At 47.3% G+C, this 62466-nt stretch overlaps 3 protein-coding genes across 14 annotated transcripts; 2 read left to right on the plus strand and 1 right to left on the minus strand.

Moving 5' to 3' along the window:
* Positions 1-7910: 7910 nt before the first annotated feature.
* IRF6 (interferon regulatory factor 6) lies at positions 7911-32585 on the plus strand. Of its 7 annotated transcripts, none has more exons than XM_023754798.1 (10): positions 7911-7931; positions 19786-19866; positions 20627-20803; positions 21860-21931; positions 23097-23301; positions 24376-24504; positions 28608-28781; positions 30022-30414; positions 31080-31198; positions 31863-32585. In XM_023754798.1, the coding sequence occupies exons 1-10, from the start codon at positions 7914-7916 to the stop codon at positions 32085-32087; spliced, it is 1593 nt and encodes a 530-aa protein (XP_023610566.1). In that variant the 5' UTR covers positions 7911-7913; the 3' UTR covers positions 32088-32585. The 7 variants fall into 7 exon arrangements, with proteins under 7 accessions (XP_023610566.1, XP_023610568.1, XP_023610569.1 ...); XM_023754800.1 differs by lacking the exon at positions 7911-7931 and adding an exon at positions 15079-15280; XM_023754801.1 differs by lacking the exon at positions 7911-7931 and adding an exon at positions 15079-15275.
* A 726-nt stretch (positions 32586-33311) lies between these two features.
* Positions 33312-37819, plus strand: CUNH1orf74 (chromosome unknown C1orf74 homolog). Of its 3 annotated transcripts, none has more exons than XM_006089923.3 (2): positions 33312-35687; positions 36369-37819. In XM_006089923.3, the coding sequence occupies exon 2, from the start codon at positions 36443-36445 to the stop codon at positions 37250-37252; it is 810 nt and encodes a 269-aa protein (XP_006089985.1). In that variant the 5' UTR covers positions 33312-35687; positions 36369-36442; the 3' UTR covers positions 37253-37819. The 3 variants fall into 3 exon arrangements, with proteins under 3 accessions (XP_006089985.1, XP_014312361.1, XP_023610577.1); XM_014456875.2 differs by lacking the exon at positions 33312-35687 and adding an exon at positions 35706-36021; XM_023754809.1 differs by lacking the exon at positions 33312-35687 and adding an exon at positions 36029-36231.
* Positions 37820-37823: 4 nt separating this feature from the next.
* On the minus strand, positions 37824-59767 carry TRAF3IP3 (TRAF3 interacting protein 3). 4 transcript variants are annotated; one of them, XM_023754805.1, is made up of 14 exons: positions 59546-59767; positions 54726-55129; positions 52486-52633; positions 52262-52325; positions 51764-51788; positions 51476-51505; positions 51290-51385; positions 45478-45549; positions 43216-43351; positions 42588-42650; positions 40900-40959; positions 39716-39852; positions 38910-39023; positions 37824-38081 (listed from the first exon to the last, which is right to left on the minus strand). In XM_023754805.1, exons 2-14 carry the CDS (start codon positions 55068-55070, stop codon positions 37989-37991), a joined length of 1383 nt encoding a protein of 460 aa, XP_023610573.1. In that variant the 5' UTR covers positions 55071-55129; positions 59546-59767; the 3' UTR covers positions 37824-37988. The 4 variants fall into 4 exon arrangements, with proteins under 4 accessions (XP_023610573.1, XP_023610575.1, XP_023610574.1 ...); XM_023754807.1 differs by lacking the exon at positions 59546-59767 and adding an exon at positions 59303-59404; XM_023754806.1 differs by lacking the exon at positions 59546-59767 and adding an exon at positions 56446-56564.
* Between the last annotated feature and the right edge of the window lie 2699 nt (positions 59768-62466).

The following is a 62466-nucleotide window of genomic DNA, read 5'->3' on the forward strand; positions in this document are numbered from 1 at the left end:
GATCCATGCTGGCCTCCTCAAGGAGTTCGCAGTCTTGTCCAGATGTGAGTAAGCACACAGATTATCACAATACGCTGGGATACATACTGAACCGATACACTCTGGATACCAAGGACGCAGGGAGGACAGTGTGTGTGGGGGGGGGGGGGGAGGAATCTGCTGCCATTGGACATTTGTCAACCAGCCACATTCGTTGAACGTTAGTACTGGACTCGAAGTTGCTCTGGATTCTATATCTCAGGCTGTACCTCAGCTGACTTTATAAACAGCGTGTGTGTGTTCACGACAGGATATGAGGGATACAGAACAGGAAATTAGAAAGCTGTGTAATCATCGGGTTCCACAGCGTGGACGGAGCAATAAGCTTTCTAGGTGGAGACTATTTTAGAAAACGAGATTGTGTCTGAGAAAAGGAAAGCTTTGTAATGCACTTAAACGCACTCTGCAGACAGAAATGCAAAATGTCATGTACGGTTCCTACCCTTTCTGTTCATCTGCGCCCGTAGAAGTTACCCATTGTCAAGCCTGGTGTCTGGTGACCTTTAATACATGTTTCCTCAGGTCTATCAGATGCTGATTTACATTAGGTCTAGCCTAAAACTGAAATGTTTCATCAGATTATATTAATCTTAGAGGAGTGTATAACTGTGCTAGAGGGGAAAGGTGTATATTCCTCCCTCTAGTGGAGTACTGGTGTAACTACACTCTATTTTTTGTATTTTCTGTCAAAGGCACAGCATGCATCTGTTCATTCATTTATCAAACATTTATTAAACAGACACCGTATTCCAGACCTGAGGCATCCGGGATTTTAAAAGCTCAGACCTGCCCTAGCTCTCATCAGCCTGCTGACTGAAGGGTCTTGGGTTCGATTCCAGTTAAGGACAGGTACCTGTACCTTGGTTGCAGGCTCCATGCCCCCTGGCCAGGGCGGTGTGGGAGGCAACCAATCAATGTTTCTCTCTCTCTCTCTCTCTCAGTCTCTCCCCCTCCCTTCCACTCTCTCTGAAAATCAATGGGAAAAGTCCTCAGGTGAGGATTAACAGCAAATAAAAAATAAAATCAATTAAATAAAAAGCTCAGACCTCAGATCTTCAGACCTTGAAGATCTCATAATCTAGGTAAGGAAACAATGCAATTAACATCACTACATTGTCATGGGCTAAGTGCTGTATTACAAGGAGGTACAATGGCTTATGGGAACCCGGAGGATAAAGAAACACTCTGGCCCAACGGGTGTGGCTCAGTGGCTGAGCGTTGACCTGTGAACCAGGAGGTCACGGTTCAGTTCCCAGCCAGGGCACATGCCTGGCTTGTGGGCTCAATCCCCATTGGGGGATGTGCAAGAGGCAGCCAATCAATAATTATTCCTCATCATTGATGTTTCTCTCTCTCCCTCTCCCTTTCTCTCTGAAATCAATAAAAAAAATATATTTTAATAATGCTCTGCTGGAGGGAAGAGGGAGTGAGGGGTGGAGGTAATGGGGAAGTACACAGAGGGTGTGCCCAGTCAGGGTTTCCTGGGTAAACATGCAAAGGAAGGAATGTTCCTGAGAGGGAATAGCATGAGCAAAAGTGTCAGGATGTGTTTGGAGACCTGCACGTGGTCTGTGTTGAATGGATGAGAGGGAGAGGTCGCAGGGGCAGGCAGGTGAGGGTCAGTCCAGTAAAGGCCTTTCACTCCTCGCTGGGGAGTTCGGCCCAATCCCATATAAGGTGAGGGGCCATTAAAGGATTTCAAGCAAGGGGGTTGTGTGATCAGATTTGGACCTTAGAGAAATCACAGTGCTGTCTGGTACGGGTGACAAGGCTGTTCAAGCTTCCTTGCCAGTGGCCCCCTCTGAGCAGCGAGCTTGTTATTGATGCTGCCCACCAGCACTTCAGAGACTTTTTCATCTTCTTACCAAATGCTTCCTCCCGCTTCTCAACAGCTCTTGGCATTGGCATCTCAAGTTTCTCCTGCTGTAATCCCCCTCAGCTGAGACTGTCGTGAATTCAGTTTTTGAAATCCATGCCAGCCACGCTAGTCCCTGTGTGGGGCATGGTCACAGCAAGAGGGGATCCCAGGGCCTGCTCCCCACAGCTGTTCACTTCTGTCCCCCCTTTGTCCTTGTGGCCTCAGAGCCCCTGCATCATCTGCCCAACAGATGTCAAGATCATCATTTGATTTGCATGTGAAGCCTGAGATTTTCACTAGACGGCCAATGGGGAAGTCCAGAAGGTAGTCAGACGTGAGTGCACAGGTGGGGTTCAGAGGAGAGAGAGGCAGGGTGCCGGATGCCCAGGCACTAGGGGAGTGGTCAGCATGCGAATGACACCAGATGCGACGGAGAAGGAGCCGCCCTGGGGGAGCAGGAAAGCTGGTGTTGCCTCTCATTGACTGACGGACCCTTCTCAGGAAAGGCAGGTTCACAGAGCGGTTACAAATGAGTACTGGACTCTGATGGACCTGGATTCGCATCTCAGTCACATATTAAGTACTAAACGAGTCTGCACTTCATATACGCTGCTGGGTCCAGTGTAGGACCTGGAGGGCGTCTGCTGAGTAACCATGGATTGCACACTGGACCTATGGGGAGCGCCATGGAATTTACAGGAAAAGCGAACACAGGCCCTGGTCTCGGGCTGCTCACAGTCAGGAGGAGGGAGCCAGTTCCAGAAGCAGATGATCCTCCATGACATCACAAGGTGACACATTCCTTAATGCGAGTGTGAGTCATGCACTAAGAGAACAGCCAGGAGGAGTCGTTCATCCAACCTGCGATGCTGGCTCAGAAGTGATGCATTTTTTCTCATTTGTCTTTTCTATGTCATCCTGCCCCAGAAAATCTCCACTCTCCTGAGCACCACCAGTCCATCTGTGTGACAATATGTGATTTGTGTTTTTTTTTCTTTTGGAGAAAAGAAGTGAAGAGAAAAAAAAACATCCTCGGAGTAGAATGGTGGTCCTTACTTTTTCAAAAATGAAGTGAAGAATTACCATCCTGCATGAAATCGAGTCTCTACTCGCCTATTAGCCCAAATCCACAGCTGCTGCTGAAATGCTCTCCCACTTTTGACGGTTCCCAGATCACTCCCCACTGCAGCCCTCCCATCTCAGGCTTAGCCACCAAAGGAGCCTGTGGCCTCTGGAGGGCGGGGCCTCTGCGATCTTATTCTTTTTCCTTGGGCCATGACTTACCTTCCACTTGGGGGTGGGGGGCAGCTTTTCCTTTCGTTTAGATCGTGAAAACCCAAGAATATCAGCCCTGCATTTAACAACCATCCATTTCTCATGAACAAGATTTTCTAGTGTCCTCTGGTGCTTTTCATTTCTCCTTGTTTTCTTCCCTATGCGTTCATGGGGAGAACTAAGACTTTTATATTTTTTAAAACGAAATCTTTATTGTTGAAAGTATTACATGTCCTCTTCTTTCCCCCATTGACCCCTTCTATCCCCCATCCCCTCCCCCCCCCTCAGGCCTTCACCACCCTATTGTCTGTGTCCAAGGCTTATGCATATGTGCATACGAGTTCTTTGGTGGATCTCTTCCCACCCATCCACCCACCCCCATCCTCCCTTTGAGATTTCACAGTCTGTTCCATGCTGCTATGTCTCTGGATCAATTTTGGAGAAGTACAAATTTTAGAAATAAAATTCGCAACTGAAGAGGTCCCTCCTGAGTGCGTGATAAACTCTTGCACTGAAAGCTCCGCAGAGGCAGGTTGCAACGCTGTTTGGAACTCCATCGAGCGCAGAAATGCTAACCTTACTCTGCAAGCTCAGAGCTCCTGCAGCGCTGCCTAAAGACACGAGGAGGGATTGGGGGCCGGATGAATATTTGGATCAGCGTGTCCGCCAATCCTAACGTGACTGGAACCACAGTGCCCCTGATGGCTGGCAGGGATGATGGTGAATGTATTTGGGGCAGGGCAGTTCTAGTGGAGAGGGAGATGAGGCTAGCGTAGGCAAGGGTTGAGCATTGTCAGCTGGGTCCAAGGAGGAAACTTTTTTTTCTTTCCTTTTATTATATTTTTTATTTCAGAGAGGAAGGGAGAGGGAGAGAGAGAAATATCAATGATGAGAGAATCATTGATCGGCTGCCTCCTACACGCCCCACACCGGGGATTGAGTCCGCAACCCAGGCATGTGCCCTTGACCAGAATCAAACCTGGGACCCTTCAGTCCACAGGTTGACACTCTATTCTCTGAGCCAAACCAGCTAGGGCAGGAGAAAACTTTTTCAACCACACACGCATATATCCTGAAATCAGTGTTTTCTCTTCAGAAAACAAAACAGAACAAAACAAACAGGATTCGTGCCCTTACCAAAGGGATTCCAGAGAGCAGCCTCCCCCTTCCTCAAAGAAGCAGCAGTGTCTGCTAAGAGCCTTGGGAATCGAGAGAGGAGAGAGAGAGAAGGGGAGAGAGAGAGAGAGAGAGATGCTAATTTGGTACAACCCACTTAGTAATGTTGAGGATGCCATACCTTTAGGGAATAAATTGCTGTGGCTCTTTCTGTGGAAGAGTTGATCACCTTCTTGGGAAAAGCAAGAGAACACATTCCTAGAAATAATTAAAACAGATCTCACTCATTTGTGGAATATAATGAACAACATAAACTGATGAACAAAAATAGAACCAGAGACAAAGAAGCATCAAACAGACTGTCCAACCTATGACAGAAGGTGGGGGCAGGGGGAAGTAAGAGATCAACCAAAGGACGTGTATGCATGCGTATGAGCATAACCCATGGACACAGACAGTAGGGGGGTGAGGGCATGTGTTGGGGGGTGAGGGCATCCGGGGAGAGGTCAATGGGGGAAAAGGAGACTCATATAATACTTTAAACCAGTGGTTCTCAACCTTCTGGCCCTTTAAATACAGTTCCTCATGTTGTGACCCAACCATAAAATTATTTTCGTTGCTACTTCATAACTGTAATGTTGCTACTGTTATGAATCATAATGTAAATATCTGATATGCAGGATGGTCTTAGGCGACCCCTGTGAAAGGGTCGTTCGACCGCCAAAGGGGTCGCGACCCACAGGTTGAGAACCTCTGCTTTAAACACTAAGGAATTAAAAAAATTTTTGAAAGAAAGAATTAAAACAACAAACTGCATTCAGGGCCTCTGGGCTTGACCTTCCACTGCCCTGGTGACTGACTAGTGTATGACCAACCTTTGGAGGGAAATACACGCCCTCCCAGACGGTCCCTCGCACAAGAACAACCTGATTCTTGGAATCAAGGAAGAGTTTGCACTCAGTGGTCTGGGCATTTGGGTTGAGAGATGAGATGACAGCAGCTGGCACCCCTTTTGTCTGGTCCAGAGCTGGGGTGGAAACAGTAGCCCAGGCTTTACCATTCACCAGGTGTTATTGACCCCGAAAGGAGGCGCAGATATGTCCCAGGAGAGTGTGGCTACTGAGTCCGGAGAGAGGGGTGCCTTGTTGTGGTGAAGAATCACCTGAAAAGGTAAAAACAAGTTTAAGTCAGGGTGGGTGGGCACAGGGACTAGGGCTTCTAACCCAACCCCAGTATCGGATTAGAAGAGGTTGGCCATCTCCTGAAAGAGCAAGGGAGGTACTTTTTGCAAGAAGTGAATGCCTGGCAGGCATGGCTCAGTGGTTGAGCATCCACCGATAACCAGGAAGTTATGGTTTGATTCTGGGTCAGGGCACATTCCCGGGTTGTGGGCTCGCTCCCCAGTAGGGGCCGTGCAGGATTCTCTCTCATCACTGATGTTTCTATCTCTCTTTCTCCCTCTCCCTTCCTCTCGAAATCAATAGAAATATATTAATTAAAAAAAAAAAGAGGTGAAGTCCCCCAGGTTTCTACGGGGCTATGAGAAAAGTCACTTTTAATGATGTTAATTACAACAACAGAGACTTCACTGCTCAGAAGAGCTTTTCATCTTCAAAGGGGCTCCAGGACGGAGCATTCACCTGACATGAAAGTCTGCAGTTTCAGAGCTGCAGGGAGAGGGGCCCAGGCTGTGTGGGCTGCGGGGCCCAAGGAGCAGGTGGGGAGCAGGTCAAGGCAAGGCTGTGTGCCCAGAAACTGGCCCTTGCCTCACTGATATTGAAGACGTGGCAGTAGGGGGGAAGGGGGGGGGTTTCAGCCTCAGTCCAGTTCTCCCAAGCCCTGACCCCCTATAGCAGGGCTGCCAGATAAATACAGGACACCCAGTTACATTTGAATCTCAGATAAAGAATAAACACCTGCATGTACTCCACTTCTCTCTCTCTCTCTCTCTCTCTCTCTCTCTCTCACACACACACACACACACACACACACACACACACACTCACACACACTCACACAGCGCATGTGCTTCTACCTGATAGACTCCTACCTGAGAGGTCAGCAAGCCAGGGCGTGTTCCCCCAGGGCCACGGGGAACCAGCGCTCTCCAGACCTGCCCAGACCCGGCCTCTTTCCCACCCTCCCGTGGGAATCAGGGAAAGTCCTCCTGACAGCTGTGGAGGGGCGGGAACTCACAGTGTCCATCCTTCTCACCTCCTCCATTGGCCTTGGATTCCTGGATGGCACGGCTCCAGGAATGGAATGCCTAACGTTTCCCTTTCCTTCCTTCCCATCTTTTCTCCTTCATCCCCTGACATCCACCCCACCACCCTGGGGCCACCTGCCCCCACCGCTCTGAACCGCCGGAATAAAAATTCCTCTGTGACAAAACCCAGAAAGAAAGGGTAAGAAAGGGTCGCTGGGCCGAGAGGCGCTTCTTGCCTGGGCGGTGGAATCCGGGCGGCCAGGACGGGTCTGGGCCTGAACGAGAAATGCGGCTGGTTTCCTGGCTGGGCGGGAAGGGGAGACAAGCTGGCACTTGCCACTGCACAGAATAGTAACTGGGAGGTGGGGATCCAGCTCTGAACCAGAGCGAAACTCCCGGGGCCTCCAGCCATTGACTCACTCGCCCAGTTTCCCAGGCCCCTGAAGCTTCAGATCCAGCCCCTGGCTCAGTCAGGGTCAAGGACAGAGCTGTTACTTTCTTCACGCCCCCAGGACAGACAGATGGTCACACACATCCTGGGATAGGACTGTTAATCAGGCTGGGAGCAAGATGAACATTCCGAAGCACGAAGCTTGAGTTCCCCTCGTGACCTAAGAGAAAGGGCAGGAGCGAGACCAGGGTGGGGTTCTGTCAACTGAGTGGATCTTAGTAGAAATCTTGACTCATTTTAGAAGCCTCGTTGCTGGTGCTCTGTTTCCCCAAGTCCCCCTTCACTGGCTCGACTATTTTCCCACGTCCTTCCACTTCTAGCTCTGCAGCAGCCTTGCCCGATTCTGCGAATAATGTTTTGTAAATAATGAACAGAAAGAGCTCTGAAGCCACCAGGCTGCCCCAGGGGACTTAGTGGGCCAGGCGCCTGGCCAGGGAAGGCCTGCTGGGTCTTCTTTGGATTTGAAAGGCTACCGCTAGCAGCTCAACTAAGCAGATGTCGCTGTGCCAGGAGAGGGACAGGTGGTGTGTGGGCTGCCTCAGTCTCTGGTTCTTAGGTCTGAACAAAATAAGAGTCCCAGAGAGTGGGATCAGAAGTTTCCCAGGGGGGTTAACAACAGGTGGGGCCTCACCCAGGATGCTGGTAACAGGTGGGAACAGCTCGGAGGTGGAGGGTGGTGTAAGGCTCTGATGCAGCCCTGTTTCTACTCTGAGTCCATCTTTCTTGCCAGTCGTTGTGTCTATTTCAAAGTTCAGAGATTTGAACTTGAACCTGAACGTTGCCACTTCCCATGTGACCTGTATCCTCCACAAGCCTGTTTCCTCAAGTGCAAAACACACATACTAATAGTGAACCTATGTATATATGTATTCAGTGAACACGTGTTGCCGGGCCCCGTGTGCGGCAAGTACGGGAAACAGAGGAAATGTGACGACGTCCCCATCCTCCAGGACAGCAGCTCCTGTGGGATGTTTCATACGGCACATGTAAGTCGGAAATTTTTTAAAAATATTGTTGCAAGCATATAAAAAGTTGGGAGATTTTACTTAAATCTCTAGATTTCCCAGCGGCAAAACCGGGCCTGTGTTTCTGTCAACCATCAGCCAGATCTTAGAAGCTGCTTCCTTTAAAAGGAAGCATGCTGCCCAGCCAGCATGGCTCAGTGGTTGGGCGGGTGTTGACCTATGAACCAGGAGGTCACGGTTCGATTCCTGGCCAGGGCACATGCCTGGGTTGTGGGCTTGATCCCCAGTAAGGGGCGTGCAGGAGGCAGCCGATCAATTACTATCTCTCATCTTTGTTGTTTTCATCTCTCTCTCCCTCTCCCTTCCTCCCTGAAATCAATGGAAATATATATTTAATTAAAAGGAAAGAGAAGACAATAGGAGGCAGTATGTTTTATAAGGGCAGGGATATTATTTGACATATACCAAGTGTGCAAAAAATGTTTACTAAATGATGAATGAAGGACTGATGCTTGTGTCTCATGCAAGATGGACCCATTGCTGGGTCTGAGCCTGTCTTAGAAAGGACCTAAACCCTTTTAGCTCTTGACTCTGGGGTTCTGCCTGCCAGGGGTCACATGAGGTCAGCACTGAACTCCTACATCTGTATGTACATCTTCCCTTCCTTCCTTAATGGGGGTGACCCTCCATGGCATTTAGGCTTCCGCTTAGTGCAGACTAATGGTGGTTCAGGCTGGAGGAATTTGGGTGTGGTTTGGGCAGGGATGGCTTTTGAATGACTTTTGAATGCTAGACAACTCACGTTTTTGGTGATGTGAAGTCAGTGTGGGAGGGAGTCTGTCGTGTGAAAATGAGTGTGCCAGTCCCGAGCCACTCAGGAGAGTGGACATCCCTATGGACACCATCCTTACCTTTTCTGCAGATCCACAGGTCACTGGCTAGGAGGCTAGTCTGGCTTGGAGCTGGGTATGTGGACTATGTTAAGAGAAAGTTCTCACAGTAGAGGGGTGGAGGGCTGGGAGGTAGGGCTGCTACTTGGTCAAAGAACCTGTCGTTTATACGCTCCCTTGCCTGCCCGTTAGTTGGCCACATCTCCTCAAAGGAATTAAGCACTAGGCTCTAGGACCTGCACTTGGACCTTGCCCCTGATCCAATCAACAGAAATGAAGCGCTTCATAGCCTTCCTGCCCCGAGAGTAAATATACAGTAACTCACTTCTGAATTCTTCAAGTTTTTTTTAAGTGAATGCTGGGTGCCCAGAACTGTGTCAGATCCCTGCCTAAAGATGGGAGGGCACAGCACCGAAGAAAAAGAACTTTTGCTGAGACCTGTTACTATTGTATTTATTTCATGTAATTCTCTTGACAGTCCTGTGAAATAGGCAGTGTCCTCAAGCATGAGATGAGGAAACAGGTCCAGCTAGCTCATTCGTATAACTAGCAACTGAAAGAAGGGTAATTTGAGACAAGTTTTTTTTAAAAATATGTTTTTATTAACTTTTAGAGAGAGAGAGGAAGGGAGAGGGATAGAGAGATAGAAGCATTGATGAGAGAGGGACATCATTGATCAGCTGCCTCCTGCACACCCCCTTCTGGGGAACCAGCTTACAGCCCCAGCGTGTGCCCTGACTGGGAATAGAACCAATGACCTTTTGGTTTCTGGGTTGACACTCAACTGCTGAGCCACACCAGCCGGGCTTAAGACAAGTTTTGATTCATTCCAAAGCGCAGGTTGTTTTGGGGAAGACATCAGTGCTGCCTCTAGAATTTAATCGTAGATCTAGGACTGGTTACAATTAGAAGGTGGTTTCAGAATTTGTTCAGCTCCTTGGGCTCAGATAACTACAGGACAAACTGTGCTGTCATGGACACTCAGGTCTCTTGATTCCCAAGTGCTCTTCCTTAAAAAAAAAAAAAAAGTAATGAGAACATGTTTCTTAAATATTATGCATATCTGCTTTAAAAATCAAATAGTACTGAAAGCTTTATAACCAAAACGTCAGCCCTCTCCACTTCCTATATCTGTTGAAATATTTCATCTCTTAATGTTTTTGTTGAAATATCTCATCCCTTCTTAACTCCCTTCCCATGCCTTTTCTCCTGTCTTAACTTTGTGAGTCAAGGTTATCTTTTGAAAATTCCTTCATTATTCTTACACTGGAATGGACTAGGGAAGGAGAAGAGGCAAAACATTTGGTCAATCAGTCTTATTGAACAGAAGTGCAGTTTCTTACCACACTGCCCTCCCCTACCCCCACCCAAGATTCTATATACCCAGATAACTCATTTTTTTAAAAATATATTTTATTGATTTTTTACAGAGAGGAAAGGAGAGAGATAGAGAGCTAGAAACATCGATGAGAGAGAAACATCGATCAGCTGCCTCCTGCACATCTCCCACTGGGGATGTGCCCGTAAAACATTTGGTCAATCAGTCTAATTGAAGAGAAGTGCAGTTTCTTACCACACTGCCCTCCCCACTGAGCCAAACCGGTTTCGGCAACTCATTTTTTTCTGAAGGCAGCTCATTGTCCAGTGCTCACGGAGCTTACCCTGAGCCTAGCCCTGTGCCAGGAACTCCTGGCTTACAAGATCCTGGCTGGCCTGTGCCTTGCTGCCTTAAGGACTTGATGGAGGCCAGGAGAAAAGAATTTACATGAAGAAACAAAGAGCAGATAACACTAGAAGTGATCTCCCCAGTCGGCAAAGCACTTGACCAATGTCAGAGAGCTTTTATATCCACAATCGCACTTCACAGCAGCAAACAATCACTGGGTAGGTTGGTTGGTGCTGACCATGACGTCAAAATCAGGGCACGGATCTCTCCCAACAGGGCAGCATAGTTGACATCAGAATTGTGAAGTCTCACATGCATGACAGTTGTAGTTTCTTACTGGGCTCCTTTGTCTGTAGGGCCAATGGAAGCTTCCTATGCCAGGGGAGATGGAAGTGGAGCCTCAGATTGGCACGGAAGGGAGGAAAGAATAGAGAAAGGGCGCCCCGGGAGTAAGAGGGGGTGGGGCGGGTGGCTTCCTTCCAAGTGATTTACTGGGTCTAGTTTTTCCTCTTCCTCCTCCCACCTAGATCCAAGTTTGGAATAAAGAAAGCTGCTTCTTTGAGAACATTTGCCAGTGCGCAGCTTGGCTTAAGAATAGAGGCTGAGCCCTAGCCGGTTTGGTTAGAGCATCGGCCTGTGGACTGAAGGGTCCCAGGTTCGATTCCAGTCAAGGGCACATGCCCAGGTTGCAGGCTCAATCAGCAGTAGGGGGGCGTGCAGGAGGCAGCTGATCAATGATTCTCTCTCATCATTGATGTTTCCATCTCTCTCTCCCTCTCCCTTCCTCTCTGAAATCAATAAAAATATATTTTAAAAAAGTAGAGGCTGAACACCTAGTGGGGGTTTTTCCTAAAGTGCCGAACCGAAGTCTATTGCATTGCCTGAGTTGGAAAGTGAAATTTACTTATGAATTTATTTCTGGTGCAGCTTCAGCTGCAGAAATAGTGATAATTCAAGGATTTGGATTGCATTCTGGGATAGAATCTATGGAGGGTACCAAGGCAGAGGAAGGGGCAACAACCAGTGTGCGTTGAAGTCTAGGCAATGCGTTGGGCTCATCTGTACCTTGGTGCCTTGAAGCAGTTGGATGGAACCAGAGAGAAACCAAGATGGAGGAAGGATTTGGGGTAGACCAGTTGGGCCCCAGAATGCCTTGCAGAAGGCTGGCTGGGGTCTGAGTGCCTCGGGGTGCACAGAATTGGATTGTTTAGCTGGAAGTCCCCACTCCAGCTTCAGTAGCCCCAGCAGCCCGCAGCCCCGCCTCAGAGAGATTTGCTATCACTGACTCCAGCAGCCTTAAGCTCTCCTTTGTACTGAGTCACTGAGAGCCTCCCCAGTTGCCATGCCCTCCGCTCTACTAAGAAGAGTGGGATTTGGGCCACATGACTTTACTGTCACATGATTGACATATAGCCTTTGAGTGATGAAGGAGACCCCTCCTCACCAAGTCAGAACTGCCTGGGGGCAGGAGAGAGGAATTCCCCATTCCCTGTAGTTGTGAATCAGAGCCCCATGTGCTGAAACATACATCCCACTGCCTGAAACTCACACTCAGGAGTGAGTCAGCATTGCCCCATCTGATGGACAGACAATGGAAACATCCCAGGCTCAAGCCACACTGCGGACGTCTGAATCCCAAGAGAGTTCTTCAAGAACATAAAAGAACTGATTTCTCCAGAGCCTTGGAGAGGGTCATTCCCTCGACCAAGCCAGATCTTACCATTCAAAGAGTCAGGCAGTTCCTTCTGATCTCTACCTTAGTTCCTCCTGCTTTCTCCCTTTTCATTGGCTCTTCTGTAGAGTGACACAAGTCTTGGGACTTAGTTTTGTTCCATATAGTATCCAAAATGCCTACATACATGGTGATTTAAAAAAATTAACAACCAGTGCAGTTCTAATCAGAATAGACTCTGGCTGGGGTGCTGAGCCAGGTCCAAGTGGAAACAGCCCTGGGTTTGGGTTCTAGTCTTGGCTTTGTAGCTAATTTGCTATCTGACCTTGAGCAAATCACTTGACCTCTCTGGGCCTCAGTTTTCTCACCTATAAAATGGGGGGATTTGGACTAGAGGTTGCAAATGCCTACAGGGTCAGGCAATGAAAGTAAATGAGTGAAGCCAATAGGGTGGGGTTGTGCCAACTGTAATGTGTAGGCCCCTGTACATGGGCAGCCATTGCCCGGTGGAACTGCGGGCCCAAGGTGTTGAGAGCATTTGATTCTTCAAGAGCTGCCGAGAATCCAGATGCTTATGTGAAGTTTCCTGGTGTGTAAAATACTGTGTGGGTCAAACAAATATCTCTAAGCCAGTTTCACCCTCAGACTAGAGGATTGGAAGGGCTCTCCCAGCTTGAATTTTCTGATTCTAAAATATGAGTCTTCTAAAGGTCTTCAAGAAATCACCTTAGTTGTGGAGATTTCAGCTAGTGCAAAAGTAAATGCCTGCCTGTGGGCTTATACTTTTACTAGAGGCCAGAAAATGAAATTCCTGCAAGAGTAGGCCTTCCTTCCCCTGGCTGCTGGCACCGGCTTCCCTCTGACACCCGGGACCCGGGCTTCCCCCCTGGCTTCGTCTGGAAGGTCATATGGAAGGACGTCCAGTCTAATTAGCATATTACACTTTTATTATACTTTTATGCCATTGGGCTTTTTAATTTATTTTGTTTTGTTAATCCTCGCCCGAGGACATTTCCCCATTGATTTTTAGAGATAGTGGAAGGGACGGGAAGAGAAAGAGAGCTGATAGAGACACATTTATTGGTTGCCTCCTGGAAACACCCAACCAGGGCCGGGGATTGAGCTTGCAACTGAGGTCCGTGCTCTTGACCAGAATAGAACTGGGACCCTTCAGTCCAAAGGTTGACGCTCTACCCACTGAGCCAAACAGGCTAGGGTGCGATTGGGCGTTTATCTCCCCTTAAATGACACCCTGCTGGTGGTCCCCTCTGATCTTTACACACACCTGCAGTGGACGGTTTGCTTGGTCTCTGGAGCCTAGCCTTGAGCTATAAGGTCGATGCTGCTTGTCCAGTGAGCTCATCAGCCATAAAGATCTGGGTGTGCTGATGTGATAGCCCCTCCCCTGCATGAAGGCAGAGTTGGTCAGGCAGCGGCTGGCTGAGGCAGGCTTGGGGCTTGCTGTCTTCCTAGGCTTTTGTTGGCGATGTCCCTAAGCTTAATTGGGACTGGAAATCAAGTCCACATTATTAAGAATCTGGAGCTCTCCAACCTACCCGCATTAGTTTGCTAGATCTACTGAACCAACATACCAGAGACTGGGTGGCTTAAACAACAGAAACTTACTCTCTCCCAGTTCCTGAGGCTAGAAGCTCAAAATCAAAGTGTCTGTAAGGCTGGTTCCTTCTGAGGGCTTTGAGGGAAGGATCTGTTCCAGGCCTCTCCTTGGTTTGTAGATGCTATCTTCTCCCCGTGCCTGTCTCTATGTCCAAATTTCCCTTTTTTATAAGGACCAGTCATGTTTGAGCAGAATCCACCCTACGCACCCCATTTTAACTTGATTAGCTCTGTAAGGACCCTATCTCCAAGTAAGGTCACATCCTGAGGTACTGGAGGTTACGGGACTTCAACATTTGAATTTAGGGGGACACTATTCAACCATAATACTCCTTCTCCATGGCCTCTCACTCAGTGCTTTAAACTCCAACACTTAACTACTCTGCTTATGCCCATTCTTACTGATGACAGCTCAGTGCAGCTGGGGTCTCGTGCCCTGGTGCACAGCTCACTGTAAGCATGTATTCTGTCCGGACTGGCGATCTCTCCTCAAGTGCCTGTTATGGGATATACGGGCCTTGAATTTCAGGCAATAACCGGAGATGTCATCTTGTTCTGTGAGGCACTGCCTGCATGGTACTTTTTATCCTTATACACTGATAAAAAATGGCAAGTGCCAACGACTGTTGCAATCACTTTATATTAAGTAACTTACTGAATCCCCACAATACCCCTTTGAGCAGGGAGCTATGATCAGAAACCGGGGTCCAGAGAGCTTAGAAACTTTCCCAAGTCTGTAGTAACCGAAGGAGTTGGGGTTTGAATCCCAATACTTTGAAATGAGATAAACAATTGGGGTGCGAATCTCCAGATGCCATGCTTTTCATCTTTACGGGAGAGTGACCGAATAGATGAGGAAACTGAAACGCAGTAACTCTGCCAAGGTCACCCAGGTAAGAGGCGGAGTCAAGGCGGAATTCCTGCTCTGCAAGCCACAGGGCTTCCCCCAGAAGAGACCCAGGGTCCCTTCCCCATAGCCTGCTTCCACAGGCCCACGGCTAGCCGGGCCACCCAGAATCGCTAAACCTTTATCTGGGGTTAACAGTCTCCACACAGCAGGGTAATTATGGGGCATGAAGGGGGGGTGGCACCCTCTAGTCTTAGATCTGACCTCCCCGTCGCTTCCAGTTCCTGGACCACCAGCCCCGACACAAGGTGTGAGCCTGCATCTGCACCTTTTCTCAGGGGGGTGGTCAGAAGCGGGGCGGGGCCGCCCGGAGCACAGTGGTTCATATTTCTCGCAACCCGCCAATCCTGAGCTCAGGGGGCGTGGCCACACCTGGGGGGCGTGGCCAGGTGGCGGTGGTGGCGGTGGCGTCTGGGGTGAGGCGCTGACGTGAGCTGGGCGCACCTGGGCGGAGCAGGTAAGCGCCAGTGCGGGACCGTGAGCGGAGCCCGCACTCCCTACCTGCGCAGAGCCGGGTGTTACCTGCCCAACCTGTCGAGGCGCGCGGTGGCGACTGGAGATCTCAGCTGGGGACATGGTTCGGAGGGACGTCCGCTTCTGGTAGCCGATTGAGGAAAGGTGGGGGCGCCAGCTTCTGGAGGCCAATCTGGGGGTGGGGGTGGTTGGGAGGGACACGCCGCTGGGGGAGAAAGGCCCGCTCCTGAGTTTGTGGGGTTAGAAAAACTTGGGGACATCTGTCTTTTTTGGGGGGACACCCTGTGGTGTTGACTGTCGCCCTTCTCCAGGTAGCTTTTGGGGTGCCCCAGCCCCGCAGTGCTGGGCCCTGCCGACCCCACACTCCGTCGACTCCCTTTCCCTCCCCGCCCAACCCGCTCTCGGCTCCTACCACCCACCGTCGGATGGAGCTGAGGAGCCTCCACCCTTTGCAGGCTCTCGGGGCCGCCGGCCTCTGTATTTCCCAAGAGGGGAATTCCCAGGCCCTCGGGCCTTTCGGGGCTGGTGGGTGTTTGGGGGAGTTGGTGGAGGGGGAGGCCAAGAGCTTTAGCCAGTTTGTTTTCTTTCCCTGGATTTGTTTAGCACAGTCCGGCCCCCGCCCTGGGAGACACCAGTGGATTTCCAAGTAGACAAGCGAGGTGCTGGGAGGGTGGCGCCGGGCGTGGCTGCTGGGGGTGAGGCCTCTTCCCGTCGGGGCTGGAGGGCTGGTGGTGTGGAGAAATGTGGAAAGTCTCCCCGGCCTGGCTGGAAGGGAGGCCTGGGGTGCCACACTTTACAGGGAGCCTGCTTGGTGGTAAAGGGGTCATCCCTGCCCCAACCCTGCTCTTGATGGATGTCAAAAGTGGAAGCCTGGGAAGGGAGAGGGAGAAGGCGCTTGAGTCCGCTGGTGAAGGCGGGTGGGGAGCCAGGATAGTCCTCTAGGGTTAAACATATGCCTAACGAAGGCACGACAGCAGCACCCAGTACCCTGCACTTCCCGCTCCGCCGGCCCCCAAATTCAATCCAGCAGAGAAGAAGGGCACGGGAATTATGGGTATCGACCCAGGATTTACCCCTGAGCAGGGCTGAACTAAAGGGAGGACTGACTGGGAACCTGGAAGTTGGTATTTCAGTTCCCTCCGGAAGGAAGGGAAAAAACAGGACCACAACTGAGGCCTGTCTGCAAGAAATAGCAGTGTGTTTTATTCTGCGGAAAACCTTTGACAGCCAAATCTCAGCGTTGGGGTAGCTGTGCCCCCCCCCCCCCAAACTTGTCTGGGCAGGAGCTGCAGAGATGGCAGTGGGGTGTTTATAGAGGACCTGCCCCCTGGAATGGGGGTATGAGAGAGCATGGTTAGTGCCTGGGAGAGGTTGAAAATGTGCCTGCTCAATGCCCAGTATGAAGGGAGGGGGTAGGTTAGCATCTTTGCTCTTTGGCTGGTTAAATACATGTTGGAGACACAGGCCTTGAATTTCGCTGTGATGGCAGCTAGAGATACCAGGGCTGAGTTCAACTAGGCCGAGGTGGTTCTGTGGGCTTTGGGATTTGGGTGGTGAGGGTGTTTGGAAAGAGAACTCTGATTTAGGTGTGTTTGAAGGGGGGTGTCATGCAGTCTTCTCCCCGCCACTTCATTGGCCCTCCATGCTGTTGGCATCTTTGTTGGTGTTTTTGGTTTACGCTCTCAGTGTGTAGAACAGTGGTTCTCAACCTTCTGGCCCTTTAAATACAGTTCCTCAGGTTGTGACCCAACCATAAAATTATTTTCGTTGCTACTTCATAACTGTAATGTTGCTACTGTTATGAACCGTAATGTAAATATCTGATATGCAGGATGGTCTTAGGCGACCCCTGTGAAAGGGAACCGCTGGTGTAGAAGAAGGGAGAGATTTGGATGGCGGGGTGCAGTGGCAGGACTTGGGACAGCACACTGATTCAGGAGTGCTGGATCGAGGCCCCAGATAAAGCACTTCACTTTTCTGTGTCTCAGTTAACACAGCTACAAATGGGGATGAGAATTATACCACTTCCAGATCATGAGGATGGAATCAGACACATTAAGTAAAAATACATGTAAAAACTGTAAAGCCTGAGTAGATATAAAGGGTTGTTGTCACCATGGTCTCATCAGTTGAAGGCCATCATCTTCTATACCAGTGGTTCCCAACGTGAGGCACATGCCCCACGGGGGGGGGGGGGGGGGGGGGGGCAATTTGATTTTGATTTTTAAGGGGGGAAATTTGAGAATGAGTTATTAACAGTGAATTTTTTGCATTTCTTATGGTTCTAGGGGCCTCAAATACAGTATATAAATATATATTGTGACATATTTATGCATTTCCGTTCTCTATTATATGTTTTGAAACTTTATTTGCTACTTTTTCATATCACTTCATATTATTATTATTTTTTAACAATTTCTTCCTCAGTACTTCACCTGTCCTTTTGTTCATTTTTCTCTTTCATGGATGCCATGTTCTTTGGAAGCTTGTTTAGACCAAGTTAATGGCCCTTCAGGCTTCCTCCATGTGAATAGGACTTCACTTTTTGAATAGTAAGAATTATATGTCATGGGGGTGGGGGGCATCAGGATTTTAGAGATGCTTAGGAGGGGCATGGCCAAAAAAAGGTTGGGAACCACTGTTCTATACCTTACAGTGGCCAAGAAATGTCTTAGCTTCCTGTGGTTAAAAAAAAAAATACTACTTGTAGTTTTTAAAAAAAATAATAAATTGAAACATGTCATTGCAGGAAAAGATGAATCATATATAAAAGTATATAGGCAAGTATAAAATTCACTCATGATCCTATCACCAGGTAACCATTGCGAATGTCTTGTTGCATTGGTGTATTCTTTCATTCCCTTTTTAAAATTCTGTGTGCGTGTATACGGATCCACGTGCATGTTGTTACAGGATGGAGATACTCCTGAGCAATCAATATGATATGCTGCATTTTCTCCCTTAACTTCATATTGTAAACCTTTTCCCGAATCCAATAAAAATTATTCAGATGCCCCGTTGTTAATAGCTGCTTAATATTGCAGCCTGTGAACATGTAATTAGCCATTCTCCTCTGTTATTTGGTTGCTTCCATTTTTCCCCTCTCTACCTGTTTTTAGAGTCTTAGTTACTGGGTGGCAGATGGGGGAGATCTTGGCCGACTTTCAGAAGGTGGAGGAGAGCAGGCTGGGGCGGGTTGCTCTGGGTACGGCCATCTCGGGAGAACGCTGAGAACCAGGGCTCGAGATCTTAATCATCGGTCTCTATGGGTGGCTGCTTCTCCTTCCCCATCGCTATGTGCAGTTCCTTGTGTTGACCTGGTTGCCTTAATTTTTTCTTCATGGGCTGTGGATCAACTAGAATAAACACTTTTCTTCAAAGTCCAGGATCCATCAACAGGTTGATTTTATGTGTCAGACAGGCCCAGACACAGGACTTGGATGCATTGCAATATAAATTCTCAAAAGCCCCTCGCTAGGTTGACTGGTTGGCTGCCCATTTTTCTATTCTTTTCATCCTTCCCTTGCCCCTCCCCCTCCCAGTAGGCTAGGACTGAGGAGGAGAAGGTAGAACTCGCCCTTGGGAGAATGTGTTTCCTCCTCCTTATAAGGTAATGGTCTCGGGGCTTTGATGGCTTGTGTTGCTGCCCTGCAAAACAACCTAAACCAAGGCCAAGACCAGGGGGGTGGGGGTACTTGAATTCTGCATGCCAACCAACCTCACCTACCCACTGAGCTGTGCTCCCCAGGGGGAAGGTTTCAGTTGCAGGAGATGGTAATTGGGTCAGAAGGCTCAGGTAAGAGCAGGTCTTGCCTTGCTCTTAAAGTGCCAGGCTGAGTTGGCTTTGGGTTTTCCCCATTGGATGGAAGGCTAGCCCCTCAGCTAATGCCTCTGAATGGGAGCCTTTCGCTGACTCAACTGATTTGGTTTCTGAACTGTGATCCAGGTAGGGGTCTTTCTGGGTATGAAGGTGACTTATTTGTCTTCCTTTCCTCCTCAGGTCTTTATGGGGCTTGAGCACTTCTAATGTGGATTTCTTCAGGAAGGAGTCTGATGAAAACATTGCGCTTTAGCGCTTAGTAACTAGCATAGTGCTTGACACTCAGTAGCTGATGACCAACTCTTTGTTGAATGAATGTTATTTTTTAGGTGTTTCTTTCTTACCTTAAGTAAAAACAAAGTAAAATAAGAACACCAAAAAAAATAAATAATAAAAATCTAAGCACAACATTCCAGGCAAACAATTCTTCAGTGACCAGCTTTTCCTTTGGGCACACAATCTAGGCAAATCTTTGTTTCCTGTTGTGAGTGCTGGCTGCCTCCAATGCTATCTGCTATGTCTGGGCATTTTTATGAGATTTAATTGCAGACTTTACCCAGGCTGGCTCCTGCAACCAGTCAGCTCACTCCAGCCTCTGGGAAATGAGCAGACCCAGGTAAGGAGGCCATCCGAGCAGGACAGGTCCTGTCTGTAGTGCTCTAGGCTTAGGAACAGTGGTATTTGATTATTCTAGGGTTTCTGAGCTTGACCAGACTCACCTGCAGGGCAGGGTCCTCAGAGTCTCCAGCATTCCCAAGTCTTTTTCCACACACTAGATTGTTCTGTGGATAACCAAGTCAGCACCCCCTCCTTTTTTTTTTCCGTACAGAATCTTTGGGTGGCCCAGAGAAAGGACAGCCAACTCAAAGCCCAGCTCTTCAGATCCTGGTGGATATACTACCTGCTCTATGTAAGTGAGGACTTTGGAACTGGGACCTCCCACTTCTCTCGCCATGAAGGTGTCATTTCTTACTAAAATATTCCCATTCATCTTTAGTTGTCTGTCTAAAAAGAGAGCATGCTTCAGGTTCTTGCTCACATCCTTATTGTTTCCATAACAATTTTTCTTCCGTCTCCTGAGACGAGTTTGAAAAGAATAATTTTTGCCCGGCCGGTGTTGCTCAGTGGTTGACCTATGAACCAGGAGGTCATGGTTCGATTCCTGGCTAGGGCACATGCCCGGATTGGGGGCTCAATCTCCAATGGGGGGGCGTGCAGGAGGCAGCTGGTCAATAATTATCTCATCATTGATGTTTCTAGCTCTCTCCCTCTCTCTTAAATCAATAAAAACATATTAAAAAGAAAAGAGTACTTTTCTTTCTCTTCCAAAGCCCTTGGTACTTTAGGAAGGACTGTGTTCCAGCAGAGATGACATCATCTTTTCATTTTTCTGCTCCAGGATTTAAATAGAAGAAATGTGATCTGCTTACATGATAAGTCTGATTTGGCTAGAGCATGAAGTATAAATGGCTTTGGAATAAGAATCAAAAGAACCCTTTAACCTCTTTTCTTTTCTTCCCCACCTGGCACAGTTTATTCCCATATTTAGTTTCTTTGCTGTAATCTAATGAAACTGTAGCTCTGTCATAAGGGAACAGTGACTGGGAAAAGTTCCCAGCGACTGGCCTAATTCTCCTGTTCTCCCCATTTCTTCCCCCTCCCCCACCCAGATCATGGCCCTTCACCCCCGCAGAGTTCGGCTGAAGCCCTGGCTGGTGGCCCAGGTGGATAGTGGCCTGTACCCTGGGCTCATCTGGCTGCACAGGGACTCCAAACGCTTCCAGATTCCCTGGAAACATGCCACCCGGCATAGCCCCCAACAGGAGGAGGAAAATACCATTTTCAAGGTAAAGAGCCTTACCATTTGACTTGAAACGTTTTCCATTCTCTCAGACTTTGTTGGCTTTTATGGTTTGTGCTGGTTTCTCTTTTGACATGAGGAATACACTAAATCCAAAACGCTGATGCAACAGTGTTTATGATGGGGGTGCCCAAACTTCACAGGCATAGTAATTTCTCTTGTTGGGGCATGTCTATGATGGTTGAGGTCATTTATTCTTTCCCACTGGTCCAAGGTACTCAATTCACATTCCAAAGGATCCTGGGTAAAGTTGGCCAAACTCCTGTGAGTTGTTCCAAAAGCTCCCAAGAGTCAGCAATGGACTCTTCCTCTTCATTCGCTCAGGGTTCTTGCTATGAAGAAAGGTATCTGGGCCTGGGAATGGCTCTTCAGATCAGGGCAGGACTACTGAGTGTCAGCAGGCTCCTAGCATAGTCTGTAAGATGGGTGTAGTGGACCCTTAGCAAGTTTTTCTTTTGATATTGACATATTTTGCCCTATCCATGCCTCTGCTTAAAAATTAAAAGGTGACTTAATTATGTTTTCATTATACAAATATCTTTTCTATAAATAAAAAGCAGCATAGGGGATATAGTCAATAATATTGTAATAACTATGTATGGTGTTGGGTGGGTGTTACACTTATCCAGGGGATCACTTCGTAAATTATATAAATGTCTAATCACTATGTTGTACACCTGAAACTAATATAATATTACACATCAACTGTAATTGAAAACTAATTTAAAATTTTAAAAATCAAAAATTACATTAAAATAAAGAAATTTGTTGTGATACGAGAGTAATTTTACTTAACTGAAAACAAGTTTTAATCACCTGGCATGTTACAAATGTTAAGTGAAACCAGAGCTGACTTAGCCAGAAGCAGGTGGGAAGCTGCTGTGGGCAGGGGTGTGATGTGGTTGGTAACTTGCGAGCCTGCACCCCATCTCCAGACCAAAACTTCTCTGTGCTGGTCAGTCTTCCAGCTCGTGAGTAACTTTTGTTACTGCACCCCCAAGACCCCAAGAAGTGAATTCATCCTTTGTTTCCTGACTCTAAGCTGCAAGTCAGAAGTGAAATTCAGTCTCTACCGTGGGCCTGTCAAGATCTTGCTGAGACTGGACCAGGAAAGGTGGGCTCACATCTCAAAGGAGAGCCATCCTGGAGATGTCTCCCACCCGACTCCGTTATGTCAGGTGTAGAGAGAAGAGGCAGAGAGAAAATTGGCCCGAGAAAGTGAACGAGCACTTAATTTATTAAAATTAAGATACAATAGGGATAGAAAAACATCTGTAAGCCAGCACCAACATTCTAGTTGGCACGGAGGGGGGAAGGGCCTGCCCTGCCTCCAGCTGGTCTGAAATTGGGTTTGCTGTTGACGTAGCTGGTGGTGGCTGGCCACGGAGGAAGAGGCTGGTTCCTAGAAGCCTCACTCAGAAGAGCAATCTGTGTGCTTAGGGTTTGAGGAAAAGGGGGCTGTGGGAAGCTGTGTGGTCATTTTTATCTGTGTATCTGTTTGCAGATGCTAAGGGAGAGCCTTAGAAGTCAGGAGAAAAGTGAGGTTGCTTTCACAGATCCAAAGCTCTGACCGGCCTTTGACAGGATGGTGGGTTAGGGGTGGGGGCACTAGCATTAAGAGGATGCCTGATCCACACCCTATGTCCATTTTCTCATTTAATTCTCGGCAGCTATGTAAGGGAGTTTACTCTCATGTTGTAGATGCAGAAGCTGAGTCTCTGAGGGGCTAAGTAGCTTGCTGAAATCACACAGCCAATACATGGTGGGGTCATGATTTGAACCCAGGCCTACCTTCTCCCCATTTTCATCCTGCCCCTTCTCACTGGGAACTGGAAGACCTGTCTGCAGGTCCTGCTACCATCAATTGCATGTGTGGTCTTGAGCAAGTCACATAATCTCCTTGGGATTTAGATTCTCCTTCAGTAAAATGGAGATGAACCCAGTCTTGCTTGCCACGCAAGGATTGTTGTGAAAATTGAAAGAATGGGACTCGTAGATTACCATAAAAATGCAGGGGTTACTTCCATTTTAGGAAGAGAAATAGGGACCTGTACAGTGACCAGAATCTCAGAAGTATGACTCAGAACAGGTTTGAACAAGTGATATTTATAAATCACAGTGATGGCCTTGTGGTGGGTGCTACCTTCTGCTGCATCAGTATGGACCCTCCATGTCATCTGCGTGGGCCCTGGTGTGTGTGTGTGTGTGTGTGTGTGTGTGTGTGTGTGTCAGTGTTTCTGGGCATCAGTAGGCACTCACGGCAGTTTCCTATTCCTCAGGCCTGGGCTGTGGAGACAGGGAAGTACCAGGAAGGGGTGGATGACCCTGACCCGGCTAAATGGAAGGCCCAGCTCCGCTGTGCTCTCAACAAGAGCAGGGAATTCAACCTGATGTATGATGGCACCAAGGAGGTGCCCATGAATCCAGTGAAGATCTATCAAGTGTGTGACATTCCCCAGCCCCAGGGCTCCATCATTAACCCAGGTGAGGCCTCAGCTGCTGGGGAGAAGGTGGACCGTTTGTCAAGTTCTAGGCTGGACTCTTAAAGAGATAGGCGACTTGAAAATTGCCTGGCTTTTTACGTTTAAGACTGGTAAAGCAAGAAAGCCTTTCCCTAGGAAGGACCCAGAGAACAGAAGATGTAAACTCAGCAAAATCTTCTTGCTCATTTATGGGGATAGGTACTGGCCTGATTGCTTAAAGCATTAGAAAGTAGAGGGAGTATAGTATAGATTTATACCAAAAAAAAAAAAAAATAGCTTCTTGAGACTTAACACTAAGAGCAGAGGCCAGGTAGTTTAGAAGAAAGAAGAGATAAAACTTAGAAGGTTTGAGTTCTAAAGCTGGTTCTTGTCACTTCACTACTTGTGGGACATTGAATCAAGGCATTTGACCTAGCGAGTCTGTTTTTCAGCTGAAAAATGGGGATGCTCATCTTTCTTGCCTAGTTCAAAGGCTATTGCAAGAATCAACTGACATGTGTAAAAGCTCTTAAGTTCTCTTTATAAATGTTGAGGTGAGTGGCCATTTAGTTGTAGGATACTTTTACTAAGAGAATACCACCCGATCCTCCTAAATACCCAATCCTTAACAAGAAGTGATTAAGAGCCAGATACATTTTTTTTTTTTTTTTTTGGAGAGCCAGATAATTTTGATTTGTCTTCAGCAAATCTGGTGAGGCCCTGCCAGGAGAGAAGGGTCTGTTCTCACATTAAGCTTACAAAAGAGAGAAGTTGGTGTCCTTGAGTTCTTAAAAGGGATGCTAATGTGTAGGAAGAGGGTTAGAATACAAATTAAGAGATTTCTGTAGAAGGGAGTAGGGTTTGCAGTTCCTTAATAGGGGAGGGGAAGAGAGCTTACATCAGGGCTCTGTGGGAAGAGTTGGAATCAGGGATCAACATATCCTCAGCTCCCACTCTTCTTGATTAGGGCACTGAGGGTGCACACTGAGCCCAGAGACCCCCTGTGCTAGCTGTCCCTAGCTTGTGCAGGGGGTTGGCTACAGCAATAACTGGAACCTGAGGGGGTTCACTTGCAGCTCCGTGTCTTTCTTGGTAGGATCCACTGGATCTGCTCCTTGGGATGAGAAGGATAATGATGTGGATGAAGAAGATGAGGAAGATGAGCTGGATCAGTCACAGCACCATGTTCCCATCCAGGACACCTTTCCCTTCCTGAACATCAATGGTGAGTAGGGGTGATAGGTGGTCCAGAGGGGTGAGGAGGGCTTTGACCTTGCTCCTGCTGACCCCTCAGCCACCACTGCACTGGGAGCAGTGACCAGGCCCTGTGGCCAGGCTGCTGGCCTGTCATAGGCAAGTGAACTCTGCTGGCCCAGTTAAAAATTTTACTAATTCTCAGTCCCACATACAAAACTTTTATACATTTTGCTGACTTCTTTCAGGCCAAGTTGCAGGCATCATTTTCATGACTTGTAGGTAGACTCTTCTGCTCTTTCCCTCAGTATAAATTTTGTGTCACTTTCTGGACAGGGTCTACTCAGCTAAGGCTCTGTGATGGGAACTTGTGGTTTCTACAGCTCTCAGTTCTCGGCTCTGATAGAATTGAGCTGCAAGGGACTTTTCTTTTGTGGATTTTTAAAAATACATTTTTAAAAATTAATCTTTATTGTTGAGATTATTACAGATGTCCCTTTCCCCCCCTCCCCCCCCTGATAACTCCCCTCCTCCTGGTTCCCACCCCACCCCAGGCCCTCGCCACCCTATTGTCTGTGTCCATAGGTAATGCATACATGCATATAAGATTTTTGTCTAATCTCTTCCCGCAACCCCCACACTCTCTTACCTCTGAGAATTACCTCTGTTTCATTTCCATGCCCCTGATTCTATTCTATTTACCAGTTTATTCTGTTCATCAGATTTTTTATTCATTTAAGTTTTAGATTCAATTGTTGATAGATATGTATTTGTTGTCACTTTGTTGTTCATATTTTTTATCTTTACTTTTTTCTCCTTCTTCCTCATCTTAAAGAATATCCTTCAGCATTTCATATAATACTGGTTTGGTGATGATGAAGTCCTTTAGCTTTTTCTTGTCTGTGAAGCTCTTTATCTGACCTTCAATTCTGAATGATAGTTTTGCTGGATAAAGTAATCTTGGTTGTCGGTTCTTGCTATTCATCACTTTGAATATTTTTTGCCACTCCCTTCTGGACTGCATAGCTTCTGTTGAGAAATCAACAATGGGCACTCCCTTGTAGGTAACTAACAGTTTTTCTCTTGCTGCTTTTAAGATTCTCTTTATGTTTTGACCTTGGCGTTTTAATTATGATGTGTCTTGGTGTGGTCCTCTTTGGATTCCTCTTGTTCCAGGTTCTCTGCGCTTCCTGGACTTGTAAGTCTATTTCTTTCACCAGGTAGGGGAAGTTTTCTGTGATTATTTTTTCAAATAGGTTTTCAATATCTTGCTCTCTCTCTTCTTCTGGCACCCCCATAATTCGGACGTTGGTATGCCTGCAGTTGTCCCAGAGGCTCCTTACACTATCTTCATATTTTTGGATTTTTTTTTCTTTTTGCTCTTCTGGTTGGGTGTTTTGTCCTTCCTCGTATTTCAAATCATTGATTTTGATTCTCGGGATCCTCTACTGTTGAATCCCTGTATATTACTCTTTATTTCAGTCAGTGCATGCTTAATTTCTGACTGGTCCTTTTCCTTTTTTTTTTGGCATTCTCACTAAGATCCTTGAAAGTCTCACTAAGTTCCTCAGAGGTTTCTAGAAGATTCTTGAGAAACCTTATAACTGTGGTTTTTGAACTCTATATCCAGTTTTCTTTCTTCCATTCCTTTCATTTGTGACATATTTCTGTCTCTGCATTTTGGCTGCTTCCCTGTGTTTGTTTCTATGTATTGGGTAGCTGCTAAGTCTGAGTTGATAGAGTGGCCTTGTGTAGTAGGTGTCCTATAGGGCCCAGTGGCTCAGCCTCCCCAATCACCTGAGATGGACACTGTTGGTGCACCCCTTTGTGGGCTGTGTGCACAGTGTTGTTGTAGTTGAGCCTTGATTGCTCTTGGTGTCACTGGGAGGAATTGACCTTCAGGCCAATTGGCTGTGGGGCCAGCTGCGACTACAGTGGGAGAGCTGCTGTGCAGGAGACACCCTTACGGAGCAGGACTTGCTTCAGTGGGGCTTTGGCACTCCGAGTCTACTCCTTGAATGTGTTGCTTATGCATGTGAAGAGTTGTGATCTGGTATGGTCTCACACTGACCACTGGGTACACTGGCTCTTGGGTCTCCAGGGAGGTGCAAAGTCAGCCAATGCCTGGGGCCATCCAGCAGGAGCAACAGAGAGATCTGCAAATTCCTCCTATTTGTATTGGGTTTGGAAATGCCCAGACGAGGACCAGCTGTGAAGCAAGGCAGGCTGGTGCTGGGTCTCGAGCCTTTTATTGATAGGTTTGGGAATCCCTGACCCAGCTATAGCTTGTTTGACAGATTTTTAGCCTGAGAAAGGAAAGACCATTCATATGCAAAAGCTGCTGCGCATAGCTTGTGTGGGGTTATAAATTGGGTGGGGCGGGGTCTCAGAGAATCACCAGGGTGGAGCAAACAGAAATGGCTGCCAGTCAGCCCTGCAGCCCTGCCCCGGGGAAGTCCCAGCACCGGAACAAGGACTGCCATAAGCACCTCCGTCTGGAAGAAAGTTGCCCCAAGTTCCAACCGCAATGCCAGACAGTCCAATTTCTCCCTGTATGTGTCTGGGTCCCCCAGAGCCTCGCCTGGCACTGGAGCTCAGAGGAAGTGAGAGCTTGTAAATTCAGTTCGTGGTGCCCGCCTTTTAGGAGGAGCAGCTGGGTCTCCAGCAGCCTGTGTGTCACTCAGCCCCAATCCCCACTGGTTTTTACAGTCCATAGTTCTTACTGCCCGTAGGGACTTCTTTCCCCAGCTCTGGAACCCTGGGCTGGGTGTCTGGTGTGGGGCTGGGACCCCTTGCTCCTCCAGGTGGCCTCCACAGAGGCTATCTCCCTCCCAATTATCTCCCCCAAGCTCGTTCTGTGCCTCCGCGCCTCCTACCAGTCTCAGTGTGCTTTCTTCTTTACTTCTCTAGTTGTAGGACTTCCATTCAGCCAGCTTTCTGGTGGTTCTGGATGATAGCTGTTCTGCATTTTAGTTGTAATTTTGATGTGGATGTGGGAGGCAGCAAGAATGGGCATTTACCTATGCTGCCATCATGGTTCTCTTTTATGTAGACTTCTTAAAATTCAGCTTCCCAGGAAAAATGAGTTGAGAGGTTGGAAGGTCACTGTGTGATAGGGCAGGTACTGAATCTCCCATTGCCCATCCTGAGGATGCTTGAACACAAGCTGAACTGCTCCTCTGCGGCATCTTTGCTGGAACTGCCCACTAAAATGGTCCTTGACATGCATTCAGTTGAGCAGCTTTCACTGCTTTTCTAGTTTCATCTGCCTGCTATGGTTCAAATGAGATACTTGTGGGCTGCCTTGGACCCTTTTTGGGAAGATGTGTGGCATATATGAAAAACAAAGTAAAATGGGTACATAGATTTAAGCAAAGGGTCCAAGAAACATTAACCTCTGTGATTCCAGAGCTGTTGGGGCAGAGGAAGAAGAATTGTGGAAGAATAGATGCCTAAGAGGTGAGGCTAGGAGGAGAGATCTGTAGACTTTTGAGTGAGCCAACTTGGCCAATAGCAGGGAAATAGGATGGGTTTTTTAAAATTAACTTTTAAGAATAGCTTTATTTGGGTACTTGTGAATAAATAATACTCTTACATGATTTAAAATTCATAATGGTACAAAAAGGTTTTCCTTCCATCCCGTCTCTGAACCTTCCAGTTCCTTCCCCGGAGGGTCTTTGAGTATCCTTCCAGATGTTTAATGCATGTAAAGTATTTGTTTTTAATGGAATTTTGATAAATTAACACTTACTCAAAGCTAATAAACTGATTCCGTTGAGTTCCTTTTATGAAAGATAACCAGGTTTTATTTAATTGCAGGGTTCAAATTTTACGACAGAGAACCTCTCATATATGCTCATACTGATTTAACCCCAGAGAAAACTCACCCCTCTGTTAATCTTCAGCAAACCCAGGTTTTCATGACTATGAGTTTATGGGAGAACCAATATGATTAGGTTTCCCAGAGGCAGGTGTTTTTTGTTGTTAGTTGTGGGGATCCTCGATGGGTTGCCACATTTATCTTGGTCCAGTGTTTGACTCTTGTCTGTTGACTTTGTTAGGTGTTAGAGCCGCAGATCAGATGCTGTGCATGTGTGGTGCCCCTGCCTGCTCAGCCACATCCTTCTGTTCTAGGTTCTCCCATGGCACCAGCCAGTGTGGGCAACTGTAGTGTAAGCAACTGCAGTGTGGGCAACTGCAGCCCTGAAGCAGTGTGGCCCAAAACGGAACCTCTGGAGATGGAAGTACCCCAGGCACCAATACAGCCCTTCTATAGCTCTCCAGAGCTGTGGATCAGCTCTCTTCCAAGTAAGTGAGCCCTGGGCTTTCTTGATGGGTCTTCAGCTCCTAATATAGTCCCTTCCTGCCTTGCCTTCTGCTTCCATTTCTTTGCCTTGTATAGAATAGCTACCTTTTCCACAGGTACCTTCTGCGTATGGCTCCTGACCAGCTGATGATGGGTTACCAGGGCAGAAATAGGCCAGGTGATGATGAGTTATCAGGGCAGAAATAAAGAGACAGTAGCCTGTGCCTAATTGCCCAAGAGGATGCTCTGATTGGTTTCAGCTCCAGGTTACTCACCTTTTAAGTGGGTGGGAGTCCTGGTTTTATCAGTTTGGTTAGGGGATTTGGGGATAAGGCTAGTGGTGGGATAGGGAGGTAATGGCCATGGATTTAGTAAAGGGGGCTTTTAGATTTTGAGAGGCTTTAGGGTTTAGAGAAAATCTCTTTCTGGATTGGGCACAAATTTATTTCAATGAAGAATCATTGTCGCCCTAGCTGGGTAGCAGAGCATCGTCCTGATGTGCTAAGGTTGATCCTCGGTCAGGGCACCCTATTGTCTGTGTCCATGCAATGAATTCATAAATAAGTGGAGCAAGTCGATGTTTCTCTCCCTCTCTCCCTTCCTCTCTCTCTCTCTAAAATCAATTAACAAAATTTTAAAAATTATATTAAAATAAAAAAAGAATCAATGTCAATTCTCCATCTTCCCTTTCAATCTACACATGGGGGGAAGCGGGGGAGAATGCTAGAATTTTGTCCAAGAGGCTAATAGCTTTAATAGACATAGGGAGACTTGCTGAGTGAAAATTTAGTTTGCTGTGAGCTGTATCTTTTTTATGATATATTGTTAAAACAGAAAGATGAGTTGGTATTCTTGTTTTGCTGCTTTCTTTAAAAATATGACACAAAACCAGATACCTTAGTTTCTAGCTCCTTCCCATGCCTATAGATACAGAGACTCAGTATGAAATGGGAAGACCAGGACTCGGACCTTAGCTTGGAGGAATTCTAGCCCTTAGGGTGTGGTGATTGAACAGAGATAGGAATGATGGACCTTTGAACTGTTTGCTTCAAGACAGCCTTTTGCGTGACTGTTTCAGGGTTATGTTGATGTCTCCCTCTATTGCAGGGAGGATAACTATGGCCATGGCCTTCCTGAACGCTGGTAGAAAGGTGGCTCCATCTTGATGGACTTGTATGAGTCTTAGGGATAAATGGGCAGAGCAGCAGAACAGGACCCTCACTGTCCTCTCTCACCTTGCAGTGACTGACCTGGACATCAAGTTTCAGTACCGTGGGAAGGAGTATGTGCAGACCTTGACCGTGAGCAACCCCCAGGGCTGCCGGCTCTTCTATGGGGATCTGGGTCCCATGCCTGACCAGGAGGAGCTCTTTGGTCCTGTCAGTCTGGAGCAGGTCAAGTTCCCAGGTCCGGAGCACATCACCAATGAGAAGCAGAAGCTGTTCACCAGCAAGCTGCTAGACGTCATGGACAGAGGACTGATCCTGGAGGTCAGCGGTCACGCCATTTATGCCATCAGGCTGTGCCAGTGCAAGGTGTACTGGTCGGGGCCATGTGCCCCATCACTTGTTGCTCCCAACCTGATTGAGAGGCAAAAGAAGGTCAAACTCTTTTGTCTGGAAACATTCCTTAGTGGTGAGTCTCTTTTCAGAAGGTTGATGGGTGGGAAGTGGTCCCTGGAAATATGTCTTCCTCCATCCCTCCTCCCTTTCCTGGCTCTGCAAAGGTTTTTTTTTCTGGAGGAAGTAAAGGTCGAAAAGAACCTTGGTTCTGAGAAATGAAAGTGACCTGGGCAACAAAGAAGGGCGTTCCACTCCAATGCTCTGTACTTAGACACTATTTTTAGTTGGTTTTTAGCACCTTTAGTGGCAGAAGAGGCAAACAGCCTCGTCATTAGCTCCCAAATGCTACCAGTTTATCCTTAACGTTGGAAGGTGACCCTGTTCATCATAATCAGCAAGACGTATACTCTTCTCCTTTGAAAAATATCCGAATGGTGACTTCAAGCAGGCACATTTAGGGAGAGCACTGCATTGTGAATTTTACAATGTGGTTTGAACCCCAAGTCTAACTCAGTGGTTTCCTCTGAAATGATGAAAATGTTCTGTATTTGTGTTGTCCAGTATGGTAGCCACTAGCCACGTGGCTATTGAGCATGTTCATGTGACTAAGCAACTAATTTTAATGAACTTAAATTGAATAGCCACATGTGGTGGCTAGTGCCTACCATATTAGGATGGTATTTACAGAGTGGGTATGGAATGACCCAGTACACCAAACCTGCTCTCCACCTTCTGCAGAACTCATTGCCCACCAGAAGGGACAGATAGAGAAGCAGCCGCCATTTGAGATCTACTTATGCTTTGGAGAAGAATGGCCAGACGGGAAACCCCCGGAAAGGAAACTCATCTTGGTTCAGGTGAGGAGATAAGGATATGTCAATAACTCTTTACCTTTTCATCAAAGCTTTAGCTCCTAGGTCTGAGGTAGAGCCCTGAGCAAAGGACCCATCAGACTGTGTGGGTTTTAATCCCATCAGATGGAGTACCAGACTCAAGCTTTGCACATTGCACAGTAGGTCCACGATGGGGAATACCAGGTCCTCAAAGTGGGTGACAGTTTTAGTGGAGACCTTGGCTTTCATTCTCTTACTGACATTAGAGTCTTGCTGAAACCTAACAGGATATGACCCTTACAGCTTTTTGACAAAAACCTTTCAGTTACTTTTAAGAACACAACCTTATTCTAGGAAGTAAAATCAAGATCACTTGGGTTTGGCCCCTGGATTTGTACAAGACTAGGCAACAGATGAAATTTGGGTAAACGGCTTGCTGAATAAGCAGTTACTTGTTTAGATATGTGATATGATGCTACCTCTAGATTCTTTACCTTCATTTTGAACCAACTTTTAGAATAAACCCTAATAGGATGGTTCGGAGAGATGAAGGCATATCCTATATCTAGAGTGGGGGAGGGGGGGTTCCGTAGGGCCTCACTGGTCCTTCCTTCAATCTTGAGTCCCTCCTGCTGTTGAAAAATACCCTTTCCTCAGCAGATGCCTGTGTGCTCTGTGTCCTGAACAGGTTATTCCGGTGGTGGCTCGAATGATCTACGAGATGTTTTCTGGTGATTTCACACGATCCTTTGACAGTGGCAGTGTCCGCCTGCAGATCTCGACTCCAGACATCAAAGATAACATTGTTGCTCAGCTGAAGCAGCTGTATCGCATCCTCCAAACCCAGGAAAGCTGGCAGCCCATGCAGTCTACCCCCAACATGCAGCTGCCCCCGGCCCTGCCGGCTCAGTAATCGCGAATGCCATCTTCCTTCTCTTTTTTTACAATATTGTACATATGGATATTTTTTATTATTCAGATTTAACCAGCTTGTAAAACCCCTTTTCTTTCTAACAATGTTAGTAGTTTCTGACTCTCCAAATATGCCTGGTTCTTCAAGTTGATTTAATTTATGGAAAAATCACCCTTTATACTTTCCCTTTCTTTTTTACAAACATCCCAATGGTAGTAGAATTGTAGTAGAAGGAGATTTGGACACCAGGGTTCTAACGACGGCTTTACTCTCCATGTACGACCTTGAACCAAGTCATTTAACCTCTGGGCTTCAGATTCATTACTGTCAAAGTGAAGGGGTTGGAACGATGCCTGAAATAATGCCAGCTTTAAAACTCTGACTCGATGACCTCATTCTACTTGTACAAGGCAAAACTGCCTGGAACAGAACCCTTCTGAATTGTTCTTGTACCACTTTTTTTTTTCTTGCCTTCATTAAAGTTCCCTCAAGCAGTGATTTGTCCAAGATTGATCTCTGTTTGACCTGTTCTGCTAGTATAGTTAGCTGGCTCCCCGATGGGGGAAGTGAGAGGGAAGGGAGCCAGCTGGTTGCTTAGGAACCAAACATGATATCTAAATAGAAATAGGTGCCAAAGTCTGAAAGTCACCCGGCCTGTGGAGTAAATGCTCATAAATTGAGCTTCTAAAGGGAAGCTGTCAACACAGAAGGCCCAGGATCCCATGGACGAATTGGTTGGCTGGTGTTTGCCTCGTCACCACTCAGATACCACTGTGTGTGTGTGTGGGGGGGGGGGGGGGGCGGGTAGATGAAAGTGTGTGACTTGCTGGCAGCCTTCAGAGAGGACAGAGCCCGCTTTTTTTTTTATTCTCTGAGGAAGACCTGGGGATGAGCTGGGCATCTAGGAAAACTGCTGAGTATAAAAGGGACAGTCCCTCCTTGTTTGGAGAATTTTACAGCCTTCTTATCATTTGGGTTATTTGCATTTGGGGAAAAATAGGGTGTTGAGTGGGTTAAGGCCAAGGTGAAGAAGGGCTGGGAAGTGTTTTTCCGGGAAAAGGCTCACCTTAGAACAAACCTGCTTGTCTCCCTAGTGGAGGTAGCTGGGTGTGAATAATGAAGGTGTTGAACTTTGCATCTATAAGTGCCATGAATTGGTCTTATTTATTAACTTTTGCTAGGCCCCTGACCCTTTGCCTTTTTTTTTTTAAACGGGTAAAATCACACATGATTTAAATTTCAAAGACATCATGGAAAATATGATGCTAATCTCTGGTAGCACACCCAATCCTCTTGCATACTGATGGCTATTGGTGCCAGGCCATATTTACTACTAGAAAGCCCATGTCTAGTCTGTTACCCTTAAACCAAGCCACCTCCTACCTGCTACTGGAGTCGAGCTAGCTGAAAAGTTAAGCTAGTTTTATTTCAAAACCCGAGCTTCAATTCAATCACAGGTGTCAGTGGGACTTATTTCGAATGCTTAAGCCCTAGTTTTAGAGTCTCTAAGGGACTAGTAGGATCTGTTATTACTAAAGTCTGACCAAGAGAAATCTGGGTAAAGGTGAGGTGCTCAGAAATTTGAGGTGAGCAGAAATTTGGCTTCTAGACCAGAAAATATGCAAGGTATAGAAACTATATTTTTGGTTATTTTGCAGGGTGGGTGAAGTGAGGGTTTTGGTTTTGATGTCTGTCTGTCTCTGTCTGTGTCTGCATAGCTCCAAATGATAAAGAATTCACTGTAGATAAATGGGTAGAGCTGGTCCCTTTCCCTTCTTCTGTGAGATGCTAACAGCCAGGCTGTCCATCTGGATGGGGGCCCAGAAAATGTGAAGCTGGGTATTGAAAATAGTGTTCTGAAGTGCCAAGAAGCATCCAACTTTAATATGTGACTGTAATGAAAACTTTATAAACATGTCAGAGGACTGGATGAGTGGCTTTATGTGGTCTTAACTAGATCCTGGGTGTCCTTTTTTGGAGACCCAGGTTACTATCCCCTTTAGTGGCTAAACCACTCATTCCCTTGGTGTCTTCTACTTCCTTGCCTTCACCTTGATGAAGACTGGGAAGAGTTAGATGGTGTCAGCAACTCTTCTTTTCCTTCACTGTCCACTCTACCACCAAAGTTAGCTCAAAGTGAAAAGGATCCACTGGAGGTAAACAGGGAGGGCAAGTGTTGGATCGCCACATATAATTAGGTCTCTGGTCAATGTTGCCATAGCACCCTGTACTTTCTCTTTCAGAGTCATCAATTCCCTTGTAATTGCTCAGCATCTGTGTCTTACTTGACTACAAACTTGCTGAAGGTAGGGACTGTTCATTTTGGATTTTGATGCCAGCTCTTAGCATATTTTCTGGTAATATAGTATGTTTTCAAAGATTTGTTGTTAGAATAAATGAGTGAGCTAAGTAAGTCTTTTATTTTAGGGATTTGTTGGTAACCACCATGGTAAAATAAATATGGGGCAGGAAAAAATTCTAAAATTAGTTTCTGGTCTCTGCTTCTGACTCCCTCTGAGTTCAGGACCAGGGTGAGACTGGAACCCCTACAAACTAGTCCTCCTTCCAGGCTGGCCCCATCTTTACTCCATAATGGTCTCTTCATCTTCTGAAAACACTTCCAAGATAGGACCAGTAGTGAAACCTCCAGTGTGGGTGCCTGCAATTCCCTTAACCTCTGCCCTGCCCATGTTATCAATAAATTTGGGTCATATTCTCAGATAAAAGTTTTCTCAAAATCTTCCCCCCCAATTTATGGGTCTGATTGCTGGTAGTTAAAGAGGTGTTAACCCGTCGGTGAAATACTACTTTTCTTAAAGAGCTGATTGAAAACTGTCTGCATCTCCCTGTCTCATTTCTCATGTGAAGTCGGCAAATTGAATTCCTACAACTTAAGCTGCATGAAGGGGGGGGGGGGATTGTTTTGTGCGCTGTGACACCTCCGAGAAGCATGCCTAGCACACATTAGTTCACCGGGAGTACTCCTGCCCTTCACACCCCGCTTAGACAGGACCAACCTGGACCGGGATAGCACTGGTCCACCCACTTCTCAGAACTGAGCCACTCAAGTTTAGGGTTTAGGCGGGTCAAAGCTGACAAAACAAAACAAACCTCTGAAACTCTGTCGCACCAAAGGAGGCGTGGAGATTCTGCAAAACACGTCGCGCCGCGTTGAGCTAAATCTCCTTTGGAGGGGAAATCGCATTTCTAGGCACAAATGAAAGTGTTTTTGCACCGCCTGGAGCCAGCTGCCGGAAGCCGAGGAGGGTAGCAGCGGGCTGCCAATCAACCAGGTCCCGCCTTCTCAGGGCCACTTCCGCTCCTCGCGGTTCCTATACTGAGGGGCGGGGCCAGCTTCTGGTGGTAGGAAAGGACCGGCCTCCCGGCGAGCGGGCTGGTGACGTCATGGAAGGCGGCGGGGGTGGGGGAGGAGTCGCGTGGGGCATGCGCAGTAGACCGGCTCTGCCGACCGGAAGCCGAGAGGGCGGGATTTCCCGTGGGGCGGCGGGTTGCAAGGTCCGTGGCTTGTGTGGCGGCGCGAAGGGACTGGAAAAAGAAGTTCCTGAGCCCGCGAACCTGCAGCGGAAGTGGAAGAAGAACGTATGTGTGTGATGCCGAGCCCTCTGTCTGGTTTAATAAGTCACGATAATTGGCTCCGAAAAGGGTGTGGGCATTGGAGTGAGCCCTTCCGCGGAGGGTCCGTGGATGTCCACCAGGAGGGATGGCGGAAATTAAAATACCACCCTCCTGCAACTCTTACACATTTCATTTATTTACTTTTACAGGGTGAGATGGTTATCAGTCCACATTCTAGTGTATGTCATTTTCATCAGATGTCTATTCTCAGAACTCTGCTGGCAGGAAGAGAAGGGGAAATTGGCGGTGGAAAGAGTACATTTGGAGCCTAGAACTCTGCCTCCGAGGGCAGTTTTAGGTGAAATGCTCAGAATTTTGCAAGAGACTGTCTTGCCTCTTCGTTGCCCCAAACTTCTCACAGTTTGAATCAGAGAAAGTAATTTACAAAAGCCACAATTTGGAATAGAAGCCAGAAAGAATATAAATCTACCCCTAAATCCAGAAAGACACGTGTATTTGGGGCTCCAGGAGACGGAGTCAACCGTAGAAATCACCCCATCTTGCCTGGGTTAGCATTCCAAAGCATAAGGAGGGACAATGACCTTTGGAAGATGCTATAAGCCAGGGGAGAGCTGTTGTCAGGTGTCTTGGTATGTATGTCACTGGCTGGTTGTTAATAATCCCCTGGCCCTGCTTTGTTTTTAGGTCCTTCAAGTGTCGGGAGCTCAGAGATGTGGCCCAGGGGAGGGAACTGTCTCTAGTTAAAGAGGCCATGCCTGATGTTGCTTCCAGATCCCATGTCGACACCAAGTCCTCAGTTGCTGGTGGCAGCTGCTCAGCAGACCCTGAGCATGGGAAAGAGACGGGGCCTGGCCCGAGCTGTCTGCCTTCACCTCGCCGGAGAGGTCCTGGCTGTGGCCCGGGGACTGAAGCCAGCCCTGCTGTATGATTGCAACGGTGCGGGGACATCAGAGCTCCAGAGCTATCTGGGGGAGCTGCAGGGCCTGGGCTTCCTGACCAAGGGACTTCACATCCTTGATATTGGAGGCAACAGCCTGATCGTCATACCTGAACATGTATGTCAGCACCTGGAGCAGGTGCTGCTTGGTCCTGTAGCCTTTGTGGATGTTTCCAGCTCCCAATCTCACCCTTCTATCCGCTCCCTGGACCAGCTTCAGGACTTGAAGTCCCTCATTGCTGAGATCATCACCCATTTGCAGGGGTTGCAGAGGGACCTGTCCCTGGCCGTCTCCTGCAGCAGACTCTGCTCCCCAGACTGGAATCTCTGTACTGTGTTTGGGATTCTCCTGGGCTATCCTGTTCCCTATACCTTTCACCTGAACCAGGGAGATGACAACTGCTTAGCCATGACCCCACTACGGGTGTTCACCGCTCGGATCTCATGGCTTCTTGGTCAACCCCCAGTCTTGCTCTATTCCTTCAGTGTCCCAGAAAGCTTGTTCCCAGCCCTGAGAGACATTCTAAACACTTGGGAGAAGGACCTGAGGACTCGATGTACGGCTCAGAATGACTTTACTGACCTCAGCATCTCCTCTGAGATAGTCACCCTGCCAGTTGTGGCCCTCTAACTCCCGTGTAGAAAGTACTCACTAAATATTCAGCTCTAAGTCAGGGATTACAAATAGGCATCATCTCAAGTGTCAATTCTGAGCATCTTGACAACACCAGGGAAGAATGCTCTAGTCAACTGGCCACATCTGTGACGGGCACGGGAACAGGTGGCGGCGGCAGCATTGGTAGTACATACTTGCCATTTCTATACTAAGGAGTCCTCTTGACTTAACTGAGATGTCTATTCCTTTTTCACTAGATAGAAGATAGAAGGAAAGAGATTGTGGAGAAGGGGAGTGAGGGGGTAGGTGGAGAAGGTTAGTATAAGGGGGAAAATAGCTATTTAAAAAAAGGATTGTGGAGAAGAAGGGAGGTGGAGGACAAGTAGTGTACCCTTGTATATGGTAATGTAAATATACTCTGTGGGTAGTGTTCACTAGAAAATAGCAGGCCTGGGCTTTACTGCATGTTTATATAGCTCCAACTGAATTGGACTAAGGAAAGTAGACCAGGATGCTCAAGTGTCTTATATTTGTGATGTGATGGGTTGGTCATTCATGAATGAACAATTCTGGGAAACAGATTGTCAGGCGAAGTTTATTTGTTTATTTTACAGTAGGTGGAAAAAAATAATAAAGTTAGAAATCTCAGTTGAGTTGGGAAAACCCACACTTGAAAGTATCCAAACCTTCTGAGTTTTTTTATTGAGTTTTTTGCTCCTGATTTTCACCCAAGGTGGCTGTCACAAGTTATTCAGATCATCAGGCTGTCCTTATTGGCCAGGAACACTGCTAGTGCTATAGCAATCATCACGATCAGCATTGATAGCCATCGGCCACACTGCCTCTGAGGGTGGAGGGGGAGAAGAGAGAAGCCATGGGTTGGTTGGAGAAGATATAGGCAAAAACAATTTTCCTTCCCATTCTGGCCCCGTGGGAAATCTTGGGTTGGTGGAAGAGGGGAAGGTTTTTTCTATCACTTTGTTACCTCCCTTGGGATAAAACCACTTTGCTGGTAGTCACTGGCCCATAAGCCAGGATCATTGGCCCAGGGAACCACAGCTAGCTGGGGCCAGATACTTAAATACAAGTCCAATCAAAGGTGGAAAATAACTCAGCAAAATTGTATTGTTCTCTGTTCATATTCCTTGTCACATTTTCTCTCCTCATTCTGTCCTTGCCACTACACTCAATAGGCCAAAAAACACCATTTCACATTTTAGCTAATAGTCCTTTCAGGCTTAAGAGTTGTTCCATGAAAAAAAAAAAAATGCCCTGGCTGGTGTGCTCAGTAGTTAGAGTGTTGCCCTGTGCACAGAAGAGTTGCGGGTTCGATTCCTGGTCAAGGGCATGTACCTGGGTTGCAAGTTCGTTCTCCGGCCCATTGGGCTGTATGCAGGAGGCAACCAATCAATGTGTCTCTCATATTGATGCTTCTCACTCCTCCCTCCCACTCTAAAGTCAATGGGAACATATCCTGGGGTAAGGATTAACAACAACAACAATGTTCCATGCAAATTAAGCTGGGGTGCATAAGCCAGTGTTTCTTTCCAAGGTTGCTGTACTGTCTGTCGGTATAAACCAAGCTGAATGGGACAGGCTGGTCAGAAGATGTGGCTAAAGGAGGAATAGTCCCACCATCATCTAGGGCTGTATGGGAGGATCACGCTCTTACTCTGGGAGGCAGCTGCTGGCTCTGGTTCAGCTCTTCTCGACAGTGCTGCAGCGTACGCAGGCAGGAGAGGTACTCATCACTGAGGTTGTCTAACTCTGAATGCAGTTCTCTGCACTGCGGGGGAGAATACCACCAAGGTCATCACCAGGTAAAGGAGAAGGCCCCCTGTCAGTTACCCATTCATTCATTTGGAATTTGTACCTTCCTTCCTTCCCAGGCCTCAGTGATTTCAGTTTGCCTTTTGCTGTTTGACCTAGTTTGTCTGGAATGTGTTCATTTACATGAGTGATTATAATGCATATTATATATTAATTACTTATATTTGTTATATAAGTGTGTGTTTTCATGTGACAGTGAGCAAGTGCTTTGTAAAGGGGACATCAAAAAAATGAAATTCTTATAGAACAGAAGACCTGGAAGTGATCACAGTACAAGGCTCTTGGTCAGTAGCCAAGGATATGTGTTTGCGAATTTGTAGATAGGAAGAGTTTTGTTACTTAAAAGACTATAAAGTTTTAACATACTCAGTGTAGCGCAAAGTTTGAGGAGTTAATGTTCATGAAGTGTATTTGAGTTTAGGTTGACTTACTAAAAAGTAGCTAATAAAATGAATAAGGATTGTATAAGGAAGGAAAACGATAGACAAACTAACCCTAAAGCAAGACAGTTTTTATAGTCAAATGAATACTTGGAGGCATCCAATCACAATGTTTAGTGTTGAAATCCCTGCTCTCTGGATGCCTCCAGCAGTTTTCCCTATCGCTGTAGGCTGAGCCCCCCACTACTACCTGAGGTCACCGTCTCACCTCCTTTTCCTTGGCCTGGAGCTGCAAAGTCTTCTTTTGCAGCTGGTCTTTGAAATCCCAGTCTTTCTCCTTCCCTGTACCCTCAGGCTCCACTTCGTTAAGGGAGGGCTTTGGACTCCGCACAGACAAAGCCTGATCTAAAAAAGCAGCCAGATTCTCAGTGATGGTAAGGCCCACACCTCTGAGGAAGGGCCCTGTCAATGAGAGGACCCCTGGGAGTGAGGAGAAGGGTGGGGAGGGAGAAAGAGAGGGCCTGTCTTTGGTTAGACTTCATGGGATGGAATTCTCTGACTTTTAAAGCACTCCCATTGGGACCCTGCTCAGACTGGACAGAGAGCTGGAAATTGAGCCCCACTGAGGGCAAAGTTGGCATCTTTTCTTTTTATCCCTAGTCCTGTCTAATGCCAGATACTTTTAGAGTATACTTCTTAATCCAATTTCTTTGGTTAGGGGTCATAACCCCCTTCCTTTCTGTCCTTATTTCAGTCATGAGAAGGCAGTCACATCCTAGAATTCATCTTCGTGTGGTTAAAGATGGTTTTTCAGCCACCTGGCAGTCTTAGTCTTGTGAAGAGCCCACTGGACTAGTGGTTAAATTCTGCATTGTTGTCTTAGCTGTGTCTTTAATTTGTGTGACCATAAGACCTTCATTTTCTTATCCATACTATGTGGGTGTAATGATTTCTGCCTTCCATTTACCCAGTGATTGTGATGAGAAAACAAAAGGCCTTGTGTAGTGGTAAGGGAGGAGTTTTTGCCCCTCCATATACATGATGGATTCTCAGGAAGCTAAGGCAACAGATTCCTGAGGGCTGAGAGTGAGGTCACTTCTGCATGCAACATGGTTTAGAGGGGAAGTTGGATGTGATTTGGAAAGTCAAGTGTAAAAATTGACATGCAATCCTGAGTTCAAAATCAATTTATTGAAATGTTCAACACAGACATGTTTTGCAGGGGAAGTAGAAATCCCTTTTCGCAGTTTACATACCTCTCAGGGTAGGAGGCTAACTAGTTAAAGTGTTCTCAGAGCCAATGATCAGCCCTTAACAAGCTTCCCCAGATCCCTGACCTAACAGATGCCAGAACTGGATGGGACTCCAAGAGGCCATGTAGTCCATCCCCCTGCCTCTAGGCAGGCATGGCAAGAGCAATGTCTTAGAATTTGTGGAAGTAAATTTGCTGACCTTTCTTTATTAAGAGTTTCTCCTGCTCTTGAAGCTGTAAGGATTGACTCTGAAGCAGACCTGTTGGAAAACACAAGAAACTTGTCTGTGTTGGTATGTTTACTGCAAAGCATGGCTTTTCAGAACTTTGCTCAGAACCTTAATTATTAAAGATGTCCCCATCTATTATTGGTTAAATTGTGTTGAAGTCATAACTTGTAGTATCTCAGCATGTGATCTTTTTGGAGATAGGTATTTTACAGAGGTAATCAAGTTAAAATAGGACATTAGGGTGGCCTAATCGGATATGACTGGCATCCTTATAAAAAGGGGACATTTGGACACAGACATGCATAGAAAGAAGACATGTGAAGAGACACACAGGGAAGACAGCAGCTACAAGCCAAAGGGAAGTAGCCTGGAACAGATCCTTCCCTCAAAACCCTCAGAAGGAAACAACCTTACTGACACCTTGATCTTGGACTCTAGCCTCTAGAACTGTGAGAAACTAAATTTCTGTTCTTGAGTCACCCAGTCTGTGGTCCTGTTATGAATGCACCATCTTATATCTCTTCCGACTGTGTCTTTACCTTTAAGTCTCTGCTTAATTGTCACCTTAAAACAGTGGTTCTCAACCTTCCTGATGCCGCGACCCTTTAATACAGTTCCTCATGTTGTGGTGACCCCCAACCATAAAGTTATTTTCGTTGCTACTTCATAACTGTAATTTTGCTACTGTTATGAATCGTAATGTAAATATCTGATATGCAGGATGTATTTTCATTATTACAAATTGAACATAATTAAAGCATAGTGATTAATCACAAAAAACAATATGCAATTATATATGTGTTTTCCGATGGTCTTAGGCGACCCCTGTGAAAGGGTGGTTCGACCCCCAAAGGGGTCGCGACCCACAGGTTGAGAACCGCTGCCTTAGAAGAAAGGCTTTCCCAGATGACCCTGTATAAAATAGCAACATTTTCCTTTAGCCTGCTGTATTTTTCTCCATAGCAGTTCTCACTACCTGACACATTTGTTCACAGAAACTCCATACTTTACTCCAGAGCTTACTTAGAATGTCAGCTTCGCGAGGGAAGGAACCGTATCAGTTATGTTCATTACTGTATCCTCAGTGTGCATAGCTAGAGTGGCCAGCACTTGGTAGGGGCTCATGCCATGTGTATTGAATACATAAGTGATTTTCAAGTGACTTCTTTTCCACTCAGCGCCTGCTCTGGAGAACCGCTGTATTAATGGGATCAGGTTCTCCAGCTTCTCAGAAATTGTCTACTCTTCTTATGAAAAGTCCCTTCCCCTCTTTGGCCCCAAAATATAGTGTTGAAGTGGCACGTGTGGAGTGAGCTCACTTTCTGAACCATTCTCGTGACCAAGGTCTATGTGACATATTCATGTACGTAAAGAGAATATACAAAATAAGAACTACCTTCGAAAACTTAACACTTTAAAAAACCTGTAGTTCTGGGGGAAATGCAGATGGTTGTCACTGGCATGGAAGGAAAAAGGCAGAAAAGAAAAAAAAGGACAGGCTAATATATAACGTGTGAAGAGCTACGTAAATGACCTCACTTCACAGAACAGGGATGTCAGAGGAAGGGGAGCTGCCAAAGACGGGACCCCAACCCCTCCTCTGGACAAACACCGAAAGGCCAGCTGTGCTACTTTTCGAATCTGGAAAGGGAACTTACTCTGCAACTGCTGTACTTTGGTCACCAGGGCGAGTTTCTCCTCCTCGGACCTCTTTAGTTGATCTAAAAATGAAATAATACAAACCAAGATAGAAGAACCCAAGATTAATGCACCCGACACCCGAGGATGGAAATTCCTCATAGGTACTGCCTTGGCCGTGGCCTCTGATATGTGTCAAGTGCAAGTTGCCCTTCCTCCTACTTGTCCCTGCTCTGAAGAGGTAAACCAGAACCAAAGTACCTTGGATGTCATTTGCATTAACAAATGGGGTGACTTAAGTGCTGTATTTGCCCACGGTTTGGTCGTCTCTCAGCGGACTGCTCAGAAACCTTTCAACGGACCTTTCCCTTTCAAATCAGGAATGTGGCCGGGACACATGTGACTGATGTGAAGCAGCTGTGGTCCGGCCCAGAGGGATGGGCTGGAAAAGAGCTGATTCTCCAAGATGCGCTAGTGCCACAAAATCAGTGTTCAGTCATGGATGATTATAGCAGCCCTGCCTTTCCCTCAAGGTACAATGGAATCTTAAAGCCAACCAAACAAACCAATGAAAGACCGAGTGAAGCCCTTTTCTCCATCCAGCTTCTTTCGCTGGTCTCACTCGAGGCCCCCCGAGGAGAAGGGTACCTTGGAGGTGCTGGGTGTCCGAGCTGCACAGGTCTCTGTCTCCCTGTAGGCACTCAATCTTGGCCTGCAGTTCCTGGTGCTCATTCTCCAGAAGTTGCAGAGCCTGGTTCATCTGCAAGTCTCTACTGTCTGCTCCCTGCAGGGAGGAAGGGGGGCGGATGCAGAAGGAGGTCAGTGCTAGGGCGGAGGGTGGGGGCAGATCCCGTGGAAGAGGAAAATTACAGGAGAGTGTAGGGCCCTCGGCAAATCTTTCTCAATCTGCTCCTTTCTCTCGGCTGCCCATATCTCAGTGACCAGCATGATCGCCCATCCAGTCTCCCAAGCTCTAAACCTGGGAGTCACCTTGATTTCTCTCTTACTTTCTCCCAGTACAGTGGGGCCTTGACTTACGAGTGTCCCGACTAACGAGTTTTTTGAGATACCAGCTGTCTCTCGGCCAATTTTTTGCATTGAGTTGACAGAGTAATTTGAGTTAAGGAGCTCCTTAACGAGCTCGGTCTCGGAAGGAATTAAACTCATAAGTCAAGGCCCCACTGTATTCAGTTGGTCATCAACCCTTGTCAAGTCAAGCTCCTTTACAGCTCACACCTGTCTCATCTCTATCCCTATGACCACTCCCTTCGTTCAGACTCTAATAATATTATATGGGTTAATGCAAACTCTTTCAATGCTGCAGTTACAAGGTCCTTTCTAAAAAGCAAATGTGATCCTGTCACACAACCTGCTTCAATCTCTCAGTAGATTCCCAGCGTCCTAAGGACCAGGTCCAACTTCCTCGGCATGATTCCTACTTAATAGGCCCGGGCTTTCATTCTGTGCCTTCTCCACCCAAGCGGAACTGCTTGCAGATTTCCTAAGCACTGTACTTTCTGGCCATTGCCTTTGCCCATGGAACTGCTTCTGCCTGGAGCCTCCTTATCCACCCTTTTCACCTGGTTAACTTCTACTCATGCTCAAGATTCAACCCAAGAATCATGTAAGTTCTGATAAATCTTACCCTTAGCCCCCAACATCATGGGCTAGGTAGCTTTTCTTAGTGTTCACACAGTATCCCCTGCATGTCTCTATCTTTCCATTCTACAGCCTTTCTATGAACGGGACGACTCTCCAAACTACTGAACCGCACAGCCTGGGCCCCATGCCTTTCATCTTTATGCTCTGTGATTTGGGGGAACACAGGTAGCTGTTATTGTCAAATCTGGATTGCCCACTGGGTAAGCAGTGACCTAGATAATGCAAATTTAGGGATCAATATGAAATCTTTCCCATTTAGCTTTGGAATCATCTGAAAATTTGGATTTAAATGTGAATGGGTCTTGTGTCCTTAGAATTTTCATTAGAAAGCATCTCCAGGAATTATTGGTTGAGGTCATACATGGGTGTGTCCCAATTATTGGACTTAACTGTGCTGGTCACTGGACAGCTTTATCCTCCATTGAACATGAATTCATTGGCATTCTGGATTGTATGTCGGTCTCTTATGAGCTTGATTGGCATAATTTAGAGTCTGACAAAAGAGATCATACTGAAAATTTAAAGTTGTGGATCAGCAAATCTATAGACTCGTCTATAAACTTTTCTGCAAGACTCCAACTGTGTGGCCAGGTCCACCTTATCTCCCTAACTCCAGATAGGAGCAGTCTTCCTGCTCCAACTCATTCTCTTATTTGACATGTCCCTACTTATCAGAAACACATCGCTTCTAAAGTGTGAAATCTGATTTCTTTCTATCTCTTGTAATCCAAGATCAGGCCAATCAAGAGATTACTGAAGCTGGATAACAATGTCACAGGGAAGCCAAGAGTCACAGCCTTACAACATTCTCTGCAGGTTGCTACAAGATGAAAGTTGCCCATGGAATGAAAAGAATTTTGCAAAATTTCATTATGACATTCAACTCATCTGTTCAAAAATTGGGACCTGTGTGGGCCTAGTTGGGTGGTGTGAATCTTTACCAAGGTTCCTCCCTATAGCTCCAGGTATTCTCAAGGTTGCCCTGGAGCTGGCGAAGTGCTTGGTGCTGGGATTCCTTCCCAGGGTGCAAAGTGAAGGGCATTGGGAGAAAGGGAGAGGAGGATAGAGATAGAATGTGGACATATGGTATATTGGGGATCAAAGTGAAAATGGCAAAGCCAGAACTGGGTGAGTAGGAGTGTTGCCTTAAACTCTATCAGGTGGCATTTCTAGAGGATAAGATTGAGATTCAAGCATTCTCCTTTAATTCTAGATTCCTGGGCTAGAAGTGTTCTCCAGAATGCTTACCTGGGTACAGGTGTACAGCTGGTTTTCTAAGGATCTCAGTTTGCCCTTCAATTTGTCTTCATTAAGCTGTCCCTGGAAGAAATAAGACGAATAAAAGAGTTTGGGCCAAAGTATAGTGTACAAAGTGTTTTGTTCCGTATTCCCAGCCTAATGTCTAGAACAGCCCTGGGCAAACTACGGCCCGCGGGCCGAATCCGGCCCGTTTGAAATGAATAAAACTAAAAAAAAAAAGACCGTACCCTTTTATGTAATGATGTCTACTTTGAATTTATATTAGTTCACACAAACACTCCATCCATGCTTTTGTTCCGGCCCTCCGGTCCAGTTTAAGAACCCATTGTGGCCCTCGAGTCAAAAAGTTTGCCCACCCCTGGTAGAACATGGTCCATGCTCAATGTTTGGCAAACTGAACTCTTTCAAGAAGTAGGGAGGAGGAAAGGTGACAAAGGATTTTTTGGAAGAAGAGGATCTATTCCTCTTTTTCTGGAATAGGAGAAGGAAGAATCAGACTGACCCCCAAAGTCCTCTCTCTACTTGGAGGTTCTCTATCAAATGGCTCAGGGATCCTAGCAGGGTCCCCTAGAGGGAAAGTTTCTAAGCTGTCCTTTCCTGCCCTCATTACCTCTCTCCTTATCTGTTGGGCACTTCTGTACTCCTCACCTTCTCTCAGTCTTGTACATGGATCTTTACTTCTAAAGTAAAGGGGACTCCCCTCCTAGGGGGAGTGTACATTCTCTTTCTTACCCCTCGTTATGTGCTGAATTGTGCCAGGCCCTGTGGGACACTGTGAGGCCTGTTCCTCCTCAGGCCTGAGGCGCCCCAGCTCCTCTCAGGTGCATTTCCAATGCCCCCAACGGTTTCCAGTCCACAATAACCCGGGGCCGAGGAGGGGACTCTGTTTTGAGGGGGCTCAGGGAGTTTCAGGGCACCTGGGGTAGGCAGGAAGTGGTATCTCACAGCTCCTGTTTGGCTGATTCTTCTAACCAGGGGAGCCAGGGGGCGCCCCCACCCTTTCTGCTTCCTGTATTACTCAGCTGGGCCTTGCAAAAGCAAAGGTTTTGCTGAAAATAAGTTTTTAAGTGTTTCCTGCTATTGATGTTTTTTCTAATGTCTCTCGTGTGAGAGCTGAGAGTCAGGGATTTTGCGCGTACAATAGCCACAGGGCTTTGGGACAGATAACAGAGATGGACAAAGACCGCCACTGTTCTGGGCTCCAGAATAGCTGGTTACAGGGCTGCATTCCCCAGAGTGGCCTGTTCATTGTCAATGCACAGGTCCTGAAATCCACTCCCTCCACACCCTCATCTCCTGCTTCAGATCTTCCGACTCTGAGCATTTTCCTTTGCCTGAACTCTCACTCTGCAGATTGCAATCAAACCCACTGAGTTTAAGGTTTATCTTGCTAGAGTTTGGGCAACCCCAGGCAATATTCTTACATTTTCCCCAGTGTCCTACCCTTTTTCGGTAGCTCCTCTCTCCTCCCTTACTATGGTTTCAATTCAATATTTTACCTCTTCCAACTGTTTTTGTATTTTAGCCAGACCCCAGATTACGTTTCTATTCATCTTGCAATGTGATACAATTCAGCATAACCCCCTGCAGGGGGGATAAAGGGCCACTCAAGTCTTGGATTTAAAAAAACTCTCTTGCCTACAGCTCTGCACAGACTCCCCAAGGCAGGCAGGACAGCGGCAGCCAAGTTGTTGCAAATGGGGCATGTAGTTTCCTGGTCTGAGCCCCAGCTCGCCCCACATGAAGCCCAGTGGTATAGGATGTGGGGAGAAGCACTTGTTACAGGCCTGTTGTGGACTTTTTTGGGGCAGTCACACCCCTGGAGCCCAAGGCTCAGGGAGTACAGCACCCCCATTTGGAGAAGGGAGCAAGGTGGAGGCCATACACACCTGGTGCCGGTCTAGGGCTTCAGCTCCTGCTTCTACGTGGCTCTCCCCTGCCTCTGTTCTCCAGGCACGCTAGCACCTCACCGCAGAAGCGCCAGCCCCAGCTCCTCACCGCAGAAGCGCCAGCCCCCAGCTCGACTCTGCTCTCGCAGAAGTGGCTTAGGACTGGCAGCCAATCCCCTGCCTCGCTGTCATCTCACGATCTCATTTCTACTTTGCGGAACTTAAAAACCCCCTTGTGCCCCACTCCTGTTTTTTTTATTGCCCAATTCTGAGCACTGGCTTTCCTGCCCGAACTGCTTTTGCTCTGCAGGTTGTCCCCAGCTTAGGACTCTGGTGGTGCCCTAGGACCTATGCATCCAAAAGGCCCAGAGTGAACTTGGAGGTTGGAGGCTGTGGAGGGAGCTGATCCTTGGGGTTCTAACAGAGTTGGCTGTGAGCATCTCTGCATTTGAAGTTGGAGATTCAAATCAGAGAGACCAAATGGGAAAAATAAAGGCCTGAACTGGGCTGAATGTCCTGTTCCAGCCACTGGGCTGAATGTCCTGTTCAGTTATTTTTCCCAAATTCACCTTTCACTGAAGTTGAGGCTTCCATGGGAGGGGTAGAAGGTTGAATTGCCTTGTTTTTGGGGAAAAGTAACTGAAAAGTCTTTATTGAAAAGTCTGAGACTATTTTCCTTAAAAACAGGAAACGAGGGGGTTGATGGGGAGGAGGAAGAAGGGGAGGGTGAACAGTGGGAGGGGCAGGAAGAAGGAGGGAGAAACCACAGTGTGGCCAGGGGAACTTCTGCTCACCTGCTGGAGTGTGTGGTGTGAAACTGCCCCCAGAGTCTACCTCGAAAATGTCTCTTAACACCTCCTCCCCACCGGGCTTGCTGTCCTTCCAGCTCTGATGTTCTACCTGGGATATTGTAAGTGCTCACTACCCGCACACCTATCCCGAGCCAGGGTCCCCACTGTTGTCAGAGAACCTTTTAAAACACAGATCTCATCACTCACTTTGAATTCAGTTCCGGAGCTATTGATTGAGCTCCTTCTAAGGATGGACCAGGCACTGTAGGACTTTTTTAAAAAAAATCCTAACCGGAGGATACTTTTTCCATTGATTTTTTTTTTTTTCAGAGCAAGTGGAGGGGAGGGAGGAGGAGAGGAGAGAGAGAGAAAGAGAGAGAAACATGGATTTAAGACACATAGATTGGTTGCCTCCTGCTCAGGCCCTGACTAGGGCCTGGGATGGAGCCTGCAACCAAGATACGTGCCTTTGATTGGGAATCAAACCCACAACCCTTTGGTCTGTGGGCTGACGCTCTAACCACTGAGCAAAACTGGCCAGGGTGACACTCTAAGCCTTTAAACCTGAATAAAGCATCGTTCCATTGCTATCCTGCTTATTGTCTATAGCAGTGTTCCCCAAACTGGAGATAACACGCAATCTCTTGGATCTGAGATATCTGTATTTTCCCTCTAAAGTGGAGTCCATACATTATTTAAGTTTGAGATACTATGTTCAACACAAAAAGTGTAACGGTCATAATTCTAGAGACTTGTCTGAGGTCATTTCTGGTCTTATCTTTGGAACGACTCTGACATGATCTCTTCATTTCAGCCACGCTCTGCTACACCCACAGCTTTGTCATGCCTAGGCCTGGAACCATTCTGGTTTCTTTGCCCTTCTGCTTTTTCTGCCCCATCATCATTCCCACTTTTGTCCTGGTAAACTCCCCTGCATCCTCCAGGCCCCAGCTCAAATGGTCCCTGTCCTTCAGAACCTACCCTATTCCACCTCAGGCCAAATAATGGCTCTCTTCTCTTTTCGTTGGGCCACTTTGTAGACGCCGCTGTTACAGCTTTGTCCCGTTGTGCTAGTTGTTTATGACACATCTCTCCCTTCCCTGCTGAGTGTGTGCTCCTCAGCCTCACGGTAGCACAGGGCCCAGCACTTGGTGGGAACTTAGCAACTGTCTGTTGAGTAAAAGAGAGAAACATCTCAATGTAGTTCAGCCCTGGAAACCTTCTGGCCTGCACAGCTGTCTGCCCCAGACTCCTAGTCTCTGGATGGAAAGGACTTCCCTAATCAGGAACATAGATACCTAAACCCAGGCACAACGAGGCATGCGAGGAGGGAGGGCTGAGCTTAGGAAATCTTTCTTACATCACCGCAAACATCTCAGTTTGGTTCCACGCCCTGCATTTCCTCTCTCTGTCTAAGCAGAAGCCATCTGCACGGTGGGCTAGATGGTCACAGAGGCCCTTGAGGGTGTGGCTTCTTTCTTTGCACTTGGTGCTTTACGCTCTGATGGCGTCAAACTGCTGGTAGCTCCCTAAACACACGAGTCTAGGGGTTTCCACGGGGGATCTGAGGAGCCCTGGGAATCCCTGAGACCTTTTCAAGCGAGGTCTTCCCTTTTCTAACTACAGATCGGTTTGAGGCCAGATTTTCCTCATATGCTTCGACCAGAACAATGTTTTGCAACAGATTGAATGCAGAATCAAATCTGAGAATGGAGCTGTCTTCTGTTCAGCCAGACGTTAAAAAAAGATTTGCAAAGTTTAAAGCAATGGTACTCCTTTTACTATTTTTTAAAAATATACCTATTTTTCCTAAAAATATAAAGTTTAAGTTAACATGTAATGGATTTACTATTGTTATTTTAAAATTAATATATATTTTAAGATTCCAGTTTTAATTTCTAATATGGTAAATTTTAACATGGCAAATATAAAATTTTTTTTGGGGGGGAGTTTTATGGTATTTTTTTTTAGAGAGTATAAAGGGGTCCTGAGATTAAAAAGTTGGTGACTCATTGCACTAGACTATATTATTCCTCTTGGTCTTTGCCTGTGCCATATCCCCTGCCTGGAATATAGTTCCTTCTTCCACGTTTGCCTGGAAAATATTTACATTACTATAAATATTTCCTTGGTTCTCATCTTCTTTAGAGTTATTCATTCCTTCTTATATATTACTAGATCCTGAAAACATTTCTTTCTTAAAAGAATATATTTTTATTGATTTCAGAGAGAAGGGAGAGATAGAAACATCAATGATGAGAGTCATTGATTGACTGCCTCCTGCACACCCCCTATTGGGCATCGAGCCCACAACCCAGGCATATGCCCTTGACTGGAATCAAACCTGGAACCCTTCAGTCCACAGGCCGACCCTCTATCCACTGAGCCAAACTGGTTAGGGCTGAAACATTTATTTCTCATATATCTGCGTTGTTTAGGCATCTGACTCCCTGACAAAACCACAAGCTCTCTGAAAGCAGGAACCCTGTGTAATTAATCTCACTATTTCCAGTGCTCGGTACAGAGAACATGGTCTATGAATATTCGTTGAATGAATGGGCTGAAATCAGGAGATCTACATTTTAGTTTCAGTCCTGCCTCTAACCAGCAGTGTGACTTTGGGCGAGTCACTTGACCTCTCTGACACTCAGTTTCCTCGTGGGCAAAATGAGACAGACTGGATGACCTCTAAGGTTCTTTCCCACTCTCACATTCCCGTCTGGGCTTAGCAGTAGGTGCATGCCAGCTGGGAGTTCATATTGGTTATGAGTGCCATACAAAAATAATTGGCATTTACCACAGTTAGTAATATTAACTGTATTGGGATCGCCCTTGTTCCAACAAATTAAAAACTGGAGATTCTTGCCCCTTTTGCTTCTGGGTCCTCCCTGGGTGTGTAGCCCTCACGGCCCTGGATTTTGAGCCGTCCCATATATTTACTGTGACCATCTATTTGCTGTTTGACTTCTAGGTCTTAGCGTCATTCTCTACCTCCTGCCTCTACAGTAGTGAGAAACACACACACACCATACTCGGTAGGGAAGGTATGGAAAGGAGAAGGAGATGGGCAAACTTAGAAGCTGATGAGCTTTGTTCAGACAGAGGTTTCATTTCCCTTACCTTCCAGGAACTGTCAGAGGCTCTGATCAGGGTGGACAGTAGGTCTTGAAGAATCACCATTTTCTGTTTTAGAACCAGCTCTCTTTGTAGGGCCTCCTGGGAGGAGAATGCAAGAGGGTAAGATTAACCTGGCGCAGGAGAGAGGACATAGGTGGAGGAGTTGAGGGGAGAGTTCACGTTACTTACTTTGAGGTACTCGGAAAGCTGGATGATTTCCTAGAGAGAAAGGAAAGGGTAGTCAAGAAGTTCTCCTGAAGTCCCCGAACATGGAACCAGAGCAGGGGTTGACTCGTGCAGAGTAAACTTTCTTCCGTGGTTCAGACAAAGTCCCCCCAGCCCCTCATGTCTATGCTCATCCAGGGAGAAGGCGCCCCTCCATCCCAGCGGAGTTTCTCATGGGACCCCAGAATACCAGAGTTTGGAGCAGCTTGTATACCATTTGATTCAACCCCTCCAAGGTAAGGATTTTCTTACCTTATCTAGAACCGCAACTCCACAACTGGGAAGAGAAAAAATAATAACAAAATGACAATGGAGCAAAAAAACTAACAGGTAGGAGGTGGTGGGCTGATTCCCTCTCTATTCTCGTTTGAAAAGCCAATAGGGTGGAAAGATCTTCCTCTTTTTTAAAAAATACATTTTTATTGGTTTCAGAGAGGAAGGAGAGGGAGAGAGAGATAGAAACATCAATGATGAGAGAATCATTAATCGGCTGCCTCCTGCATGCCCCCTACTGGGGAGCAAACCCGAGCATGTGCCCTGACCAGGAGTGAACCATGACCTCTTGGTTCATAGGTTGATGGTCAACCACTGAGCCATACCAACTGGGCCTTTTGTTTTTGTTTTTTTAAAGAAGGTGGACATGGACATTCATTGTGTTCCCTACATACTGGGTGAGGGTATTCAAGTGAAAACTTAGAGGAATGGATGGGATGTGAAGGAGTTGGGGTCAGGAACACAAAAGGTACTTACTTGGTTTGCTGACTGGCATCATTCTTAGTTGTGGGCTGTGCTTCTTTTGCCTTTGTCTGAGTGCCTGAGAGATGGAGGAGCAGGTGATTCAGAACCGGGGTGGGGGGGAAAGTGGGGGAAGTGGGGGAAGTGGGGAGGGGCAGGGACTCTGCTGCCAGTGAGCTGGGACTGACATGGCAGGATTCTCTGCAAGCCCCAGTGAGGGAGGGGGCTTCTGCTCTTACCACGATGGTGTTTGGGTGGCTTCTTGATGGGAAAGTCCTGTGGTTGAAGGCCCTGGGCCTGGGAGGGGAGATGATTGGCCAGATCCCTCCGGACGCTTGAGAGAGGGTGATGTTGAGTTGGAAAGACCTCAGAGCTGGTCCCTGGCACCTGGAAAGCAAGTGGCAGACGCTGGATGCCTAGAGCCATAGGACAGGATTCTCCAGCTGATTGCTGAGAGGTGGACTGATGATCAAGTTTCAGGTCCAGAGGACCAAAGTAACCCCTTTAAGCCTTCAAGGCTGCATGGTTATTTGCTCTTGCCTTCCCTGTTTCAGCTGCCAGGAATGGTCCTCCTCAAGCCAGGAAGCAGGAGCTGGGCTTGTCTCCAACTAGACTCTCTAGAATCCCCAGCTACCTTGTTTGGTCTCAGCCACTCACACAGCCAGCATGGTGATATGGAAAGAGAACGGGTCTGAGTGGGGAGTGAGGGGATCTGGGATCAGAGCCCACCTTTTCCAGGTCTCAGTCTCCTATCTGTGTAATGAGTTTGGAGTAGATGAACTCTAAGCTCCCTTCTGTCTTCTAGGGATGGCTTCCTTCCTCTTAGGAATAGCTGGGATGTTGCTGAGGTGTGTGTGAAGAGGTCAACTAGGGAATTGTAAAGAGGGGTGTAGTAGTAGTTGTCACAATTTAGTCTGCTCTTTTTATTTATATTTTCTTTTTTTACATATTCAAAAATTCTGTGCTTTGCTTTTAACATAACACTCAGAGGCTAAGAAATGCCTGAGGTATTTAATCATGCAGACCAACTCAATCTCAATAAAACTTTAAATATATTTTTATTTATTTCAGAGAGGAAGGGAGAGGGAGAGATAGAAACATCAATGATGAGAGAGAATCATTGATTGGCTGCCTCCTGAATGCCCCTCACTAGGGATTGAACCAGCAACCCGGGTATGTGCCCTTGACTGAAATCGAACCCAGGACCCTTCAGTCCACAGGCCCCTTTAGTCCACAAGCTGATGCTCTATCCACTGAGCCAAACCAGCTCAATAAAACTTTAAATAATTGATAGGCTCAGTTGGAATTCTTTAGTTAATTGTGTTTCCCGACGTTTTAAAAATTTTTATTTGATTTTAGAGGGAGAGCAAGAGACAGAAACATCTATATGAAAGAGAATTATCAATTGGTTGCCTCCCGTATACACTCTGACTGGGGATCGAACCTACAAACTTGGTTTGTGCTCTGACCAGAAATCAAACCAGCAACCTTTTGGTGCATAGGATGACGCTCAACCAACTGAGCCACACCGGCCAGGGCCCAATCTTTTTCTCCTTAAATATTTTTTCAACAAAAGCATTCAGAGGCCCTCCTTCCTTAGAAAGTACAGTGTTGGTTTTATCTTACAGTTGGGCTCGAGGATCATTTTTCTGAACAGCACCTCCTACTGTGGACAACAGGTCCACTAGTTAAGAAGCCCTGACAGAGCACCTACTCTGGGTAGGGCACAAGGTCAGGCGTTTCCAGGGAATACAGTAGACCCACCCCTGCTGTCAACATGCTCAGCATGGATGGGAAGACACAGATAGTTTGCTGGCTGAGGTCATTTGGACACACCCTATTTCTTTTTGCCAACATAGCTTCCCCCCAGGCCAGACTAATGGGTTCTTGGGTCGTTATTTAATCTTAGAGGATGAATAGCCTCATGAGAACCACAGAGAGCAGACTTGGAGAAGCTAGGGAAGGCTTCCTGGACAAGATGAGGCCTTAGCTGAGTGAATTTAGTAGAGTTGGAATGGCGCAAGAGGAAGAGAGAAGGTGGGTGGGTGCAATAGCTCACAGAAGAATAGACATGTGTGTGTGTGTGTGTGTGTGTGTGTGTGTGTGTGTGTGTGTTTTGAGAGGGTCATCAGAAGATTGGCCGGCCTGGGTACCTGGCATACAATAGGCATTCAATAAATACGTGTTGAATGATGGGTGAAGGATGGAGAAGATGTGTAGATTGCCTACATTTGAACTGGTACTAAGAATTAGCTGTGGAATTGTTTTTAAAATTATTTTTTCTCTCCTATAAGGCAAGTGCAAAACAAAAATAGCTAAATAGACAAGCAAAAAAACACAACAACAAAAACCTCTGTGAGTAAGTGGCTAAGGGAAACTTTACTATATGACTGAGGAAGAGACTTAATTTGAATCACTTTTTAGTGACCTGGAGCCCACCCACCCCCCAACAGAGCAGTGTGTCCCTAGGCACGCCCACCTGCTGTCTGGGGGGAGGGATCCTGTTGGCCAAAGCCAAGAGCTTCTTGAGTTCAGCCTCCTGGCCTGTCCTCCTGGAGGGACTTTGCTCCCTGTCCGGGCCTCTCTGTGTTTTGTCTTTCTCCTCCACCTCCAGGTTCCTTCTCCTGAAGAACTGCTGCTGTCGGGCTCTCTGGAGCTGCTCTGTGTGCTGGGTCCTCAGCGCCTTCCCCATCTGGCGGCAAGTGGTCATGTTGGGGCGGCAGCGGCGGCTTTCACGGGTCTCCTGTCGGCGCTCATACTTGGCCTCGTAGCTCTCGGCCCACCGGGCCAAGCCAGCGGGAGGCCTGGGGTCTGGGCTGATCATGAGGAGCTCCTGAGCACCTGTTGTGCTTGGCTTCCAGTTCCTGGAATAGCTGTCGGGATCTGCCAAATGCCAAGAGGGAGGAGAAGGGGAGGGGTCAGGAGATGGGCAGAAAAATGACTACCTCCCTGGACAGGGACGCGGAAATAGCATATACATGTGGGTTGAAAACAGAGGAGGTGATGATGTCAATCTGAGAGCCAGGACTCTCAGGGTCCAGTCTCTATGCTAACTTCTGCTTTTCTCCGGCCTTTGTCTCCCCCTCTGCAAAGTGGAAAGTCTTTCTGGCTGCCACTTCTTCATTCACCAAACATCTCACCCTGCCTCTAAGTCAGGGGACCATGAGAAATCATTGATAAAAATCATCATGAGTTTGTCACCTTTTGGATGGCAGGGATGTGTTCACTCTTTGGGGATTCCTAGAGAACCAGTTGAATGGCTCCCTGTTCCCAAATCTAAAGGACAAGCCAGCATCTTTACTGCTCTCTCGGCCCAGGTTGTTACTAGAGTAGGCGAGTGACTCTACTCAAGGCCTGGAGGGACACCCAGACCCCTCCAAGGTGTGGCCAGTCCTGAGACCAGCACCCGCTGCTTTCTTCTTAGCCCTTACAACCAGCTGTGAGCTTGGTCCTGGGCACAGTCCAGGATGGAAACCCCACCCTAATTCCTCTAATCATGGTCCATTGGCACCTGACTCCCAGCCCAGACCCGGGCTCTGACTCTCAGGTGCAGATCAACTCAGATCAGTATTGGCCAAGCACCTGCCACGCCCAGTGCTGGCGAAACCCATATCAGAACTTCCGGCTCAATAATTCTCGGTGTTGAGAGTTTCATTTTTCTGGAATCACCTCCCTGTCAGAACTAAGTATGGTGTCAAGTGTGCTTTTCTTAGCCCAGACACAGGCTGTGCCACCAAAACCAGCAATCAGCCCGGCCGGTGTGGCACAGGGTTGAGTGTTGACCTGTGAACCAGGAGGTTATTGTTCAATTTCTGGTCAGGGCACATGCCCGGGTTGTGGGCTCGATCCCCAGTGGGGGGTGTGCAGGAGGCAGCCAATCAATGATTCTCTCATCATTGATGTTTCTATCTCCCTCTCCCTCTCCCTTCCTCTCTGAAATCAATAAAAAATATATTTAAAAAACCCAGCAAACACATGGGTTTTGTCTCCTTAAGATCATTACAAACAAAAATGAAACAAAACCAAACAAACCAAAACAGTAGCCCCAAGTCCCCAGGCCTTCCTGTAGAGGCCACACTTTGTCGCCCCTTTATGTGGCCTTACCTGCTGCTCAGATAACCCCCAAACCCTTCTTCCTTCTCTGTGCTCCCCTCACCCTCTCCTACACCCACGGACCTTCTGCAAATGTGTTTCTTTACCTAGAACCCTCTGGTAGCCTGGCTGAGTTGGGGCTGGACTTGGCTCAGCTGGATCCTGAGCACTGGAAATTCTGTGCCCTTCCTCCCCTGATCACAGGAGTGACTGCGGAGGGAAGAGGAGCCCCCCTTACAGCTGCCGCTTCTCTTCTGGGTCCCACAACCTGCCTACCCACCACCCTGGGAGCCTTAGTTCCTGAGTAGGTCAGAGAAGGGTACCTCAACTGCACCAACAGCAGGTCTTTGCCAGCTCCGGCCCCTCGGGTCTATTTACAAGCCAAATAGACTCAGCAGGTAGCAGCCTCTGTGCTCCTTCATCGGAACTTCACTGCCCATCTGGCTCGGTCTGGAATTCTCTGCAGGACTCATTCCCCAGGGTCAGGGGTGGGGTGGCCTCACTCCCTGAGAGGGGTCTTATGTGGTTCAGCCCTGCACCTTCTCAAACACCTGAGTCCTGGAGGGGCATAGCCTGGTCCTGGGTAGGGCTGACCCTGAGCAGAGCTGTGAGGGTGCTGTCATGATTGTTCTAACATCCCACCCTGGCTGCCTCACCTTTTTTTTGGTTAATCCTCCCCCGAGGATATTTTCCCATTGAATTTTAGAGAGAGTGGAAGGGAGGGGGAGAGATAGAGAGAGAGAGAGAGTGAGAGTGAGCCATCCATTGGTTGCCTCCTGCGTCCATTCTGACCAGGGCCGGAGATCAAGCCTGCAACCGAGGTACATGCCCTTGACCTAATCAAACCCGGGACTCTTCAGTTCACAGGCCGACACTCTATCCACTGAGCCAAACCAGCTAGGGCTGTTTCACCTTTCTTTAGGCTTTTCTCCTCACTCTGTAGGGGTCCTCTGACTTCCCAGCTGCCACTTTATTTATTAAAAAACTTAGATAAGCCCATTCATGTTAAGTTATAAATGACTGGCTGGAGGAGACTGGGATTAAGTGCAGGTGAACTCCATGTCTGGAATCTATGCCGTGGCATCCTATGCAGAGCCCCTGGCTATTCTGCGATGGATGGGGGAGGCGGGGAGCCCAGCTCTGGGCTCAGTGTGGCTTTAAGTCCCGGCTCTGACACCTACTACTTATGTGCTTTTTTTTTTTTTAAATATATTTTTTATTGACTTTTTTTACAGAGAGGAAGGGGAAGGGATAGAGAGTTAGAAACATCGATCAGCTGCCTCCTGCACACCCCCCACTGGGGATGTGCCCGCAACCAAGGTACATGCCCTTGACCGGAATCGAACCTGGGACCTTTCAGTCCGCAGGCCGACGCTCTATCCATTGAGCCAAACCGGTTAGGGCCTACCTATGTGCTTTTGAAGAAAACTATTAAACACCTCTGAGCCTCAGTCTCCCCATTTATAAAATGGAAACTTATCTCATAAGGTTATGAGGGTTAAATAAAAAAATGCACTCCAGCCTGTGTGGCTCAGTAGTTGAGCATTGACCTATGAACCAGGAAGTCACGGTTTGATCCCTGGTCAGGGCACATGTCCTGGTTATCAGCTTGATCTCCAGTAGGGGGCATGCATGAGGCCCCTGGCCAAAGACTCTCATCATTGATGTTTCTATCTCTCCCTCTCCCTTCCTCTCTAAAACCAATAAAAATATATTTAAAAAAAAGAAAAGAAAAAAATGCATGTCAAGCATCTGACACATAGCACACAACAAATGTCAGCTTTTTATAATAATAATAATAATAAGCTATGATCATTATTACCCCCTGTCCTGCGGATCTTGGATACTGCTTACACGGTGCCGTAAGACAAAGGCCCCAAGCTAACCTAGCGCTCCTAGGACCAAAAATACCGCACCCACCAGTCCCCTTTTCTCTTGAAGGGGTGCTGTTTACCCCACGGAGGGGATGCCGGTCCCGGACAGCCTCCTATTTACTACTCTGGTTCATCTGGCCTCTGGGTTTGGGCCAGAAGAAGAAAGGGTTCTCTCTGGTCGGGACACAGCCACCTTCTCAGCTAGGCCTGGCAGAAAGGCAAAGAGATGGGGGTGAAGAACTGTGTCCAGCCTGCGCTCCACCATTACATGTGGGGGCAAGGTCCCCACCCTGTTTGGCTCCTGGTGACCACAGGTTATGTAGAGGAGGCGGATCCCTGGGTCTGGAGAATCCTCCCCCTTCCTACCGTGAAGAGGACAGGGCCGTGGGGAGGAGCTGAGTCTGAGGGAAGGCCTCTCTGGACGCCACCAGGCTGTCTGCACTAATCCGCTGAAACAGGCTGCCTCCTCCGCTTCCTGAGGGGCAGGTGCTGGGGCTTGTTACCCAAGCGGGAGGTGCGCTAGAAATGGCCCCTTAGAGAAGGGAGCATTCCCCGACCCCCAGGCCCTCACGCTGGTAGCACTTCTGCGGACAGCTGAGCGGAATCCTGCCCAGCTCCCGGGACAGCTGGACTGTTCTGATGGCTTGCACCAGGAGGCCATGTGGGTCGCCTCACTGACAGCGATGGGCTGTAGAAGAAAAAGGAACTGGTCCCTGTGAGGTTCAAAGATAGGTCACTGGGCCACTGCCCGGGCTTTCTGGCATCTGTGGGGCGCCCCTTGGCAGCATGACAGGGCCCAGTGGAGCTCCGGGGAGACGTGGGACTGGCTGGGGACAGCCCTCCTCACTGCCAGAGGGAGATGTCCGGGTGCTGGCCTTCTGAGTCCCTGTTCCCACTTCCTGGCTGTGTGTGTGGTGAACGGTTTCCCAGTCCAGAGCTCTTGCTGTGAGCCAGGACAGATAGGCCTACACTTAAGCTGCTGGGAAGGCAGCTACTCGTTTGGGGGACTCCCTGCTTTGAAAAGAGCTGTAAAAGTTCACTGAACTTACGCCCCTGTCACTAGGTAGCCTGAATCCTGTCATTGACTCACCCCTAATTCAATCTAACGGATGGAGAGAGGAGCGATGGAAGCTGTACACTGTGGCCAGTGGCTCCGGAAACCAGTGCGGGGTGCTTTCTTAGTTACCCAACGCCCAACGCTCTTAAGCTCCACCATCTGCTCCTGTGTCTCCCCCTTCAGCTCAGGGAAGCTCCAATGAGGGAGGTGCTTCTGTTCCACCCCAGAGTCGGGGGACCCCAACCTGAACACAAAAACATCCTCCTCCTCAGTTACCTTGGGTCCCAGGCTCCAACCCAAGCAGCTCAGAAAAGCCTTCCAGCTCCTGGGTAGATCTTGGTTCTGGTCTCAGATGGGGCAAGACAGCAGCCGAGTCAAGCGCAAGCTTTCAATCCATGGCTCTGCGTCCCCTTAGCATTTCCCTTCTTGGTACTGTTTCTCTTTGCGCAGAAGCCTCGCTGAAACAGGAAACAGATAAAGCCACAATGCTTGCTCACCCCAGTTCCTCTCTCTTGCTTTCTGGCACAATCTGAGTGGGCCCCTGAGCCCCGGAGGCCTCCACAGGGCTGGGCCTAGGAGCTCCTCCCATCAGCGGGCACCCCAGCCACCCTTTCTCTTGCTACTGGATTGGTCTGCGCTCTTGGACGGTTTCAAGTTAAAATCCCTTTCCAAGAGTAGACAAGGATGGGTCTCTGGGTCAGATTCACATCTTGTAGCTTCGATGAGATGCTCCCATGATAGGTTTTCAATGTTCTCTTTCCTTTAATTACCTCTTCCCAGTCCTGGCGTTGTAAAGAGTTTCTGCTCTTCTGAAGTATTGGTGTTTTTTTCCTATTTCTGAAATGAGGCCAGCTGAAGCAACAGTGTGTGTGTGTGTGTGTGTGTGTGTGTGTGTGTGTGTGAACGGGTGTGTGGCTAGGTAGTGAAGGGAGCAATAGTAGAATCTTCTAAAAATATTTTCCAGTCAATAGACTAGGAAGTTTGGGGGGAAACTAAAAGAAACTGATCTGTGTGCATTGCTAAGAAACTATTACAGATGATATAGTCAGGAAATTCCCAAGAACTTCAGGATAAGATAGTGGGAAGGGAACTGGACTGGGACAAGTTAACCGAGTAGCTTTGTAACCTTGTGCAATTCACTTTGAACGGTACACTCAGTACGTGGTTGGGTGATTTCCATGGCGCCTATGAATTCTCAGGCTTGACACATATGAGGTGCATAATGAGACATTTAAACAGCTGTAATAACACTTATTAACATATGGGGAGTATGTCACAATCTTCATTGCTATTACTTCCCCATTCTCTGAAGAGAAAAAGGACAAGGACTTGGCAGGGAAAAGTGCAGAGGATGATTCTCAAGCATTAAAACCAAAGGCAGATGGCAGTCCCTCAGGATGAGAGACAATAGCCCCATGTCCTGTGTTTGGAGTTTGACATATGGAGATGGGAATGAGCAGAGGACGGAGGGGTTGGGGAATTCAAGATGCAGAATAAGAGAATTTCATTGGCACAGAATAAATAGTGAGAGGGCTTGGGGAGTTTAGGGCACAAGAGCATCAGAAGGGACAGCGGATTGTAATAGGAGTTCCTGTGGACAAACTATTTGGGTTCCATTCAAAATTAGAAAGAAGTGTGTGTCCGGCTGGTGTGGCTCAGTTGTTGAGTGTCAACCTATGAACCAGGAGGTCACGGTTGATTCCCAGACAGGAATCACATGCCCGGGGTGTTGGGCTTGATCCCCAGTAGGGAACATGCAGAAAGCAGCTGGTCAATGATTCTCTCTCCTCATTGATGTGTGGTGAGGGGAGCCTGGAACTCCAAGTCTTGCAGAGTGGCTCAGGTTGGGCAAACTTAAACCTGTTTCTGTTCAAGGTATCTCCAGTGAGCGACTTGAAAACTCTCTTTGTTAGTCTTCCAAGTGTCTCGGTGACTACTATTTAGTCAGATGTCCATGCAAATATCTTAAGCACAAATGTTCTCAGAGGTGCTACAGTCTAAACTAGTGGTTCTCAACCTTTTTTTTTTGGCCATGCTCCACCTAATAAAATCCTGATATTCCCCCCTGTGACATATAATTCTTATTATTCAAAAAGTGAGCTCCTCTTCATGTGGAGGAAGCCTAAAAGGCCAGTAACTTGGTCTAAACAAGCTTCCAAAGAACATGGCATCCATGAAAGAGAAAAATAAAAGAACAAAAGGACAGGTGAAGTACTGAGGAAGAAATCACTAAGAAATTGTTAAAATAATAATAATATGAAGTGATATGAAAAAATAGCAAATAAAGTTTCAAAACATAATAGAGAACTGAAATGCATAAATATGTCACAAAATACATTTATATACTGTATATGAGGCCCCTAGGACCATAAGAAATGCAAAATATTCACTGTTAATAACTCATTCTCAAATTGCCCCCCTTAAAAATCAAATTGCCCCCCGCCCCCTGTGGGGTGTGTGCCCCACATTGTGAGCCGCTGTAACCGATCAGGAGAAGATAAATATTTCCTTAACTTCTACATTTGCAAGGTTGCGACTTCACACTCATGGGAGGACTGAGTTCTCAGTCCTCTTCTCTCTTTGGTTGCTTTGTGTCATCAGAGTAGAGAGAGGACCTTTTAGTATAATAAATCTTCAAAGCTATGCTGTAAGAGATGATCAATATTAGCCAGAGATTTGTCTATTGTATAGATGCTAAGAATCTGGAAGACTTAAGCCTAAGGCCAACCCCTATAGATCCATTCTTATGGGTCTCGGCATTGAGAAAGACAAATTAGTTTTCATCCTAGGCTCCTGAGAAAGATGGTCTCGCTAGCTTTGACCTTGAAGGCTCTGATAGGAACCTCAGGCCTGGGATGGGGACAGAAACTCGTGTGTGTGTGTGTGTGTGTGTGTGTGTGTGTGTGTGTATGTTACAGAACAGACAGGAAAGGAAAGAGGAAGGTAGACCAGAAAAAGGGCCCCCCAGGCACCCATCTCTGTTTGGACCAAAGCGAAAAACCACACGTTAATCTTTAGCAGCGGTTCTCAACCTGTGGGTCACGACCCCTTTGGCGGTCGAAAGACCCTTTCACAGGGGTCGCCTAAGACCATTCTGCATATCGGATATTTACATTACAATTCATAACAGTAGCAACATTACAGTTATGAAGTAGCAACGAAAATAATTTTATGGTTGGGTCACAACATGAGGAACT

This window comes from Myotis lucifugus, unplaced genomic scaffold (assembly GCF_000147115.1).
Source record: "Myotis lucifugus unplaced genomic scaffold, Myoluc2.0 scaffold_65, whole genome shotgun sequence".
NCBI classification, from domain to species: Eukaryota; Metazoa; Chordata; class Mammalia; order Chiroptera; family Vespertilionidae; genus Myotis; species Myotis lucifugus.

Coding starts and splice junctions, on each gene's coding strand:
- IRF6 (XM_023754798.1), top strand. Junction 21,932..23,096: donor CTGAGACTGGACCAGGAAAG/GTGGGCTCACAT, acceptor CCTATTCCTCAG/GCCTGGGCTGTGGAGACAGG. Junction 30,415..31,079: donor TCTGGAAACATTCCTTAGTG/GTGAGTCTCTTT, acceptor CACCTTCTGCAG/AACTCATTGCCCACCAGAAG.
- TRAF3IP3 (XM_023754805.1), bottom strand. CDS start 55,070: ATGATCAGCCCAGACCCCAGGCCTCCCGCTGGCTTGGCCCGGTGGGCC. Junction 52,634..54,725: donor TCCCTCCCCCCAGACAGCAG/GTGGGCGTGCCT, acceptor CTTGCTTTCCAG/GTGCCAGGGACCAGCTCTGA. Junction 42,651..43,215: donor GGACACCCAGCACCTCCAAG/GTACCCTTCTCC, acceptor TTTCATTTTTAG/ATCAACTAAAGAGGTCCGAG.
- CUNH1orf74 (XM_006089923.3), top strand. CDS start 36,443: ATGTTGCTTCCAGATCCCATGTCGACACCAAGTCCTCAGTTGCTGGTG.